At 46.4% G+C, this 72,089-nt stretch overlaps 3 protein-coding genes and 1 pseudogene across 4 annotated transcripts in view; 1 reads left to right on the top strand and 3 right to left on the bottom strand.

Moving 5' to 3' along the window:
• The window catches only part of hpse (heparanase), a gene marked incomplete at its 5' end in the record, with an annotated part of 23,446 nt that extends 20,750 nt beyond the window's left edge, over nt 1-2,696 (top strand). Inside the window, 2 exons of the mRNA XM_083769901.1 lie at nt 1,174-1,326; nt 2,479-2,696. Coding sequence (XP_083626027.1) covers nt 1,174-1,326; nt 2,479-2,638 — 313 coding nt within the window. The 3' untranslated portion in view covers nt 2,639-2,696. The remainder of the gene's footprint in view (nt 1-1,173; nt 1,327-2,478) is intronic.
• A 1,759-nt stretch (nt 2,697-4,455) lies between these two features.
• LOC310861598 (myosin light chain 5-like) lies at nt 4,456-7,869 on the bottom strand. Its single transcript, XM_083769114.1, has 6 exons — nt 7,767-7,869; nt 6,704-6,779; nt 5,529-5,633; nt 4,877-4,955; nt 4,736-4,784; nt 4,456-4,643 (listed from the first exon to the last, which is right to left on the bottom strand). The coding sequence occupies exons 1-6, from the start codon at nt 7,800-7,802 to the stop codon at nt 4,542-4,544; spliced, it is 447 nt and encodes a 148-aa protein (XP_083625240.1). The 5' UTR covers nt 7,803-7,869; the 3' UTR covers nt 4,456-4,541.
• A 5,287-nt stretch (nt 7,870-13,156) lies between these two features.
• Nucleotides 13,157-62,997, bottom strand: LOC310862167 (sodium-dependent lysophosphatidylcholine symporter 1-like; annotated as a pseudogene). The gene is made up of 14 exons (XR_014571055.1): nt 62,854-62,997; nt 60,973-61,095; nt 58,930-59,054; nt 56,719-56,857; nt 55,968-56,046; nt 53,614-53,804; nt 52,108-52,198; nt 36,139-36,260; nt 35,875-35,958; nt 29,791-29,874; nt 28,808-28,920; nt 24,683-24,826; nt 14,623-14,805; nt 13,157-13,208 (listed from the first exon to the last, which is right to left on the bottom strand). The product of XR_014571055.1 is annotated as a sodium-dependent lysophosphatidylcholine symporter 1-like (transcript).
• A 5,774-nt stretch (nt 62,998-68,771) lies between these two features.
• nsfl1c (NSFL1 (p97) cofactor (p47)) overlaps nt 68,772-72,089 on the bottom strand; it is a 35,478-nt gene continuing 32,160 nt past the window's right edge. The window contains exon 9 of the mRNA XM_083768633.1: nt 68,772-71,475. Within this exon, the coding sequence (XP_083624759.1) occupies nt 71,313-71,475 (163 nt within the window). The 3' untranslated portion in view covers nt 68,772-71,312. The remainder of the gene's footprint in view (nt 71,476-72,089) is intronic.

The following is a 72,089-nucleotide window of genomic DNA, read 5'->3' as shown; positions in this document are numbered from 1 at the left end:
TCACCCATTCACACACACATTCATACACCTTTACAGAGATTGTGCATTACATTCACCCATTCATACACACATTCATACACCTTTACATAGATTGTGCATTACATTCACCCATTCACACACACATTCATACACCGATGGCAGCGGAAACCATGCAAGGCACCAACTAGCACATCGGGAGCAATTAGGGGTTCAGTGTCTTGCTCAAGGACACTTCGACAGTAACTCTGGGGGAGCCCACAGGGTTCGAACTGGCAACCTTACGGTTACCATCCAGGCACTCTACCCCTGAGCCACCGCCGCCCATGCAGTAAAGGCCGTCGGGATCGGGAGTCGAACCCGCGGCCACACTGCCAGACTGGATTATACCGGCCAAGGTGCCTGGACCGCTGAGCCACGGCCCAGGCCAAGATCAGTGTTTTTGGCAGCAAATTTAGATTTGAGTTTTTAGTCATATAGTTTTAATTTAGTTTCAGTCACATTTTAGTCACCTGGAATGTTTTAGTGTTAGTTAGTCTAGTTTTAGTCGACTAAATATCATAAGATTTTAGTCGACACAGGGCTCCATTTTCGTCATCGCTAAACCCCTTGAACTATTCAAAAATGTTTTTCAAAATAGTAAGAAAAAAGAAAAAGGCAAAGAAGTTTAGGGATAAGGGGTTTAGCGGTGACGGAAATGGAGTCCTATAAATATACAGTTGATTTAGTCGACAAAAGTGTATTTTGGCGGGCCTTGATGCCGTCGTGATTACTGTTTTTATACTTGCTGAAAATAGCCGATCTACAAGCTACAAGATCTACAAGCTCACAACGCCTGCTATTTTCAGAATGCAACCAAGTGTAAAATGTCTTATACTGGATCTCTTGTCCACTAGTCCCTTCCTAACATTTTAGTCTAGTTTTTAATTTGTTGACGAAATTGTCAAGTCTTAGTTTTAGTCATCATAGCTTATAGTTTTCATTTAGTTTCCATTTAGTTTTCGTCAGTGAAAAAAGGTAGTCGACGAACATTTTTCGTCTTAGTTTTAGTCGACTGTTGACGTAAATGCGATCTCTCCTTCGACATCATCGTGCGGTCGTTAATAAATCCCCGTTTCTTCTCCGTTTCCAGCCCGTGCTACAGAAGTGGAGCGGTCACGTTATAAATATGACTCCCCGTTTCTTCTCCGTTTCCAGCCCGTGCTACAGAAGTGGAGCGGTCACGCTGCTCGCCCTGAACATGAACCAGAGTCCAGCTGGAGTCGTCCTTCCTGCTCAGATGTCTGAGGGAACAGTGGAGGCCTTTGTCCTTCAGTCAGAGCAGCCGGGGGAGGAGGGACTCTATTCCAGGTACTGATCACTGATCAGCCCCTCTGGCTCCTTGGCTTCAGACGTTATAGTCTGTGGTCTATTAAATGAGTCAGTCCATATTTAACCCATTCTGACCTGAGATCAGATTCTAAAAAATGTCGCTCACGTCCACATACGGCGGCAAAAAACTCGCAACGCATCACGGTGTAAAAAATTGGGGGCATTTATAAAATCGGACGTTCATTTATGAAAAAACGTGAAATGGAGGGATGCAAGCTTTCACTCCCCACCCCCACCCCCACCCCCACTTACCACCATCATTGCTGTCGTGAGGAAGCCAACTAACTAACATTTTTTTTCTTTTTCCATCAGTGCTGTTTAACACTTTGCGCCTCTGTGTGTTAGTTAAAGAAATCACACCCGTGTGAAGTGAGGGGCGCTTTAACCAACCCCTTATCATCGCCATAACATAACATAACATCATATCATATGCTGAATTGCTCAGTGACAGATAAAACAAACATTAAACTCTGTCCAATGTCAATGGCGTTTTTAATGTGACAAGACGAACATTAAACCTGTAAATAGGAGGGGCTAAAATATATTGAACCAACAATGAAAAGTAGTCAAGTGCTTCGGAAAAACCTCAACTCCATTGGACCTTGTAGGTCTGCTATTGTGGGTCTGCTATTTGTCTGCTTGTAGGTCTGCTATTTGTCTGCTTGTAGGTCTGCTATTTGTCTGCTTGTAGGTCTGCTATTGTTTTTAAATCGTGAAAATACGGCACAAATCTTTGAATATATATTCTTTCAGAAGACTTTTTTTTTTTTAATTTCGACGTCGGGCCTAAATGGGTTAATTTCCGGAACATTTTGGAGTTGTGTGGTTTTTAACCCATTCTGACCTGAGATCAGATTCATACGAGGTTTCCACTGGACACACACACTGGTTCTGATTAACCCATTCTGACCTGAGTTCAGATTAAAAAAAAATGTCAGTCGTTCTTCGATTTTTTCAAAAATAACAGACCTACAAGCTCGTAGCGCGCCACTCGGTGGCGCGCTACGAGCTTGTAGATCTGCTATTTTTCAATAGCTAAAGCATAACATGACGCCGACACCAAAATGGGTTCCTGTTCCCAGAATGGGTTAATGAATGACGAGTGTTGTTGTTTGTGTGATTTATCTTTAGGTCTGTGAGCCTCAACGGAGACGTGTTGAAGATGGTGGACGACAGAACCCTCCCTGAGCTCAGAGGAACGCGTCTAGAACCAGGAGAACAGCTCCAACTCCCCGGGTTCTCGCTGGCCTTCTACGTCTTCACGGAGGCTCGGGCACTGGCCTGCAAGTGACTTTAAATAAACCACACCAACCCCCCTTCTACGTCTTCACGGAGGCTCGGGCACTGGCCTGCAAGTGACTTTATAACCACACCAACCCCCCTTCTACGTCTTCACGGAGGCTCGGGCACTGGCCTGCAAGTGACTTTAAACCACACCAACCCCCCTTCTCTACGTCTTCACGGAGGCTCGGGCACTGGCCTGCAAGTGACTTTAAACCACACCAACCCCCCTTCTACGTCTTCACAGAGGCTCGGGCACTGGCCTGCAAGTGACTTTAAACCACACCAACCCCCCTTCTACGTCTTCACGGAGGCTCGGGCACTGGCCTGCAAGTGACTTTAAATAAACCACACCAACCCCCCTTCTACGGCTTCACGGAGGCTCGGGCACTGGCCTGCAAGTGACTTTAAACCACACCAACCCCCCTTCTACGTCTTCACAGAGGCTCGGGCACTGGCCTGCAAGTGACTTTATAACCACACCAACCCCCCTTCTACGTCTTCACGGAGGCTCGGGCACTGGCCTGCAAGTGACTTTATAACCACACCAACCCCCCTTCTACGTCTTCACCGAGGCTCGGGCACTGGCCTGCAAGTGACTTTAAACCACACCAACCCCCCCTCGCCTCACGTCCCCATTCTGTAACGAATAGCAGATCTACACAAGCTGAGCATATAGTGAAGAGATTTGGTATTATAGGGCATAGCAGTGATTTGGTATTATAGGGCATAGCAGTGGGCGTGATTCTTTTTTTTCTGGCACCACGGAAAAAATAGGCCATTCATTTTTCCCATAAAGGTTTTTTTTGTTTTTGAAAAATGTTTAAAGTGCACTTCTGGAAAATAAAATTCTGTGTTGGACATTGCATTGCATTTTAAATGTTGCCCCCTCAAAAACTACTAGGCATGCGGGACCACCCCCTTAGCGCAGGCTCAGATACCGGGCTCGCGCACTCCGCTCCGCACGTTATCTCAAGGTTGGCAGCTCTGGAATTAGATTCTGGCCTGATTTGGTGCAAGAAAACCCCGTCCACTGCTATGCCCTATTAGGGGGGAACCCTGGGTGACACCGGTCAAGAGGGGAAACATTAGGGGGGCCATGGGTGGACCTCTATGGGTGACACATTAGGGGGGCCATGGGTGGACCCCTATGGGTGACACATTAGGGGGCCCATGGGTGGACCTATGGGTGACACCGGGTCAATGACGTATCCAAGCATCGGGTGGACCTGAAAATAGACTGCCAGGACAACAATATCACTGTTGTCTGACAGCAACACGGGTCACATGGTACAGATCCTCAGGCCTGGTTGGTGGGTCACTGGACTGGCGTGGCCAATTGGCAAAGAATGTTAACATCATTATATCTTTGTGTTCGTCTTCAGTGAGAAGCTGCTCTTTCTGACGGGGAAATGTGTTTGAAAGAACGACTGAATGAATGAATGCACCACGATTTCATTTTCTTGTTTTAATTTAACGTCAGAGAACGGGTGCTTTTTTTGTTGAAGTTTAACCCATTTTGGGTGGTAACCACTTTTGGTGTTAGCATTATTTTGTGCTTTAGCTATTTAAAAATAGCAGATCTACAAGCTCGTAGCGCGCCACCGAGTGGCGCGCTACGAGCTTGTAGGTCTGCTATTTTTTTTAAATTGAACCACTGACATAGAAACATAGATTTTTCAGAAAACTGTCGGGATGTAGAAGACATTTATAGAATCTGATCTCAGGTCAGAATGGTAAACTGTCAGGATGTAGAAGACATGTTTTTAATCTGATCTCAGGTCAGAATGGGTTAACTACTGTACAACTGTCGACACTGTCACACTACTGCATTTTATTGGCACCATTTCAAGCGATTGCAGCAGCTGTGTTTACATAATATATATGTTTATATAACGCTGTCTGTGACGGTCTCATTCTTCCTGCTCCTCTCCGTGGGTGATGATGTAACACAGTGATTTGTAATCCAGGTTTCCTGTGGGGTCGATGATGGAGGACTGGAACATCTGTTTCACCTGGAATAGATCGGACACAACGTGTAGTTTTTACAATGACAGGAGAATGTACTTCAGTGCCATAGAGAACATTAAATTGGTTATACTTATACCTCCTCGGCTGTGAATTTGTCTGCTTGTGTCGTTAGTAGTTTCTGTAATCTGGAGAAAATGGTTTGCGTTAGAGGTCCTTGTTCTCTTATCAATGTATTTGTAAATGTATTTATTCAAAGTACAAATCACACAGAACGTACTGGTTTTTGTGTACGTAGCCTTTTGCGTCGGGGTCGAACAGTTTGAAGGCATTTAAGATGGTCTCTTCTGGATCTGTGCCTGCATGCCGTAAAACAAGACGGAAATATTATATTTAGACCTGACAACGTCAGTGGTTCTCAAACAGGACCCCAAAAATGATAGTGTCCCTCTGGAGTGAGTGTGGAACTATAGTGGCCCTCTGGAGTGAGTGTGGAACTATAGTGGCCCTCTGGAGTGAGTGTGGAACTATAGTGGCCCTCTGGAGTGAGTGTGGAACTATAGTGGCCCTCTGGAGCGAGTGTGGAACTATAGTGGCCCTCTGGAGTGAGTGTGGAACTATAGTGGCCCTCTGGAGTGAGTGTGGAACTATAGAGGCCCTCTGGAGTGAGTGTGGAACTATAGTGGCCCTCTGCAGTGAGTGTGGAACTATAGTGGCCCTCTGGAGTGAGTGTGGAACTATAGTGGCCCTCTGCAGTGAGTGTGGAACTATAGTGGCCCTCTGGAGTGAGTGTGGAACTATAGAGGCCCTCTGGAGTGAGGGTGGAACTATAGTGGCCCTCTGGAGTGAGTGTGGAACTACAGAGGCCCTCTGGAGTGAGTGTGGAACTACAGAGGCCCTCTCCGTCCCTGATGTAATTGATGGTGACTGACCGTGTAGCTTCTCTCCAAAGAGGGTCAGGAACATGGTGAAGTTGATGGGTCCGGTGGCTTCCTTCAGCATGTCTTCAAACTCCTTGTCCTTCACGTTCAGTTTGCCTGAGAGAGAAAAATTACATTTAGATTTAGCGTTCAGACAATGATCCAGAATTTATGATACATGTAATTGTTTGTGTATGCATTATGTATATACTATACCACCAGTGATGCAAATATAGCCTGCATCCTTAGACTCACTAAATAGAGACATTAATACATTCTGGGCGGGAACCCCTTTTGGTGTTAGCATTGTGTTATGCTTTAGCTATTGAAAAATAGCAGATCTACAAGCTCATAGCGCGCCACCGAGTGGCGCGCTATGAGCTTGTAGGTCTGCCATTTTTGAAAAGTCGAAGAACGACTGACATAGAAACATGGCTTTTTCAGAAAACTGTCAGGATGTAGAAGAACATTTATAGAATCTGATCTCAGGTCAGAATGAAAACTGTCAGGATGTAGAAGAACATTTATATAATCTGATCTCAGGTCAGAATGGTAAACTGTCAGGATGTAGAAGAACATTTATATAATCTGATCTCAGGTCAGAATGAAAACTGTCAGGATGTAGAAGAACATTTATATAATCTGATCTCAGGTCAGAATGAAAACTGTCAGGATGTAGAAGAACATTTATATAATCTGATCTCAGGTCAGAATGAAAACTGTCAGGATGTAGAAGAACATTTATATAATCTGATCTCAGGTCAGAATGAAAACTGTCAGGATGTAGAAGAACATTTATATAATCTGATCTCAGGTCAGAATGGGTTAAGGACACATGCAGTCGTGTCATCCTCCGGGGGTCGTGGGATGCAATACTGTACTTGGTACTGTACTCTTAACCCATTCTGACCTGAGATCAGATTCATACGAGGTTTCCACTGGACACACACTGGTCTGATTAACCCATTCTGACCTGAGATCAGATTCTAAAAATGTCAGTCGTTCTTCGATTTTTCAAAAAATAGCAGACCTACAAGCTCGTAGCGCGCCACTCGGTGGCGCGCTACGAGCTTGTAGATCTGCTAAAGCATAACATGATGCTAAGACCAAAAGGTTTGTCAAGCCCTGTTTGGTACGTGGGTTCATATTATAATTAATATAGTTAATATTATAACAAATATACAAACCCAAAGATGCGTATGTGTCCTTGAGATCTTCTTTGTCGATAAAGCCATCCCGGTTCTGGTCAATAAGTGTGAACGCCTGATCAGGAAGTATTGATACAAGTTAATAAAGGCATGTGAGTAAAACCAACAAACACAAAAAGAGTTGAGTCAAGGTGGTGGTGGAACTATGACGATCAAATGGGTCTCTGGAGAACTCGCCAATTCACCAACTCACCGCCATTTAGTGCATTTTAGTTTTACTTCACCTTCATTTAAATTACATTGAATAGAGAGAGAGAGAGAGAGAGAGAGGATAGTTGTTTAGAGTTAACACTAGAGAAAGTAGGAATGCTAAAAGTTTAAACACCAAAGTACAGAAACAATGTAATTCATTTGTAAACAATATCCTGAAATGGTTATAGGCCTACTTATCATTGGTATTCACATACTCAACCTTTTTATCATCATCTAGCCGACCATTTAATTTCACAAAATAATTTTATCACTTTGGAAATTAACTGTGAGGTTTGACATACTACACTGCACTGATGAAGATAGCATGTTAGCATATTAACGATGAAGACATCGATGAAGAATCTTCACCGTGGCGACTTGGTAAACTGGCGAGTTCTCTGGTATCCTTCAAATGAAGGAACAACACTGGTATGAAAAACTCAGCTCCACTGGTTTATTTGACTCGACGTTTCCATCCCTTAGGATCTTCTTCAGGACTAATGTGATGTGCACCTATATACAGGAAGAACAACTGACTGGCTCTAACGATGGACTAATGTGGTGTGCACCTATATACAGGAAGGGCTACAACTGACTGGCTCTAACGATGGGTGGTGACCAATGCCACCTAAGCCCAAACCAATTAACCAGTTTCCAATGTCACAATAATAATAATAATAATAAACATGACAGGTTTAAATATACACAAATACAACAGGTACAGAATGTGTACACAATATGCAATATTTAAGCACAATAATACACAGTCTGATTTCAGGATAGGACTTCAGATGAACCTCTGACCTCTTTGAACTTTACCCTCTAACCTCTTTAAACTTTAACCTCTGACCTCTTTGAACTCCTGGATCTGTTGTTGTTCAAACATGGAGAAGACGTTGGACGAGGCTCTCTGGGCCCGCTTGGCCCCTCCTTCCTTCTTCTTGGTCTTTCTGCTGGCCTACCGTACATACAGCATGTTATGGGAATACATAACACGTTGGTTATTCAAGTACACTATACATGTATTAGGCCTACAGGTTATGCATCAACACAGCATGTTATTAAAGAGGTAAACTCCAGACAACCAACTATGGTACAGTACAATCTTCATAATGTTATTAAAGAGTTAAACTCCAGACAACCAACTATGGTACAGTACAATCTTCATAGTGTTATTAAAGAGGTAAAAACTCCAGACAACCAACTATGGTACAGAACAATCTTCATAATGTTATTAAAGAGTTAAACTCCAGACAACCAACTATGGTACAGTACAATCTTCATAATGTTATTAAAGAGTTAAACTCCAGACAACCAACTATGGTACAGTACAATCTTCATGATGTTTTTAAAGAGTTAAACTCCAGACAAACAACTATGGTACAGTACAATCTTCATAATGTTTTTAAAGAGGTAAACTCTAGACAACCAACTATGGTACAGTACAATCTTCATAATGTTTTTAAAGAGGTAAACTCTAGACAACCAACTATGGTACAGTACAATCTTCATAATGTTTTTAAAGAGTTAAACTCCAGACAACCAACTATGGTACAGTACAATCTTCATAATGTTATTAAAGAGTTAAACTCCAGACAACCAACTATGGTACAGTACAATCTTCATAATGTTTTTAAAGAGGTAAACTCCAGACAACCAACTATGGTACAGAACAATCTTCATAATGTTATTAAAGAGGTAAACTCCAGACAACCAACTATGGTACAGAACAATCTTCATAATGTTATTAAAGAGGTAAACTCCAGACAACCAACTATGGTACAGAACAATCTTCATAATGTTTTTAAAGAGGTAAACTCCAGACAACCAACTATGGTACAGTACAATCTTCATAATGTTTTTAAAGAGGTAAACTCCAGACAACCAACTATGGTACAGTACAATCTTCATAATGTTATTAAAGAGTTAAACTCCAGACAAACAACTATGGTACAGTACAATCTTCATAATGTTATTAAAGACTAAAACTAAGACGAAAAATGTTCGTCGACTACCTTTTTTCACTGACAAACTAATTGGGAACTAAATGAAAACCATCTATGACGACAAAAATAAGACTAAATATACTGACAATTGTCAATAAATCGAACCTAGACAAAAATGTTAGGAAGGTACTAGTGGACAAGAGATCCGGTATACTGCAAGTCATTTTACACTTGGTGGCATGCTGAAAATAGCCGATCTACAAGCTCACAACACATAGTGCATGCGACGCGTTGTGAGCTTATAGATAGGCTATTTTACAAGGCCCGCCAAAATACATTTTAGTCGACTAAATCAACCGTAGATTTAGTCGACTAAAATCTTATATTTAGTTGACTAAAACTAGACTAACACTAACACATTCCAAATGTGACTAAACGCAAATGACAGAGACTATACACTGCCAAAAACAACACTGTATGGTACAGTACGTACAATCTTCATAATTATGCTGAACTCAAAAAGGGTAGAATCCTTTGGAGCGATGTAAATATGTTTATCACGGATTCACGTACCATCTCTCTCTCTCTCTGTGTGCTGTGTGATGTCTCTCTCTCTCTCTCTGTGTGTGATGCTCTGCTGTTCCAGGGAGTGGGTCTGATGCCCCGTGACGAGGCCTTTTAAATACTGGCTGCTCCCTGGGACGTCCTGTGATGACAGGTGGAACGCAGCAGGTTCTGAGACTCACAGACCTCTCCATCTTCTCCCTGGGATGTTTCAGAGACTCCCAGACCTCTCCATCTTCTCCCTGGGACGTTTCAGAGACTCCCAGACCGTTCTATAGTCTCCATATATGGAGACGTTGTCTGAGAGAAACATCCTGCTTCTCAAGAGGCCAGCTCGACTAACAACTGTTGTTATTAACGATCCAAACCTTTTACAGTATCAAGCTATTTATTCCGTAATGCAACATGGGGGTGCTATTATACCAAGTTAATTATTGTTATTTTTAGGGTCAGAACATTGTAGGAAAAAGCTTTGGCACATCTATAAACCAGGCGTAACTATGCATGGGGCAGCGGTGGCCGAACGGTTTGCGGAGCGGTCTTGATATCAGAAGGTCGCTATAGTTCGTATCCCCGGACCGGCACGTTAAAATGACCACCGCTGAAGTGCCCTTGAGCAAGGCATTGAACCCCTACCATGAAATGTTCTATGAGCAGGGCCTGGCTGTAAACAAGTTCTTGAGCTTAGTCCAGTTACCCTGGGTAAACATGGTAACTTTGCTTTGCTTTGCACAGGTGCATATTAATTATACTTATTAATAGGCCAGTGGACATCAATGAAAGGGATGAAAATACACCCGCACACTGTGCATCTGCTCGGTACAAGATGTTTATTTTTAATAAGGCAACGTTTCGGTCCCTCCCGACCTTCTTCAGGCATTCTTCATACGGCAACCAGAATGTTCCCCAGTGAGGGGTTAATGGGAGAGGCTGGACAGCAGACGGCTGGACTTTGAATTTCTCTAACTATATATACTATATATATATATATAAGTACAAATATAATTTATGAAAAGCTACTACAGTCAGTGAAGTCTGTTCACAGAAGTCGTTGTAGGATATGTGGGGATTATCTGACGAGGTACCATTTGAGGGGGAAAAACCTTACATATACTAAATAATACTAAATTCAATATAAGTAAAATAATATAGCCTTTCCACAGGAGTATATTTTTATATCTTTCCAAAAAGAATACAAACAGCCAATAGCATATTACAAAGTTATCCCCCTCACTGGGGAAAGAATACAAACAGCCAATAGCATATTACAAAGTTATCCCGCTCACTGGGGGAAAGTCTGGGAGGAAAAACGTGGAAGCACCAGGGTGAGTCGTCCAGTATCTCTTCATACAGGCCAGGGTCAGAATGTGTGCATTTCTGTCCTTACTGCCTTCATTGGGCTTTGCTTTGTATTTCTGTCCTTACTGCCTTCATTGGGCTTTGCTTTGTATTTCACATTGTTTTGGTTAAAAGGACCATAAAGTACATTGACGGTGTCACGTCATTGTCCATTCACAGCTTCAATACATCCTCCATAAACATAGCTTTATTTTAGATTGTTTTTACATTAAACATTACCAAAAGTAGCTGCAATAGTAATCAGTTAGTCAAGGTTGGCTGAAATGCACGGTTTAGAATGTTTGAATTTAGTTCACAAATCTATATTTTGGTCAACTGAAAATAACTTTTAATGGATTCAAAATGCAACAATAACATTAACTTTAACAGAAATAACCACACAATGATATTTAGTGGGTTGGATTGCCGATCTAAAGAAGGTGCACGTTGAAGAGAGGATGACCTCTGTTGATCCCAAAAGGAAATGCAGGTGTCAGTAAGAGTGAAACATACGAAGGATTTTGATTTGATTTTGATCTCTTTTAGCCTTTCGGCTAATCTTCCAAGAGTCCAGAAATAGATTAAAACATTACAGAATACATTATATTACATTGCATTTCAAAGATACATTTCAAATTGCACTGATGCTAAACGAGTCAACAGCGAGTCAAATATTACAGCCTAACAAAAATACCTATACCTCTAATCCTCAACTCATACAACCACACAGGCGCAGGCGCAGGCGCACACAGACACACACACACACAGACACAGACACAGACACAGACACAGACACAGACACACACACACACACACACACACACACACACACACACACACACACACACACACACACACACACACACACACACACACACACACACACACACACACACACACACACACACACACACACACACACACACACACACACACACACACACACACGGTGGACTATGCATGGCAGGGTGGTCCTCTTCCCTGAGCCAGCTGAAAGCCTGACCGCATACCGAGTCACAGGTAGGCCTGGCTATAGAGTAAAGACAGGCTGGGAAATGTAGTTTAAAAGTTATGTCCGAAAGTGTCTTTCCAAGTTGCCTCTCTCCACCGTCGCTGTGCATTTGTTGCTGAATAAACACATGCATGCTTAAAATAGTGATGACAGCACTTTATCAGTATTGATTGATTGATTGATTGAAGTATTTATTAACAGTTTGCAGAATTACAGTACATTTCAAGCACAACTCGATACAAAAAACTTAACTGTGAGTGGACGACACCATAAAGCATTACACTTGTTTACAAAGAGGATCCACAGTTTTCATTTCATCATAACATTTAGAGACGTACAAATATACACTTCTATATATACTGTAGCCAAAACCAGGAAATCATCATAAAGCAGGTAGAAAGGGGGAAAAACATATACACATTATGTACAGTACACATTATACCTTCTTTTGCATCATAGGTGATGATGCAGTGGCGTGCACAGACATTTAGAGGGGCAGGTGCTCAAGTGAAAAAAAGGGCACCTTGTGCAGCGAATTTTGGTGCGGGAACCCATTTTGGTGCTTTAGCTATTGAAAAATAGCAGATCTACAAGCTCGTAGCGCGCCACCGAGTGGCGTGCTACGAGCTTGTAGGTCTGCTATTTTCTTTTTAATCGAAGAACCACTGACATAGAAACACATAGTTTTAGATTGTGGGGGCCTAAATAATATAGTAGAAGCGTTTTTTTAATCAAGATTTGATCAATGTCACCGCATGGTCCACACACTACAAATTAAAAAGAACTTTTTTTTTTAAGAGCAAAATTGCCAAAAGGGCAGGGGGTGCTCTAGCACCCCCTAGTGTCTATCTGTGCACGCCACTGTGATGATGAGACAAATACATTTCCCATTCCACATGACGTAAACAAAGACAACGTACGTTTGTCCCACGGTGTCTCTTCCCAAACGGATTCCGTCTCGTCTCATTCATTGTAGTCTCTCGAGACACAGGAAAAGAGAAGGGAACCCGCACACTCATATGCTCCAAAATGTTTATTTATTGACGTTTCGAGCCACGGCTCTTCATCTGGTGAAAACTGAGTTCCCTTCTCTTTTCCTACGTCACTTTTTGAACCCAGCACCTCCACGAAGTGATGTGCGTATTTTACTATAGTTTCCGTAGTCTCTCGAGACACAACATTTTTTTTTTTTGCGCCGATGTGTTCTCGGATTGCACATTCAAACGAGCAAACCTGTGACTGGATTGTTGTGGACGATACAAACTGATCATGCTTTTGAATGTCTTTTCAAATTGCTCAGAACGAAAAAGCCTCATTTTCTTTGCCGTCGACTGATAGACAACAAACCGTCCAACTCCTGTCCCAGTAACTATTAAACTACTACAGGTATGAACTCTCCTCTAAGTCCATGGCAACCCTTCTGTCTTCTTCCCTGGTGGAGAAAAAACACACACAAGTACTTTATTTATATACACACACACACACACACACACACACACACACACACCCACATACCATATACAGTGTGTGTGTGTGTGTGTGTGTGTGTGTGTGTGTGTGTGTGTGTGTGTGTGTGTGTGTGTGTGCGTCAATACTTGTCATTAATATAGTTGTTGCAAAGGTTTTCATTGAGTGCATTGATTGACTCCTGTGGTGGTGTCACGGTGGACCAAATGCAGGCAGGCAGATAAAGTTGATGGGTGATTTATTTACAACTAGACATACAAGGGCAGGACACTGTGACAACAAACTATAATCTGACAAGGGATGTTTAAATAGACACAAAGACTAACGCCTATCACTATCTACCTGGGGGCGATATGCATTATCACGCCAGCAGCAGCACACAACCGCTCCTATTATGTACTTCTACTACCGTCCATGTAGTTGCATTGTATTTTCTTATGTCTGGATTGGAGTCAGAGAGGTATTTTTTAGACCATGGTAGGAATGAATGCCAGGATGGAGAGAGAGAGAGACACCTGAGTGTTAACCCATTTAGACCCCAGGACGATTCTACAAATTCCTTCAAAGTCATAGTTTCATTCTCAAACTATTTCATGTCGAGGAGCTCCAAAGTTATATAGATTTGGCCGCCGACCCCCCCCCCCCCCCCCCCCCCCCCCCCCCACCTGAAAATATGCTGTTCTCAGGTACCGACCCAAGCAGAGATTTGAGTTTAAAAACGTTCGCTCTGAAAGAATATAATTATGAAAGATTTGGGCCACATTTTCATGATTTTTCAAAAATAGCAGACCTACAAGCTCGTAGCGCGGCACTCGGTGCCGTGCTACGAGCTTGTATAGGTCTGCTATTCTTGAGTGGTGCAACCACTCCTACAACCAGCAATGTCCGTGCGTACCTATGTGGCTATGAGCACGAGTATATGACTATTAGTACCAGTAGGGGCGCTGTTTGCCAGAAACGGAGAGAGAGAGAGATAGATAGTTAGATAGATATTAGTGCTGCACTGTTGCCTGCTAATGAGAGAGAGAGAGAGAGAGAGAGAGGAGAGGAGAGGAGGGGGGGGGGGGAGGGAAGAGAGGGGAGTTGCACCACTCAGTTCACACAGGTGTGATTTTTCAACACCAAAAGGGGTTCACGGTTAAGATAATGTATATAGGCCCAGGCCGTAGCGTAACGGTCTGGGCACCGGACTGGTGATCCAGTCGCGGTGTGCCGCGGGTTCGACTCCCGAACCCGACACGGCCTTTACTGCATGTCATCCCCCCATCTCTCTCCCGTTTCCTGTCAGCCTACTGTCTGTCCCTTAAAAACTCAATAAAAGGCGTAAGCCGCAAAAAAATATCTTAAAAAAAAAGAAAAAAGATAATGTATATACTCACGCCGCCACGGCCTTGGTCAGATCCGTCTGTATCTGCTGCCGTCGGGTCTCGTCGATGGGGTAGAGGCAGAACAGCATCATGCCGATGAGCAGCAGGACGATGGGAACCGGGGCGAACAGGACGCGGAGGGCCGTGGTCACTGCCGCAGGGTGGGAACACGCCCCCGGGGTGTAGCCCACAAAACTATGATGGACACAAACACAAAACTATGATGGACACAAACACAAAACTATGATGGACACAAACACAAAACTATGATGGACACAAACACAAACTGTCACTGCCGCGGGGTGGGAGCACACCCCCGGGGTGTAGCCCACGAAACTATGATGGACACAAAACAAAATGAGCAGCAGGACGATGGGTACGGGGGCGAACAGCATCATGCCGATGAGCAGCAGGACGATGGGTACGGGGGCGAACAGCATCATGCCGATGAGCAGCAGGACGATGGGTACGGGGGCGAACAGCATCATGCCGATGAGCAGCAGGACGATGGGTACGGGGGCGAACAGCATCATGCCGATGAGCAGCAGGACGATGGGAACGGGGGCGAACAGGACGCGCAGGGCCGTGGTCACGGCCGCGGGGTGGGAGCACTCCCCCGGGGTGTAGCCCACAAAACTATGATGGACACAAACACAGCACTATGATGGACACAAACACAAAACTATGATGGACACAAAATAAACTGTCACTGCCGCGGGGTGGGGGCACGCCCCGGGGGTGTAGCCCACGAAACTATGATGGACACAAACACAACACAAACTAGTGAGTTTGGTCACTGGAAACTGAACACAGGAAGTGCAACAAACCGTGTGCAACCCAGATTCGGCACAAACAAGGGACTAAATTAATTTCGCTCCTATGCCACCAAAACGTGGAACGCCCTACCAACAGTCATTAACCCATTCTGACCTGAGATCAGATCCATACGAGGTTTCCACTGGACACACACTGGTCTGATTAAGACATGTGAATCCCTTGACTCCTTCAAAACCGCTCTCAAAGGGCACCTATACGGACGGCCGCAATTCGAAACTGGCCCCCCGTAAAATCTGAATCCCCCTCCCCCCTTCTGTTCTTTGGCTATATAGAAGTGTCTATTTTCCATGTCTCTAAATGTTTTGATGAATTGAACATGGTGGACCCTCTTGTAAAGTGTAATGCTTAATTGGGTCGTCCACTCACAGTTAACAGTCTTTGTATTGAGTTTGTGCTTGAAATGTACTGTAATTCTGCAAACTGTTAATACATATTTCAATCAATCAATCAATCAATCAAACACATGTCAGGATGACAAACACAAACTAGTGAGTTTGGCGGAGAGAAGTTAAACCCATTCTGACCTGAGATCAGATTTAAAAAAAATCTTCTACATTCGATTTTTCAAAAATAGCAGACCTACAAGCTCATAGCGCGCCACCTGAGCTTGTAGATCTGCTATTTTTCAATAGCTAAAGCATAACATAATGCTAACACCAAAAGGGGTTCCCGCCCCAAAATGGGTTAAACCCATTTAGACCTGTGAGAGTTGAGAGCAGATTCTACAAATGTCTTCAACCATGCCAGGAGAAGTCATACAGACAGACAGACAGACAGGTCAGATAATTCTTTGAAATATTCTTTTGAAAATTCATCCGAATAGTTTGGAAAATCTATGAAAAGATTGTCTTAACCCATTCCGGGGCGGGAACCCATTTTGGTGTTAGCTATCAGATTCTAAAATTGTCTTCTGAATCCTGACAGTTTTCTTCTGACAGATTGTCTTAACCCATTCCGGGGCGGGAACCCATTTTGGTGTTAGCTATCAGATTCTAAAATTGTCTTCTGAATCCTGACAGTTTTTTCAAAAATAGCAGACCTACAAGCTCATAGCGCGCCACCGAGTGGCGCGCTATGAGCTTGTAGGTCTGCTATTTTTGAAAAATCTAAGAACGACTGACATAGAAACATAGCTTTTTCAGAAAACTGTCAGGATTCAGAAGACAATTTTAGAATCTGATCTCAGGTCAGAATGGGTTAAGCCCTAAACAGGCAACCGACACAACATCTGCATACTGTCATAGACAGCGCCCTCTGCTGTCTGTATCACTTAGGAATAAAACACAACCTATTCATGAAACCTGTCTGTCTGTCTGTCTGTCTGTCTGTATTATTGTTATTTACTTATTATTGTAAGTCACGCACTGCAATATACAATTTAGGCATTTATCAGACGCTCTTAATCCAGAGCGATTTACATTAAGCAAAAAACTAAAAGCATGTCATAGATCTGTAATGGAATCTGTGGACATATGCTCAAAACCAAATCACAACAATGAATAATGAGGCAACACAAGAATTCTGAGTTATAGAGTATAGAGATTTTACTCGAGCAAGGAGACAAGACTTACATGAACCAACCCCATGTATGGAAACCCCAGTCTGACTCCCAGAGTGACAACCAACGACAGCTCTTATAGCTCTTCTCTTCTCCCACACGACAACCCCCAACATAGCCACAAGGCATTCACCACATGGGACAGTGACGTCATAAAACACTTGGAGTATTCTTACAATGTTTATCTCTAAACTTCCACGACATTACCCCACTTTTAAACATTTAAAAACTCATAAACACCATTTTATCAGTACATTGCAGATGCAGGCAAAAACCTGGAACACAAAATAAACACTCACTCATATCGTACGGGCAGGCGAAAAACCCCTTTTCATACAACATTATCTCGTAACGTTCTGGGAAAATTCCTACACCGGCCTATCTCATAAGAGAAAACGACCACCACATGGCTTACGACATGATAAAAACATAAAATCCACAACATAGTATACACAACAAAACACACCAGAATACACAGGTATTCAGGCACAAACATAAATCAATATACAGTGACACAATGGTTTTATAACAACAAACAAATAAGGCAACGCCAAATTAAACATACAATAACCGTTGCCGACATTGGACCCAAGAAAACATCTCAGCACCATAGTGTGTCCATTTGGAATTGTCCATCAGGCCACTTTGAGGAGCAAGCCAAGTCTTTTTAGTTCTTTCACAATGTGCAGGGCCCAGACATGTTGCGAATTTGCAGATTGGCCATTTTCAACAGAACAGCACACGTCCCGGCTTCCCAAAAGACCAGAAATTGTCACCCCACAGGTGACATTCCTGGGGCACATGACCGCACATGATCGCCGGATTCAGAGTTCAGAGTGCTAACAGCACTCTCATTTAGGACCCTCAGTGTCATAGTAGCAGACATGATCGCACATCATCATCATCATCATCATCATTCATCATCATCATCATTCATGTTGTCGTCTTCATAGGATCATATGGAGCTGGAAAAAAACATACTACAAACCAATTTTTTAAAAGGCCCTACTCTATCTAGTCTATCTAGAGTGTTGACGGTGGACTCAACACTTTGTAATATGACGGGAATATGATAATACTTTTAACATGGACACATATATATATACCAGTCAGCTGTTACTTTATAGACTGTTGATTCCTTACTTACAGAAGGTGTAAGTGGCACCTTGACTTATTCAGCCTGCTTTTTTACTAGCCTACCCTGCTCCTGATTTTGTCATAACAAGAGCCAGCCATGACAATATAACTACAATATAACATACAGCAGTATCAAGGAAATCTCTTCAGAACATCAAAATGTTGCATTTAATACTTACAGATCTGATTTCCACAATCCAATGATACTTTTTCCTGCAATCACAGCAATATATATACACTTTCGACGCGCATGCACAATTAGGTTAGCCATTCCATTAGTAATCATGCTACACACATGTGAGGGATCAATAAATCAATCTCATGACACAACACGCATCTTTGCCTATTTATTTCCGGGGCGTCCCCCGAAAACAAGACTCTATTCTAGTATCAAAGTTCACAAATGACACTCAAATCAATAGTTTTAAACAAAACTACACAGGAACTTCTAACTTTTTAAACTACCATGCGTTCATTTGGTCATCGGCATCATTCCCTGTTTTTATTATTTTCCCGGATATTTCCCTATGATGACAAACAGCTCACAGAACATCAACCATTATTTAAAAAATGTTCACACCGGCCATATGTGGTCAGACCAATATGTAATGCTAAAACACTTTCCTAACTTAGGTCTATCTAATCTGTGGTATACAGCCCCTTATCGGACTTTTTGAATAATCGAACAATGTATAACTCATCAATATAAGCCTAGCCTATCTTTAATAAGCCTAGCTTATTCCGGCTTGATCATATTCTGACCATGTAAACAGGTTATCCTAGTACAGTATGTTTTACATTTAACTCACACAATAGTAGTCATAATCACTATTATTTTCTTGTCCTGATGTCAGTGTCTTTCCCTTATTTATTTTACTTATTTAAATTGCACAGCTCATACTGCATTACTGCATCGCTCTTACTAATGAGCATTTGCCTGTCATAGACATGCACAGAGCAAGTTCAGTCAGGGAACCTCAGTCAGCGCGCTGGCCGTTAATTGGACCACTGCAGCATCAGGCTCTCATCCACATGATTCACTCAGCCAATCACAGCTCACCCAATCTCTCATACCGGCTATTTTAACCGAAGGTTTTGCATTCATCCTCCTGCTCGCTCGCTTACTGTTGTTGTATCAGCGTGCTGCTGTCACACAACCTGCACTCAATTCTGCTTTCGTTTTGGATCTACTGTTTAGGTACGGGGGTTTCAGAGTCCCTATGGTCGGGACTGATGCGCTTGACCTGAGTACCTAAAAAAACAGATCCAATACATCGCCAAACCATAACAGATATATTGCATTGATTATCTTACATCAATAAATATATATTACATCCTCCTTGAGCTGTCTGACTGAACTGTATTGAAGTTCCGCTTCTGTGACACACATTACACTAATACTATTCAAATCACTTGTTATTTAACAAAACTATGCCTCAATATACTGTACTTATCCTAATTAATTCTCTAACCGATCCAATACAATGTAGGGGTTGACTGATTTTACACTGTTCCATTTCTACAGATTCCCAACATGACCTATATGACTGCAGTAGAATCTTAACTGCCCATCTTCTTATTTGAGTGAGCGTCGTACTGCACACACATATGATCTATTTCTTATTTAGTACTGTACTATTGAACTGCACTAATTTATATTAGTATTGTAGTATCTAAACTCTGACCACCAGCTCAGTGGCCTTGTGGTTAGAGTGTCCGCCCTTAGAGTGTCCGCCCTGAGACTGGGAGGTTGGGTTCAATCCCCGGCCAGGACATACCAAAGACTGTAAAAATGGGACCCAATGCCTCCCTGCTTGACACTCAGCATCAATAATTGGACTGGGCAAGTTCCCGCGACACACTAGCGTCATGTCCAGGGGGTGTACTTGTACATCAGATGCCTCACGCTACAGAAGGAGTTAGGCTCCCGCCCCTCTGGCCTCATGGCTCAGCAAGGCTAGCTCTAAGCAGCTGATTATAGTATTGTGGCTTGACCATGTTGTAAAATCATTAACATTCAGGAGGAGGGGTTTTATTGTCTCCACTATTAACCATGTCAGATGACCTCAGATAAGTGCCGACAGCTGGAACCTTAGTTCCCTGTTAAGACAAATTTACGTCCTGTCACTCACAGTAAATACAACCCCTATCTTCGGTTCATAACAGCTGCAATTACACAAATGCAACTCACTCACTCACTATCATTTTGATCCCAATGTACACCTGTCGGCTTCACCTCATCCCTCCATCACTGCAGAGAAGCACAATCAGTCACAGAAATAGCTTCCTTTGCACTCAGCTGTCACAAGCAGGTTGGTTCAAGAATCGTACTCCCAGTTTTTCAGCGATTCCCAGTCCGCCAGTGTTTTCCATCTCACAATGTCAGTTCATCAATGTCCATTTAGTGACCAATGTTCAATGTTCAGTACGTTTATGATGTATCAATCCTCCTCATACTGGAAAAAAACAAAACCAGTAGGTTGGATTTGATCGTGGTATCCTCTTCTCAACGGAACAGGATGAAGCTTTGTTGACAGTTGTACATTTATCTTTCCATAATATTGCAATCCTTTGCATACTAAACTTTGCAATTTTGTAGTTGTAGCTGTTATGACCTCTCCCATATTTTAACTTTTTTCTTTTTCCCTGCCCTTCAAACTAATCTCATAATACTGTCACATGCTCATTAAATGTAGTTTTTTATGTCGGCATATCTGGATTATTCATCTCTGCATTCACTAACTAGTGATTGTGACTCTGAGAGGGCACATGCGTTCTACAACAACAAGACCCTCCCAACTGGCAGTGTTGCCAGATTTTGGAAGAGAAACAAGCAGCCATGTCTATGGAAACAAGCCCAAAAGAAGCCTGACTAGGCTATTATAATACAAGCCCAAAAGCGCTTATAATAAGCGGACATGGCAACACCCAACTGCTCCGTCTCTGTGACAGTGGGGTTGACAGTGAGAGAGACGCTGTGAGCACTGATTTTCTTCCTATATAGACCACCAGCTGTTTCTTCCTGTTGACTATTTCAACTAACCACTACTACCCCCCCTCTGGGGTCACTGGGACAATCACCAGCTGGGAGATATGGCCGAGGCCGACACCTGGGGGCACATACCGGTGCATGTCGATTTGAACCATAGTTACTTTTGGACGAGACTGCATGTGGAACCAAGACAGTTCTTGTCTATATGCCACCAAAGATGAGGAAACTTTGACCAGCTGTGGCAGCTGAAAGCTGCTTTGAGTAGTATGCAACTGGTCTCATCTGTCACCCTGTTGCTGTAACAATACAGCACTATAGCCTAACCTTATCCTTCCATCCGCACTTCTTTAACCTCCTATTTTTACCAAGGCAGGAGGTATTTATAATTCGGCCCACATGCTTTTATCTTAAACCTCATGTCTCCTCTCAGTCACAGACATGCATACTCATTTGCATACTGTCCCCACAGAATGAGTATAAACTCACTTCAAGGACAACATTCAATACTGTCTCTCTCACACCATAAAAAACAAACAACCATAGAAATGCTACAAGGTAACTATCCTGGAAAGTAATCCTTTACATTCATAATAGGGGACCACCTAGCTTTGGTTAATTTCTACAATGGCTTCATAATGTACTTACTCTCCTGTCTGTAACATGAGCCGTCACACAGAGGCAGAGGAGCCCTCGGAATAGCAAATAAACAATAAACCAATTACAGGGGTAATTATCTCACAGCATGACCCCAGGCTAGCATCAACACTAATTCTCACCGTTTCATTACTTTACTTTTTAACAACATGCTTTTAGAACTGCCATTTTTTAAACTCTTTCCTATTGGTATGCACAAATGTATCATCTTAAAAGTCGCTGTCCTAACAATTTCCTTAAATTTAGGCTATGTGTTCTATTTTACTCAAACTGCTCCACACCTGTTTTGTCACAGAATCAAATTACCCATGCAGCTATATTGTTTTTGACTAAGATAAAAACCTGTAGGCCTAACAACCCACATTAACCTATACCTAATTTTACAAAGGATATGAAATGTCCTAAATGTGATCATTTACAATGAGAAATATATCTCATTTAGCTTGGACCTTCTAATTTTATCTTGGACCCCAAATAAAAGCCAATTTAATTTATAAACCTCCCCTGAGGCTCTACCACATACGCTCTCAAACCGGAGCGATTTACAAGACTACCCATAACATACTCATACAACACGTCACGTATTTTCTCTTAAACTAACTTACAATATTAATCAGGGCATGGCCTGCCTGGGGAATTTAGATTACATTTTGTTTTTCTACATAGAAACAATCCTAAACTTTATGAATACTCCCCTTGCAGGGAGCCATATAGGAGGAAGAAAAATAAACTAATTCAGACATTCAACTGCTCAAATGAGGTATTTCCGTCCATCAAAATTACTTTGCCCCCACATATAAAATGTAGTTCATAGATTTAACTACGATAGGCGCACTATTTCATTCCGATTTAATTTAACTCCACAAATTACACAGTAACAATATCTAAAATAGAATATCTTATAATTCCAACACACCAAATATAACATGCCAAGAAAAAATGAAACCATACCACTCTCACACTCTCCTTCGTCTCACATCCTTACTTTCATCCATATTATGGAACTATTTCCGTTTTCTCGACTCGAGAATTATGTATCTCCATTTTAGATCATTAAAATCTCCCATTTCCACATATTCTCTCCCTGCCATCCTGACACCTTGCCTCACTCACAGTCACACACACACAGGCAGATAGGCAAACACACTCAAACACTCAAACACCGTAGGCCTACATTCACACACTGGCTAGCCAACTTTCGTTGTTTCTTAAAACAACAGGATACCCTGGCAGGATCTCTTGTCCCCCTATTAGACAGCAGGCAACTTAATGAATGGTTTGTTGAATAGACTACTTTATTCCCTACCATTCGTCAGACCTCATGTCTTGAGTCATTCAACCAACCAAACTCTGTTCCCCCATCTCTCATATGTACATATGAAAGGCAAAACTTCACAGTTTCCCTCTTTAATATAGGCCATCCAAAAAAAACAATTGTGATCACAACCAATTCATCACTATACTTTAAAACCCTGAATAAAAGCAATACCTCATTTTCTGAACATCCAAACAGACCCATATACTCACTTGCGCGACGTCGGCCCAGCCGAAAGACAGAACTTTACCCCACACCAGGCCGACCCGCCAAGCACAGCACATCTCGATGGGACACCTCCAAATTGTAATGGAATCTGTGGACATATGCTCAAAACCAAATCACAACAATGAATAATGAGGCAACACAAGAATTCTGAGTTATAGAGTATAGAGATTTTACTCGAGCAAGGAGACAAGACTTACATGAACCAACCCCATGTATGGAAACCCCAGTCTGACTCCCAGAGTGACAACCAACGACAGCTCTTATAGCTCTTCTCTTCTCCCACACGACAACCCCCAACATAGCCACAAGGCATTCACCACATGGGACAGTGACGTCATAAAACACTTGGAGTATTCTTACAATGTTTATCTCTAAACTTCCACGACAGATCACATATATAAAAAGTAGTTATCATGAATCATGTATAAACTAAGAACGTAACGGTGGAGTATCTATTGTCAACTATACATACTATACTATATTATAATATTATACAATATACATAACGTGCTATGCCTATACATAAAATGCAATTCTAGTGCCGTCTACTTAACGAGCTATAAGTCTGTCTAAAATACTATCTAAGTCTACATAAAGTGCTATCTAAGGGGCTAGGCACCTTTCTAAAAAAAATATATATATATATTTGTTTTTATCCCACGATTTTGTAACCCATTTTTCACCCCTGTGTCAATCATCTAATGTGATCCTGGGCTCTACACACCCTCCACCAACCACGTCCCCATATATGGGGGACAAGGGGAGACCAACCTAGTCCCCATATATGGGGGACAAGGGGAGACCAACCTAGTCCCCATATATGGGGGACAAGGGGAGAGCAACGGACTTGAACTCATGCTTCCTTCATGCCTGAGTGTCCAAGTTGCTCCTTTACACCTGACAGGGGGGAGTTTCCCTGGTTGGACGTAGCGCGTGGAAGGAACACGTTATTCCAACCAGTTCCTTTCCCCTCCATCAGGCGCCCCGGCTGGCCAGGGGGAGGCAGTTTAGAGACCAGGATTACTGCATGTTTTTGTGAGGGTATCTACCCTAGGGGACACGGGGAGAACATGCAAACACGCCGCCAGCACCCACAGCGTCCCCAGCGGGAATCGAACCCAGGACCTTCTAGCTGTGAGGCGACAGCACTACCAACTGTGCCACCGTGCCCTTTCTATCCTTTCTGAAAACTGCAGCATCGTCCCCCAAATTGAAACTCGGATCAGGCAGGCATCAGCTGTGTGCGTGTGTGTGTGTGCGTGCGTGTGTGTGTGCGTGTGCGTGCGTGCGTGCGTGCGTGCGTGCGTGCGTGCGTGCGTGCGTGCGTGCGCGGCCTCTGCAGTGAACTCACTGTAACACCAGGGTGGAGATCCCGATGGCCATTCCTCCTCCAAACTTGTTGAAGAAGACGAAGCAGGAGAAGAAGAGCGGCTCCAGGTCCTTATCGTCTGGATGCTGCACCTTGAAGTCATCCACCACGTCTGGAAGCATGGACCTAGTAACGAGACATTTAACCCATTGTTGGTGTTTATGTTATACTTTAGCTATTGAAAAACAGCAGATATACAAGCTCATAGCGCAGCACTCGGTGCCGCGCTATGAGCTTGTATATCTGCTATTTTAGCTTGTAGGTCTGCTATTTTTGAAAAATCGCGAAAATGTAGTGCAAATCTTTGAATATATATTCTTTCACAGCAAATGTTTTTAACTCATATCTTCGCTTCTGGGTGGTCCCTGGAACAACATATTTTCAGATGGGGGGTCGGCGGCCAATTACATATCATTTCTGTGGTCCTTGACATGAAATAGTTTGAGCAGCACCACTGATAAAGAAACAGGTTTTTTTTCTGAAAACAGTCATGAGAAGACATTTTGTAGAAGTGAAAAGATGAATATTATGTAGAACAGTGGTTCTCAAAGTGAGGTCCGGGGACACCCGGAGAAACACCCGGAGACCGATTCTACAAATGTCTTCTAAATCCTGACAGTTTTCTGAAAACCCTCATGTTTCATGTCAGTGGTTCTGAAAGGGTTAAAACCTCATGTTTCTGTGTCAGTGGTTCTGAAAGTGTTAAAACCTCATGTTTCTATGTCAGTGGTTCTGAAACTATTCCATGTCAAGGACCCCCAAAATTATATGTAATTGGCCGCCGACCCCCATCTGAAAATATGTTGTTCCAGGGACCCCCCAGAGTTGAAAAGGTTCGCTCTGAAATAATATATATTCCAAATTTGTGCCACATTTTCACGATTTTTCAAAAATAGCAAAAGGTTCGCTCTGAAATAATATATATTCCAAATTTGTGCCACATTTTCACGATTTTTCAAAAATAACAGACCTAGTGCCGCGATACGAGCTTGTAGATCTGCTATTTTTCAATAGCTAAGCTAAAGTATAAAATAATGCTTAAAACACAAAAAGGGGGTCCCGCTCAGAATGGGTTAACAGATTATATCTAACAAAATCCAAGACGTATACGTCTTAAAAACCACCCAGTGATGCAGGCAGGCAGGCAGGCAGGCAGGCAGGCAGGCAGGCAGGCAGGCAGGCAGGCAGGCAGGCAGGCAGGCAGGCAGGCAGGCAGGCAGGCAGGCAGGCAGGCAGGCAGGCAGGCAGGCAGGCAGGCAGGCAGGCAGGCAGGCAGGCAGGCAGGCAGGCAGGCAGGCAGGCAGGCAGGCAGGCAGGCAGGCAGGCAGGCAGGCAGGCAGGCAGGCAGGCAGGCAGGCAGGCAGGCAGGCAGGCAGGCAGGCAGGCAGGCAGGCAGGCAGGCAGGCAGGCAGGCAGGCAGGCAGGCAGGCAGGCAGGCAGGCAGGCAGGCAGGCAGGCAGGCAGGCAGGCAGGCAGGCAGGCAGGCAGGCAGGCAGGCAGGCAGGCAGGCAGGCAGGCAGGCAGGCAGGCAGGCAGGCAGGCAGGCAGGCAGGCAGGCAGGCAGGCAGGCAGGCAGGCAGGCAGGCAGGCAGGCAGGCAGGCAGGCAGGCAGGCAGGCAGGCAGGCAGGCAGGCAGGCAGGCAGGCAGGCAGGCAGGCAGGCAGGCAGGCAGGCAGGCAGGCAGGCAGGCAGGCAGGCAGGCAGGCAGGCAGGCAGGCAGGCAGGCAGGCAGGCAGGCAGGCAGGCAGGCAGGCAGGCAGGCAGGCAGGCAGGCAGGCAGGCAGGCAGGCAGGCAGGCAGGCAGGCAGGCAGGCAGGCAGGCAGGCAGGCAGGCAGGCAGGCAGGCAGGCAGGCAGGCAGGCAGGCAGGCAGGCAGGCAGGCAGGCAGGCAGGCAGGCAGGCAGGCAGGCAGGCAGGCAGGCAGGCAGGCAGGCAGGCAGGCAGGCAGGCAGGCAGGCAGGCAGGCAGGCAGGCAGGCAGGCAGGCAGGCAGGCAGGCAGGCAGGCAGGCAGGCAGGCAGGCAGGCAGGCAGGCAGGCAGGCAGGCAGGCAGGCAGGCAGGCAGGCAGGCAGGCAGGCAGGCAGGCAGGCAGGCAGGCAGGCAGGCAGGCAGGCAGGCAGGCAGGCAGGCAGGCAGGCAGGCAGGCAGGCAGGCAGGCAGGCAGGCAGGCAGGCAGGCAGGCAGGCAGGCAGGCAGGCAGGCAGGCAGGCAGGCAGGCAGGCAGGCAGGCAGGCAGGCAGGCAGGCAGGCAGGCAGGCAGGCAGGCAGGCAGGCAGGCAGGCAGGCAGGCAGGCAGGCAGGCAGGCAGGCAGGCAGGCAGGCAGGCAGGCAGGCAGGCAGGCAGGCAGGCAGGCAGGCAGGCAGGCAGGCAGGCAGGCAGGCAGGCAGGCAGGCAGGCAGGCAGGCAGGCAGGCAGGCAGGCAGGCAGGCAGGCAGGCAGGCAGGCAGGCAGGCAGGCAGGCAGGCAGGCAGGCAGGCAGGCAGGCAGGCAGGCAGGCAGGCAGGCAGGCAGGCAGGCAGGCAGGCAGGCAGGCAGGCAGGCAGGCAGGCAGGCAGGCAGGCAGGCAGGCAGGCAGGCAGGCAGGCAGGCAGGCAGGCAGGCAGGCAGGCAGGCAGGCAGGCAGGCAGGCAGGCAGGCAGGCAGGCAGGCAGGCAGGCAGGCAGGCAGGCAGGCAGGCAGGCAGGCAGGCAGGCAGGCAGGCAGGCAGGCAGGCAGGCAGGCAGGCAGGCAGGCAGGCAGGCAGGCAGGCAGGCAGGCAGACAGACAGACAGACAGACAGACAGACAGACAGACAGACAGACAGACAGACAGACAGACAGACAGTTAAAGAATCACCCAGTGATGCAGACAGACAGACAGACAGACAGTTAAAGAATCACCCAGTGATGCAGACAGACAGACAGACAGACAGACAGACAGACAGACAGTTAAAGAATCACCCAGTGATGCAGACAGACAGTTAAAGAAACTAAGGACCTCAAATTAGGATTCATTTCATTGACCACCAGGGCAAACAAACAGACCAATGATGTGTATGGACTCTTAGGTCTTTATCAGACCCTTCTGAAGTGTGGGACTGGGCCCTAAACGCTGACACTGTGCATGCAAACAAACGGCTGGCTGCGGCTCAGGAGGTAGAGCAGGTCGACCAAGGACCCCTGGGTCGGCGGTTCGAATCCCGGCTCCTCCTCTTGTCCCACATGTGGAAGTGTCCTTGGGCAAGACACTGAACCCCACATTGAAGTGTCCTTGGGCAAGACACTGAACCCTACATTGAAGTGTCCTTGGGCAAGACACTGAAGCCTACATTGAAGTGTCCTTGGGCAAGACACTGAACCCTACATTGAAGTGTCCTTGGGCAAGACACTGAACCCTACATTGAAGTGTCCTTGGGCAAGACACTGAACCCTACATTGAAGTGTCCTTGGGCAAGACACTGAACCCTACATTGAAGTGTCCTTGGGCAAGACACTGAAGCCTACATTGAAGTGTCCTTGGGCAAGACACTGAACCCTACATTGAAGTGTCCTTGGGCAAGACACTGAACCCTACATTGAAGTGTCCTTGGGCAAGACACTGAAGCCTACATTGAAGTGTCCTTGGGCAAGACACTGAACCCTACATTGAAGTGTCCTTGGGCAAGACACTGAACCCTACATTGAAGTGTCCTTGGGCAAGACACTGAACCCTACATTGAAGTGTCCTTGGGCAAGACACTGAAGCCTACATTGAAGTGTCCTTGGGCAAGACACTGAACCCTACATTGAAGTGTCCTTGGGCAAGACACTGAACCCTACATTGAAGTGTCCTTGGGCAAGACACTGAACCCCACATTGAAGTGTCCTTGGGCAAGACACTGAACCCCACATTGAAGTGTCCTTGGGCAAGACACTGAACCCTACATTGAAGTGTCCTTGGGCAAGACACTGAACCCTACATTGCCTCCAGTGAGTTGGTCGGTGTGAGCTCGCAACCGTCGGTGTGTGAATGTGGGAAGTGAGGACGCTGGCGTCGACTGTTCGATATATGAATGAATGAACTGTTGTAAAATGCTTTGAGCACTTGGAAAAAGCGCTATCAAAATGCAATTCATTATTATTACTCACCAAGGCAGCAGGTAGAGAACTGCCAGACTGCACCCTGCAGTGATGGACAGGGGGATGAACACAGCCAGACTGCCGTGAACACTGACGATCACCGCCAGCACTGGGACATAGATCTGACACAGACACAGACACGGTAGAGAATGAACACTGACGATCACCGCCAGCACTGGGACATAGATCTGACACAGACACAGACAGGTAGAGAATGAACACTGACGATCACCGCCAGCACTGGGACATAGATCTGACACAGACACAGACAGGTAGAGAATGAACACTGACGATCACCGCCAGCACTGGGACATAGATCTGACACAAACACAGACACGGTAGAGAATGAACACTGACGATCACCGCCAGCACTGGGACATAGATCTGACACAAACAGACAGGTAGAGAATGAACACTGACGATCACCGCCAGCACTGGGACATAGATCTGACAGAAACACAGACACGGTAGAGAACATTAATACTGACGATCACCGCCAGCACTGGGACATAGATCTGACACAGACACAGACAGGTAGAGAACATTAATATCAGCATTTTAACATGCCAATGTAGCACTGATACTGTGTTCAGACATACAGGTACAGTGCACATATACTAATATTGATAGACAATTACAGATTGATAGATATTTAGTGCCAGGAACCTTAGCAGGGCAATTTTATTTGTATAGCACATTTAAACAACAAGGCAATGATAACTTATTAAGGCTCATTCATAGTCTGGATTTTCGGTGGTTATGTGACCACCGAACTACAACATGACTTCACTGAGCCGCGGTGAAGAGCAAACCACCGCCACCGCTCCAGCCCTTCTCTCCGTTTATACTCACAACCGCTCAACGTTATTTCAGCTCCGGTGGTCACCTCACCACCGGAGCGGTGGTGAGGTGACCACCGGAAATCCAGACTATGAATAGGCCTTTAGTGACCCCAAGCAGGCTCTAGAAGCGTTCTTCTCTGAGGGACTCACAGACATGCCGATGAAGAGGGTGGTCTTCTTGCCCAGCCTGCCCAGCAACATCTGCCACAGAGGGATGGACAGAGTGGCCGCTCCCTGAAGGAGAACATGGAGATAACTGAAGGTTATAACATAACCGTGGTTATTTAACCATAACATCTGCCACAGAGGGATGGACAGAGTGGCCGCTGCCTGAAGGAGAACATGGAGATAACTGAAGGTTTATAACATAACCGTGGTTATTTAATCAGACCAGTGTGTGTCCAGTGGAAACCTCGTATGAATCTGATCTCAGGTCAGAATGGGTTAACCATAACTTCTGCCACAGAGGGATGGACAGAGTGGCCGCTGCCTGGAGGAGAACGTAATAATAATAATAATCTTTATTGTCCCGAAGGATATTCATCTTCACAGGTCTGTTCAACACCAACAACAAAAGCAGCACATAGTACAGAAACAACATAACACAGAGATGATACAAAAAAAACATAAGTTCCCCACTGTGTACAGAAACCATCCTATCATACTGTACACTGTGTACAGAACCCATCCTATCATACTGTACACTGTGTACAGAAACCATCCTATCGGCGGGGCAGTTTGTTTAATGCCGCGGTGGCTGAGGGGGACAAAACTCCTCCTGAAACGGACCTTTTTCCAGGGTAAGGTTCTGTATCTTTGTCCTGATGGCTGAGGGGGACAAAACTCCTCCTGAAACGGACCTTTTTCCAGGGTAAGGTTCTGTATCTTTGTCCTGATGGCTGAGGGGGACAAAACTCCTACTGAAATGGACCTTTTTCCAGGGTAAGGTTCTGTATCTTTGTCCTGATGGCTGAGGGGGACAAAACTCCTACTGAAATGGACCTTTTTCCAGGGTAAGGTTCTGTATCTTTGTCCTGATGGCTGAGGGGGACAAAACTCCTACTGAAATGGACCTTTTTCCAGGGTAAGGTTCTGTATCTTTGTCCTGATGGCTGAGGGGGACAAAACTCCTCCTGAAACGAACCTTTTTCCAGGGTAAGGTTCTGTATCTTTGTCCTGATGGCTGAGGGGACAAAACTCCTACTGAAACGGACCTTTTTCCAGGGTAAGGTTCTGTATCTTTGTCCTGATGGCTGAGGGGGACAAAACTCCTCCTGAAACGAACCTTTTTCCAGGGTAAGGTTCTGTATCTTTGTCCTGATGGCTGAGGGGACAAAACTCCTACTGAAATGGACCTTTTTCCAGGGTAAGGTTCTGTATCTTTGTCCTGATGGCTGAGGGGGACAAAACTCCTCCTGAAACGAACCTTTTTCCAGGGTAAGGTTCTGTATCTTTGTCCTGATGGCTGAGGGGGACAAAACTCCTCCTGAAACGGACCTTTTTCCAGGGTAAGGTTCTGTATCTTTGTCCTGATGGCTGAGGGGGACAAAACTCCTCCTGAAACGGACCTTTTTCCAGGGTAAGGTTCTGTATCTTTGTCCTGATGGCTGAGGGGGACAAAACTCCTCCTGAAACGGACCTTTTTCCAGGGTAAGGTTCTGTATCTTTGTCCTGATGGCTGAGGGGGACAAAACTCCTACTGAAATGGACCTTTTTCCAGGGTAAGGTTCTGTATCTTTGTCCTGATGGCTGAGGGGGACAAAACTCCTACTGAAATGGACCTTTTTCCAGGGTAAGGTTCTGTATCTTTGTCCTGATGGCTGAGGGGGACAAAACTCCTACTGAAATGGACCTTTTTCCAGGGTAAGGTTCTGTATCTTTGTCCTGATGGCTGAGGGGGACAAAACTCCTCCTGAAACGAACCTTTTTCCAGGGTAAGGTTCTGTATCTTTGTCCTGATGGCTGAGGGGGACAAAACTCCTACTGAAATGGACCTTTTTCCAGGGTAAGGTTCTGTATCTTTGTCCTGATGGCTGAGGGGGACAAAACTCCTCCTGAAACGGACCTTTTTCCAGGGTAAGGTTCTGTATCTTTGTCCTGATGGCTGAGGGGGACAAAACTCCTCCTGAAACGGACCTTTTTCCAGGGTAAGGTTCTGTATCTTTGTCCTGATGGCTGAGGGGGACAAAACTCCTACTGAAATGGACCTTTTTCCAGGGTAAGGTTCTGTATCTTTGTCCTGATGGCTGAGGGGGACAAAACTCCTACTGAAACGAACCTTTTTCCAGGGTAAGGTTCTGTATCTTTGTCCTGATGGCTAAGGGGGACAAAACTCCTACTGAAACGGACCTTTTTCCAGGGTAAGGTTCTGTATCTTTGTCCTGATGGCTGAGGGGGACAAAACTCCTACTGAAACGGACCTTTTTCCAGGGTAAGGTTCTGTATCTTTGTCCTGATGGCTGAGGGGGACAAAACTCCTACTGAAATGGACCTTTTTCCAGGGTAAGGTTCTGTATCTTTGTCCTGATGGCTGAGGGGGACAAAACTCCTACTGAAACGGACCTTTTTCCAGGGTAAGGTTCTGTATCTTTGTCCTGATGGCTGAGGGGGACAAAACTCCTACTGAAACGAACCTTTTTCCAGGGTAAGGTTCTGTATCTTTGTCCTGATGGCTGAGGGTGACAAAACTCCTACTGAAATGGACCTTTTTCCAGGGTAAGGTTCTGTATCTTTGTCCTGATGGCTGAGGGGGACAAAACTCCTACTGAAACGGACCTTTTTCCAGGGTAAGGTTCTGTATCTTTGTCCTGATGGCTGAGGGGGACAAAACTCCTACTGAAACGAACCTTTTTCCAGGGTAAGGTTCTGTATCTTTGTCCTGATGGCTGAGGGGGACAAAACTCCTACTGAAACGAACCTTTTTCCAGGGTAAGGTTCTGTATCTTTGTCCTGATGGCATGAGGTTAAAGAAGCGATACAGGGGATGATCAGTGTCACGTGATATCGAGAGTGCTATAGCCGGGCGATGGCATTATTGTTCATATCAGAAAGTGTTGGTGTGGGAAGTCCGATAATCTTGGAAGCAAAAGTTTGTTCTTGTTAGGCATGGGTAGTATGTTGTAAAAACATGCGGAACAGTACAACAGAACAGGTTGAATAATGCTTTTGTACAATAATGGAGATAACTGAAGGTTATAACTAATGCTGGGCCGTTATCGGCGTTAACGTGCTGCGTTAACGCGAGAATATTATCGCGCGTCAAAAAAAAAATTATCGCCATTAATCTATTCTCAAAGTTGGGTCTGGGAGCTGGGTCTGCATTGACTGCATAAAGCGAGCAAACTAGGAATTTCACTTTGATAGTTTTACCTGGCGGAATTACTCTGTGGGAGGGAGAAGTCCTAACCTAACAGGGACAAGGTGAAATAAATTACTCTGAGAGCGGGGCGGTAACAAATCCTAACCTAACCGGACACGGGTGAAATTAATGAACAGTGCGTCGTGCCACATCAAACGTCAGCATGCAGGACTCTGTGAATCCGGGTTTGCTTCAGGGGAAATTTCTTTACAAGAAGCTTCCCAATGGAAACCTCGGTGCAATCCGCAGTAAATAAAGGAAATGAAGCAAACAATGTGGCGGGTGAGGAGCTGAACACAGTTGGAGACGGAGAAAGCATATTTTACGCAGCGCAAAGATGTCCCGTTACCGTGGATAGACGTGGTCGAATGAGGAGACTGAAGCCCTGGTCGCGAGGTGTACATTAATCAATTGCTTAAGAAAGAAGAACACTGCAGTGCAGTGTAATAGTATTATAGCCTACAGAATATTCTGTCTGTCTGTGCGTGCCGTAAACATGGAGTGCTGTCACTGTGTGGGGACTAGTGGGGACTGGAACTTTCATCTCAATAAACTGTAAACATTTTGCGCTGCTGTCTGTTATATCAGTGCGCTCAGCGCTGTGCCTCCATGCCAAAAAGAACAGTGTGTGGCACTGTGGCTGCGTGCGTATAGTGAGAGAGAGAGGGGGGGGGGTCCAGTCCCAGACGGCACGACACATGCACGTTATGAGTATAATTTTATCACAATAGCTTTCACTGTGTTGTAGGCTAGGTTTATGAATGGAACACATTGATAAAGGTCCCCCCTGCTGCGTTTCCAATTGCTACGGATGACAGTGTGAAGGCAAACCGCAGCAAATTAAATATGCAAGAATCCATACGCATGAGTCTACCGAAGTATTAGGTGAGAATGTGACCTAATATGGCTCCGGGGAAAAGTGTTCGTCAAACTACTGACTGTAAACAGTTCTTCATCACCTCTAGGTTTACAGTTTAATTAATGTCATATCCCAGAAAAGGGGGTTGTTCTTGCACCCACTGTTTCAAATTGCCTGTATGGTAACGTGTTTATGGTTATTCGTGTTTAACTGAATAAACAATGTATAACACACGTACATCGTATTGAACATTATTATATTTTCATTACCAATTATGATAGGGCTCCTGGTCTAATGGGCCACGTGGCCCGTTCAAGGATTTACTTCTGGTCATTATTTAGGTAGCGCACACATATTTTCAATGCTTTCGGCAGAGTTCAAATGAGCCATTTTAATCTAGATTAATCTAGATTAACTCCAGAATTGCAGTGAGATTAATCTAGATTAAAAAAATTAATCTATGCCCACCACTAGTTATAACATAACCGTGGTTATTTAAGCATAACATCTGCCACAGAGGTATGGACAGAGTGGCCGCTGCCTGGAGGAGAAAACATGGAGATAACCTTGATCAACATTTCACTTTTTTTCCCAACTGTCAGTGGCACCTTCGCTTTGCCTGCTTCTGCTGCTCAAACCTTTCATATGTGGAACATTATGATTTGTTTTGACCAAAATGGTGGGGAATGATATATATGACTTCTGTGCATAAATGTGTTTTTGTATACTATAGTATAGACACAAACATTATCATTATATGCAGATGTTTTTTTTGTGTGAGATTGTGGCCACACCTCCAACCAACACAGCTGTAGGTCATTAGGGAAGCTGTATTTAAACACCTCATAGTGTGGGTGGTCTTGGTCGAGGTCCTAAGTTGTGGCTGTAATGTCAAAACTAATCAGTGCAGAAGTATAGCTGGGATGTGTAAAGGAATTCACTTTTTTCTGTCTTCTGTTCCTGCACATTTCAGCCTCTTTAAGGTGTGCATCATCTTCGTTTGACTGTTTTCTTTTCTTACTCCCTTTCTGTGTTCCAGAATTGTGTTGTATTATTTACGACCCAAATGTGTTCAGAGTATAGTCATTAACGTTTTTCCTGATAGCATGAACCTGAACCTGACCTTCAGATCCGAGCTATCCCATCAAGACAATCCAGGCAGCTATTTGGAATCCTCAACTACCTCGAGCACCATCTTATTCCTGCTGGCAGTAATAGCGCTGGTTCTGTCTTCTGTGTTAAATACCATGACTTTGGCCTCCTTGGCATTGAGTATATTGAGTATCTAGGCTGACTTACTCACTGTCTCCTTGGCATTGAGCATATTGAGTATCTAGGCTTACTTACTCACTGTCTCCTTGGCATTGAGCATATTGAGTATCTAGGCTTACTTACTCACTGTCTCCTTGGCATTGAGTATATTGAGTATCTAGGCATACTTACTCACTGTCTCCTTGGCATTGAGTATATTGAGTATCTAGGCTGACTTACTCACTGTCTCCTTGGCATTGAGTATATTGAGTATCTAGGCTTACTTACTCACTGTCTCCTTGGCATTGAGTATATTGAGTATCTAGGCTGACTTACTCACTGTCTCCTTGGCATTGAGCATATTGAGTATCTAGGCTGACTTACTCACTGTCTCCTTGGCATTGAGTATATTGAGTATCTAGGCATACTTACTCACTGTCTCCTTGGCATTGAGTATATTGAGTATCTAGGCTGACTTACTCACTGTCTCCTTGGCATTGAGTATGGAGTATCTAGGCTGACTTACTCACTGTCTCCTTGGCATTGAGTATATTGAGTATCTAGGCTTACTTACTCACTGTCTCCTTGGCATTGAGTATGGAGTATCTAGGCTGACTTACTCACTGTCTCCTTGGCATTGAGTATGGAGTATCTAGGCTGACTTACTCACTGTCTCCTTGGCATTGAGTATATTGAGTGTCTAGGCTGACTTACTCACTGTCTCCTTGGCATTGAGTATATTGAGTATCTAGGCTTACTTACTCACCATCAGAACCAGTAACAGGTGCTAAGAGTACGGTCCCAGACCCACAGCGTGGGTGAAGAACAGGGCAGCGTTGCCCTGGGCCATCTATAGAGGAGACATGCATCACACATGGTGAGGAGTGGGAGTGGCCATAATATGCCATAGTCTCGTTCGTAGTAAATCAGTGGCAAACAGAAAACCTGGAGACTTGACATTCACTAATTACTTAATACTACGGACAACACCAAGCCTTATACTATGCTGTACGGACACGTTGCCCCTCACCTGAAACGCCAGCGAGCAGAAGAGGAAGCCAAACACCAGCGTGACGTACGGCGTGTGTCTCACCAACTTGTTCATGCCGGTCAGGAAGGGCATCGTTGTCCTGCCCAGAGTACTGAGAGGAGCTGCAGGGACACAGAGGGTTAATGTTACTGAGGGGAGCTGCAGGGACACAGAGGGTTAATGTTACTGAGGGGAGCTGCAGGGACACAGAGGGGTTAATGTTACTGAGGGGAGCTGCAGGGACACAGAGGGTTAATGTTACTGAGAGGAGCTGCAGGGACACAGAGGGTTAATGTTACTGAGGGGAGCTGCAGGGACACAGAGGGTTAATGTTACTGAGGGGAGCTGCAGGGACACAGAGGGTTAATGTTACTGAGGGGAGCTGCAGGGACACAGAGGGTTAATGTTACTGAGGGGAGCTGCAGGGACACAGAGGGTTAATGTTACTGAGAGGAGCTGCAGGGACACAGTGGGGTTAATGTTACTGAGAGGAGCTGCAGGGACACAGAGGGTTAATGTTACTGAGGGGAGCTGCAGGGACACAGAGGGTTAATGTTACTGAGGGGAGCTGCAGGGACACAGAGGGTTAATGTTACTGAGAGGAGCTGCAGGGACACAGAGGGTTAATGTTACTGAGGGGAGCTGCAGGGACACAGAGGGTTAATGTTACTGAGAGGAGCTGCAGGGACACAGAGGGGTTAATGTTACTGAGGGGAGCTGCAGGGACACAGAGGGTTAATGTTACTGAGGGGAGCTGCAGGGACACAGAGGGTTAATGTTACTGAGAGGAGCTGCAGGGACACAGAGGGGTTAATGTTACTGAGAGGAGCTGCAGGGACACAGAGGGGTTAATGTTACTGAGGGGAGCTGCAGGGACACAGAGGGTTAATGTTACTGAGGGGAGCTGCAGGGACACAGAGGGTTAATGTTACTGAGGGGAGCTGCAGGGACACAGAGGGGTTAATGTTACTGAGAGGAGCTGCAGGGACACAGAGGGGTTAAGGTTACTGAGGGGAGCTGCAGGGACACAGAGGGTTAATGTTACTGAGGGGAGCTGCAGGGACACAGAGGGTTAATGTTACTGAGAGGAGCTGCAGGGACACAGAGGGTTAATGTTACTGAGAGGAGCTGCAGGGACACAGAGGGGTTAAGGTTACTGAGGGGAGCTGCAGGGACACAGAGGGTTAATGTTACTGAGAGGAGCTGCAGGGACACAGAGGGTTAATGTTACTGAGGGGAGCTGCAGGGACACAGAGGGTTAATGTTACTGAGGGGAGCTGCAGGGACACAGAGGGGTTAATGTTACTGAGAGGAGCTGCAGGGACACAGAGGGTTAATGTTACTGAGGGGAGCTGCAGGGACACAGAGGGTTAATGTTACTGAGGGGAGCTGCAGGGACACAGAGGGTTAATGTTACTGAGGGGAGCTGCAGGGACACAGAGGGGTTAATGTTACTGAGGGGAGCTGCAGGGACACAGAGGGTTAATGTTACTGAGGGGAGCTGCAGGGACACAGAGGGTTAATGTTACTGAGAGGAGCTGCAGGGACACAGAGGGTTAATGTTACTGAGGGGAGCTGCAGGGACACAGAGGGGTTAATGTTACTGAGGGGAGCTGCAGGGACACAGAGGGTTAATGTTACTGAGAGGAGCTGCAGGGACACAGAGGGTTAATGTTACTGAGGGGAGCTGCAGGGACACAGAGGGTTAATGTTACTGAGGGGAGCTGCAGGGACACAGAGGGTTAATGTTACTGAGAGGAGCTGCAGGGACACAGAGGGTTAATGTTACTGAGAGGAGCTGCAGGGACACAGAGGGGTTAATGTTACTGAGGGGAGCTGCAGGGACACAGAGGGTTAATGTTACTGAGGGGAGCTGCAGGGACACAGAGGGTTAATGTTACTGAGGGGAGCTGCAGGGACACAGAGGGTTAATGTTACTGAGGGGAGCTGCAGGGACACAGAGGGGTTAATGTTACTGAGAGGAGCTGCAGGGACACAGAGGGTTAATGTTACTGAGGGGAGCTGCAGGGACACAGAGGGTTAATGTTACTGAGGGGAGCTGCAGGGACACAGAGGGTTAATGTTACTGAGAGGAGCTGCAGGGACACAGAGGGTTAATGTTACTGAGAGGAGCTGCAGGGACACAGAGGGTTAATGTTACTGAGGGGAGCTGCAGGGACACAGAGGGTTAATGTTACTGAGGGGAGCTGCAGGGACACAGAGGGTTAATGTTACTGAGGGGAGCTGCAGGGACACAGAGGGTTAATGTTACTGAGGGGAGCTGCAGGGACACAGAGGGGTTAATGTTACTGAGAGGAGCTGCAGGGACACAGAGGGTTAATGTTACTGAGAGGAGCTGCAGGGACACAGAGGGGTTAATGTTACTGAGAGGAGCTGCAGGGACACAGAGGGTTAATGTTACTGAGAGGAGCTGCAGGGACACAGAGGGGTTAATGTTACTGAGGGGAGCTGCAGGGACACAGAGGGTTAATGTTACTGAGAGGAGCTGCAGGGACACAGAGGGGTTAATGTTACTGAGGGGAGCTGCAGGGACACAGAGGGTTAATGTTACTGAGAGGAGCTGCAGGGACACAGAGGGTTAATGTTACTGAGGGGAGCTGCAGGGACACAGAGGGTTAATGTTACTGAGAGGAGCTGCAGGGACACAGAGGGTTAATGTTACTGAGGGGAGCTGCAGGGACACAGAGGGTTAATGTTACTGAGAGGAGCTGCAGGGACACAGAGGGTTAATGTTACTGAGGGGAGCTGCAGGGACACAGAGGGTTAATGTTACTGAGAGGAGCTGCAGGGACACAGAGGGTTAATGTTACTGAGAGGAGCTGCAGGGACACAGAGGGTTAATGTTACTGAGGGGAGCTGCAGGGACACAGAGGGGTTAATGTTACTGAGAGGAGCTGCAGGGACACAGAGGGGTTAATGTTACTGAGAGGAGCTACAGGGACACAGAGGGTTAATGTTACTGAGGGGAGCTGCAGGGACACAGAGGGTTAATGTTACTGAGAGGAGCTGCAGGGACACAGAGGGTTAATGTTACTGAGGGGAGCTGCAGGGACACAGAGGGTTAATGTTACTGAGGGGAGCTGCAGGGACACAGAGGGTTAATGTTACTGAGGGGAGCTGCAGGGACACAGAGGGTTAATGTTACTGAGAGGAGCTGCAGGGACACAGAGGGGTTAATGTTACTGAGGGGAGCTGCAGGGACACAGAGGGGTTAATGTTACTGAGAGGAGCTGCAGGGACACAGAGGGTTAATGTTACTGAGAGGAGCTGCAGGGACACAGAGGGTTAATGTTACTGAGGGGAGCTGCAGGGACACAGAGGGTTAATGTTACTGAGGGGAGCTGCAGGGACACAGAGGGTTAATGTTACTGAGAGGAGCTGCAGGGACACAGAGGGTTAATGTTACTGAGGGGAGCTGCAGGGACACAGAGGGTTAATGTTACTGAGGGGAGCTGCAGGGACACAGAGGGTTAATGTTACTGAGAGGAGCTGCAGGGACACAGAGGGTTAATGTTACTGAGGGGAGCTGCAGGGACACAGAGGGTTAATGTTACTGAGAGGAGCTGCAGGGACACAGAGGGGTTAATGTTACTGAGGGGAGCTGCAGGGACACAGAGGGTTAATGTTACTGAGGGGAGCTGCAGGGACACAGAGGGTTAATGTTACTGAGGGGAGCTGCAGGGACACAGAGGGTTAATGTTACTGAGAGGAGCTGCAGGGACACAGAGGGTTAATGTTACTGAGGGGAGCTGCAGGGACACAGAGGGTTAATGTTACTGAGAGGAGCTGCAGGGACACAGAGGGTTAATGTTACTGAGGGGAGCTGCAGGGACACAGAGGGGTTAATGTTACTGAGAGGAGCTGCAGGGACACAGAGGGTTAATGTTACTGAGGGGAGCTGCAGGGACACAGAGGGTTAATGTTACTGAGAGGAGCTGCAGGGACACAGAGGGGTTAATGTTACTGAGGGGAGCTGCAGGGACACAGAGGGGTTAATGTTACTGAGAGGAGCTGCAGGGACACAGAGGGGTTAATGTTACTGAGAGGAGCTGCAGGGACACAGAGGGGTTAATGTTACTGAGGGGAGCTGCAGGGACACAGAGGGGTTAATGTTACTGAGAGGAGCTGCAGGGACACAGAGGGTTAATGTTACTGAGGGGAGCTGCAGGGACACAGAGGGTTAATGTCACTGAGAGGAGCTGCAGGGACACAGAGGGTTAATGTTACTGAGGGGAGCTGCAGGGACACAGAGGGTTAATGTTACTGAGGGGAGCTGCAGGGACACAGAGGGTTAATGTTACTGAGGGGAGCTGCAGGGACACAGTGGGTTAATGTTACTGAGAGGAGCTGCAGGGACACAGAGGGTTAATGTTACTGAGGGGAGCTGCAGGGACACAGAGGGTTAATGTTACTGAGAGGAGCTGCAGGGACACAGAGGGGTTAATGTTACTGAGGGGAGCTGCAGGGACACAGAGGGTTAATGTTACTGAGAGGAGCTGCAGGGACACAGAGGGTTTATGTCACTGAGAGGAGCTGCAGGGACACAGAGGGTTAATGTTACTGAGGGGAGCTGCAGGGACACAGAGGGTTAATGTTACTGAGGGGAGCTGCAGGGACACAGAGGGTTAATGTCACTGAGAGGAGCTGCAGGGACACAGAGGGTTAATGTTACTGAGGGGAGCTGCAGGGACACAGAGGGGTTAATGTTACTGAGGGGAGCTGCAGGGACACAGAGGGGTTAATGTTACTGAGAGGAGCTGCAGGGACACAGAGGGTTAATGTCACTGAGAGGAGCTGCAGGGACACAGAGGGTTAATGTTACTGAGAGGAGCTGCAGGGACACAGAGGGTTAATGTTACTGAGAGGAGCTGCAGGGACACAGAGGGTTAATGTTACTGAGGGGAGCTGCAGGGACACAGAGGGTTAATGTTACTGAGGGGAGCTGCAGGGACACAGAGGGTTAATGTCACTGAGAGGAGCTGCAGGGACACAGAGGGTTAATGTTACTGAGGGGAGCTGCAGGGACACAGAGGGGTTAATGTTACTGAGGGGAGCTGCAGGGACACAGAGGGGTTAATGTTACTGAGGGGAGCTGCAGGGACACAGAGGGTTAATGTTACTGAGAGGAGCTGCAGGGACACAGAGGGGTTAATGTTACTGAGAGGAGCTACAGGGACACAGAGGGTTAATGTTACTGAGAGGAGCTGCAGGGACACAGAGGGGTTAATGTTACTGAGAGGAGCTGCAGGGACACAGAGGGTTAATGTTACTGAGAGGAGCTGCAGGGACACAGAGGGTTAATGTTACTGAGAGGAGCTGCAGGGACACAGAGGGTTAATGTTACTGAGGGGAGCTGCAGGGACACAGAGGGTTAATGTTACTGAGGGGAGCTGCAGGGACACAGAGGGTTAATGTTACTGAGGGGAGCTGCAGGGACACAGAGGGTTAATGTTACTGAGGGGAGCTGCAGGGACACAGAGGGGTTAATGTTACTGAGGGGAGCTGCAGGGACACAGAGGGTTAATGTTACTGAGGGGAGCTGCAGGGACACAGAGGGTTAATGTTACTGAGAGGAGCTGCAGGGACACAGAGGGTTAATGTTACTGAGGGGAGCTGCAGGGACACAGAGGGTTAATGTTACTGAGGGGAGCTGCAGGGACACAGAGGGTTAATGTTACTGAGAGGAGCTGCAGGGACACAGAGGGTTAATGTTACTGAGGGGAGCTGCAGGGACACAGAGGGTTAATGTTACTGAGGGGAGCTGCAGGGACACAGAGGGTTAATGTTACTGAGAGGAGCTGCAGGGACACAGAGGGTTAATGTTACTGAGGGGAGCTGCAGGGACACAGAGGGTTAATGTTACTGAGGGGAGCTGCAGGGACACAGAGGGTTAATGTTACTGAGAGGAGCTGCAGGGACACAGAGGGTTAATGTTACTGAGAGGAGCTGCAGGGACACAGAGGGTTAATGTTACTGAGAGGAGCTGCAGGGACACAGAGGGTTAATGTTACTGAGGGGAGCTGCAGGGACACAGAGGGTTAATGTTACTGAGGGGAGCTGCAGGGACACAGAGGGTTAATGTTACTGAGAGGAGCTGCAGGGACACAGAGGGTTAATGTTACTGAGGGGAGCTGCAGGGACACAGAGGGTTAATGGTACTGAGAGGAGCTGCAGGGACACAGAGGGTTAATGTTACTGAGGGGAGCTGCAGGGACACAGAGGGGTTAATGTTACTGAGAGGAGCTGCAGGGACACAGAGGGGTTAATGTTACTGAGGGGAGCTGCAGGGACACAGAGGGTTAATGTTACTGAGGGGAGCTGCAGGGACACAGAGGGTTAATGTTACTGAGGGGAGCTGCAGGGACACAGTGGGGTTAATGTTACTGAGAGGAGCTGCAGGGACACAGAGGGGTTAATGTTACTGAGGGGAGCTGCAGGGACACAGAGGGTTAATGTTACTGAGAGGAGCTGCAGGGACACAGAGGGGTTAATGTTACTGAGGGGAGCTGCAGGGACACAGAGGGTTAATGTTACTGAGAGGAGCTGCAGGGACACAGAGGGGTTAATGTTACTGAGGGGAGCTGCAGGGACACAGAGGGTTAATGTTACTGAGGGGAGCTGCAGGGACACAGAGGGTTAATGTTACTGAGGGGAGCTGCAGGGACACAGAGGGTTAATGTTACTGAGAGGAGCTGCAGGGACACAGAGGGGTTAATGTTACTGAGAGGAGCTGCAGGGACACAGAGGGGTTAGTGTTACTGAGAGGAGCTGCAGGGACACAGAGGGTTAATGTTACTGAGGGGAGCTGCAGGGACACAGAGGGGTTAATGTTACTGAGGGGAGCTGCAGGGACACAGAGGGTTAATGTTACTGAGGGGAGCTGCAGGGACACAGAGGGGTTAATGTTACTGAGAGGAGCTGCAGGGACACAGAGGGTTAATGTTACTGAGAGGAGCTGCAGGGACACAGAGGGTTAATGTTACTGAGGGGAGCTGCAGGGACACAGAGGGTTAATGTTACTGAGAGGAGCTGCAGGGACACAGAGGGTTAATGTTACTGAGGGGAGCTGCAGGGACACAGAGGGTTAATGTTACTGAGAGGAGCTGCAGGGACACAGAGGGTTAATGTTACTGAGAGGAGCTGCAGGGACACAGAGGGTTAATGTTACTGAGAGGAGCTGCAGGGACACAGTGGGGTTAATGTTACTGAGGGGAGCTGCAGGGACACAGAGGGTTAATGTTACTGAGAGGAGCTGCAGGGACACAGAGGGTTAATGTTACTGAGAGGAGCTGCAGGGACACAGAGGGTTAATGTTACTGAGGGGAGCTGCAGGGACACAGAGGGGTTAATGTTACTGAGGGGAGCTGCAGGGACACAGTGGGGTTAATGTTACTGAGAGGAGCTGCAGGGACACAGAGGGTTAATGTTACTGAGAGGAGCTGCAGGGACACAGAGGGTTAATGTTACTGAGGGGAGCTGCAGGGACACAGAGGGTTAATGTTACTGAGGGGAGCTGCAGGGACACAGAGGGGTTAATGTTACTGAGGGGAGCTGCAGGGACACAGAGGGTTAATGTTACTGAGGGGAGCTGCAGGGACACAGAGGGTTAATGTTACTGAGAGGAGCTGCAGGGACACAGAGGGTTAATGTTACTGAGGGGAGCTGCAGGGACACAGAGGGTTAATGTTACTGAGGGGAGCTGCAGGGACACAGAGGGTTAATGTTACTGAGAGGAGCTGCAGGGACACAGAGGGTTAATGTTACTGAGAGGAGCTGCAGGGACACAGAGGGTTAATGTTACTGAGGGGAGCTGCAGGGACACAGAGGGGTTAATGTTACTGAGGGGAGCTGCAGGGACACAGAGGGTTAATGTTACTGAGGGGAGCTGCAGGGACACAGAGGGTTAATGTTACTGAGAGGAGCTGCAGGGACACAGAGGGTTAATGTTACTGAGAGGAGCTGCAGGGACACAGAGGGGTTAATGTTACTGAGGGGAGCTGCAGGGACACAGAGGGTTAATGTTACTGAGAGGAGCTGCAGGGACACAGAGGGTTAATGTTACTGAGGGGAGCTGCAGGGACACAGAGGGGTTAATGTTACTGAGAGGAGCTGCAGGGACACAGAGGGTTAATGTTACTGAGGGGAGCTGCAGGGACACAGAGGGGTTAATGTTACTGAGGGGAGCTGCAGGGACACAGAGGGTTAATGTTACTGAGGGGAGCTGCAGGGACACAGAGGGTTAATGTTACTGAGGGGAGCTGCAGGGACACAGAGGGTTAATGTTACTGAGGGGAGCTGCAGGGACACAGAGGGTTAATGTTACTGAGAGGAGCTGCAGGGACACAGAGGGTTAATGTTACTGAGAGGAGCTGCAGGGACACAGAGGGTTAATGTTACTGAGAGGAGCTGCAGGGACACAGAGGGTTAATGTTACTGAGGGGAGCTGCAGGGACACAGAGGGTTAATGTTACTGAGAGGAGCTACAGGGACACAGAGGGTTAATGTTACTGAGGGGAGCTGCAGGGACACAGAGGGTTAATGTTACTGAGAGGAGCTGCAGGGACACAGAGGGTTAATGTTACTGAGAGGAGCTGCAGGGACACAGAGGGTTAATGTTACTGAGAGGAGCTGCAGGGACACAGAGGGTTAATGTTACTGAGAGGAGCTGCAGGGACACAGAGGGTTAATGTTACTGAGGGGAGCTGCAGGGACACAGAGGGTTAATGTTACTGAGGGGAGCTGCAGGGACACAGAGGGTTAATGTTACTGAGAGGAGCTGCAGGGACACAGTGGGGTTAATGTTACTGAGGGGAGCTGCAGGGACACAGAGGGTTAATGTTACTGAGAGGAGCTGCAGGGACACAGAGGGTTAATGTTACTGAGAGGAGCTGCAGGGACACAGAGGGTTAATGTTACTGAGGGGAGCTGCAGGGACACAGAGGGGTTAATGTTACTGAGGGGAGCTGCAGGGACACAGTGGGGTTAATGTTACTGAGAGGAGCTGCAGGGACACAGAGGGTTAATGTTACTGAGAGGAGCTGCAGGGACACAGAGGGTTAATGTTACTGAGGGGAGCTGCAGGGACACAGAGGGTTAATGTTACTGAGGGGAGCTGCAGGGACACAGAGGGGTTAATGTTACTGAGGGGAGCTGCAGGGACACAGAGGGTTAATGTTACTGAGGGGAGCTGCAGGGACACAGAGGGTTAATGTTACTGAGAGGAGCTGCAGGGACACAGAGGGTTAATGTTACTGAGGGGAGCTGCAGGGACACAGAGGGTTAATGTTACTGAGGGGAGCTGCAGGGACACAGAGGGTTAATGTTACTGAGAGGAGCTGCAGGGACACAGAGGGTTAATGTTACTGAGAGGAGCTGCAGGGACACAGAGGGTTAATGTTACTGAGGGGAGCTGCAGGGACACAGAGGGGTTAATGTTACTGAGGGGAGCTGCAGGGACACAGAGGGTTAATGTTACTGAGGGGAGCTGCAGGGACACAGAGGGTTAATGTTACTGAGAGGAGCTGCAGGGACACAGAGGGTTAATGTTACTGAGAGGAGCTGCAGGGACACAGAGGGGTTAATGTTACTGAGGGGAGCTGCAGGGACACAGAGGGTTAATGTTACTGAGAGGAGCTGCAGGGACACAGAGGGTTAATGTTACTGAGGGGAGCTGCAGGGACACAGAGGGGTTAATGTTACTGAGAGGAGCTGCAGGGACACAGAGGGTTAATGTTACTGAGGGGAGCTGCAGGGACACAGAGGGGTTAATGTTACTGAGGGGAGCTGCAGGGACACAGAGGGTTAATGTTACTGAGGGGAGCTGCAGGGACACAGAGGGTTAATGTTACTGAGGGGAGCTGCAGGGACACAGAGGGTTAATGTTACTGAGGGGAGCTGCAGGGACACAGAGGGTTAATGTTACTGAGAGGAGCTGCAGGGACACAGAGGGTTAATGTTACTGAGAGGAGCTGCAGGGACACAGAGGGTTAATGTTACTGAGAGGAGCTGCAGGGACACAGAGGGTTAATGTTACTGAGGGGAGCTGCAGGGACACAGAGGGTTAATGTTACTGAGAGGAGCTACAGGGACACAGAGGGTTAATGTTACTGAGGGGAGCTGCAGGGACACAGAGGGTTAATGTTACTGAGAGGAGCTGCAGGGACACAGAGGGTTAATGTTACTGAGAGGAGCTGCAGGGACACAGAGGGTTAATGTTACTGAGAGGAGCTGCAGGGACACAGAGGGTTAATGTTACTGAGAGGAGCTGCAGGGACACAGAGGGTTAATGTTACTGAGGGGAGCTGCAGGGACACAGAGGGTTAATGTTACTGAGGGGAGCTGCAGGGACACAGAGGGTTAATGTTACTGAGAGGAGCTGCAGGGACACAGAGGGTTAATGTTACTGAGGGGAGCTGCAGGGACACAGAGGGGTTAATGTTACTGAGAGGAGCTGCAGGGACACAGAGGGGTTAATGTTACTGAGGGGAGCTGCAGGGACACAGAGGGTTAATGTTACTGAGAGGAGCTGCAGGGACACAGAGGGTTAATGTTACTGAGAGGAGCTGCAGGGACACAGAGGGGTTAATGTTACTGAGGGGAGCTGCAGGGACACAGAGGGGTTAATGTTACTGAGAGGAGCTGCAGGGACACAGAGGGTTAATGTTACTGAGGGGAGCTGCAGGGACACAGAGGGTTAATGTTACTGAGAGGAGCTGCAGGGACACAGAGGGTTAATGTTACTGAGGGGAGCTGCAGGGACACAGAGGGTTAATGTTACTGAGAGGAGCTGCAGGGACACAGAGGGTTAATGTTACTGAGAGGAGCTGCAGGGACACAGAGGGTTAATGTTACTGAGGGGAGCTGCAGGGACACAGAGGGTTAATGTTACTGAGAGGAGCTGCAGGGACACAGAGGGTTAATGTTACTGAGAGGAGCTGCAGGGACACAGAGGGTTAATGTTACTGAGGGGAGCTGCAGGGACACAGAGGGTTAATGTTACTGAGAGGAGCTGCAGGGACACAGAGGGTTAATGTTACTGAGAGGAGCTGCAGGGACACAGAGGGTTAATGTTACTGAGGGGAGCTGCAGGGACACAGAGGGTTAATGTTACTGAGAGGAGCTGCAGGGACACAGAGGGTTAATGTTACTGAGGGGAGCTGCAGGGACACAGAGGGTTAATGTTACTGAGGGGAGCTGCAGGGACACAGAGGGTTAATGTTAGGTCAGGAAGGGCATCGTTGTCCTGCCCAGAGTACTGAGGGGAGCTGCAGGGACACAGAGGGTTAATGTTATACACAATGGGATGCACACACATTAGACACACCAATGGACCCACATGCGGAAACAACAGTCAGACATGCAGTCGGACATGCGCTGCTAGCTACCATGGTTTCATCTGCGGGTTTGAGTAAATGGTGCGCTGTGACTGGCCAGTCGCTGTGATTGACAGCCTACACCTAAACCTAACCCTAACCTTAACCTCAGTAAAACTATACCTAAACCTAACCCTAACCTTAACCTCATTAAAACTATACCTAAACCTAACCCTAACCTTAACCTCAGTAAAACTATACCTAAACCTAACCCTAACCTTAACCTCATTAAAACTATACCTAAACCTAACCCTAACCTTAACCTCATTAAAACTATACCTAAACCTAACCCTAACCTCAGTAAAACTATACCTAAACCTAACCCCAGTAAACTATACCTAAACCTAACCTTAACCTCATTAAAACTATACCTAAACCTAACCTCAGTAAAACTATACCTAAACCTAACCCCAGTAAACTATACCTAAACCTAACCTCAGTAAAACTAACGCAGTGGCTGGGGTGCGTTTCCAAGAACCCGAATCTGCAGATGAAACCCTGCAAGCGCGCTGCTAGGGTTAGTTAATGTGTCGCGATGCAACGTATCGTGAACTTGTGGATCAGCTATTTTCAATCTGAGGACAATTTCAATGGATTGAGTTCTCTGGATGGTGTCCAGTGTTCAATGGATTGAGTTCTCTGGATGGTGTCCAGTGTTCAATGGATTGAGTTCTCTGGATGGTGTCCAGTGTTCAATGGATTGAGTTCTCTGGGTGGTGTCCAGTGTTCAATGGATTGAGTTCTCTGGATGGTGTCCAGTGTTCAATGGATTGAGTTCTTTGGATGGTGTCCAGTGTTCAATGGATTGAGTTCTCTGGATGGTGTCCAGTGTTCAATGGATTGAGTTCTTTGGATGGTGTCCAGTGTTCAATGGATTGAGTTCTCTGGATGGTGTCCAGTGTTCAATGGATTGAGTTCTTTGGATGGTGTCCAGTGTTCAATGGATTGAGTTCTTTGGATGGTGTCCAGTGTTCAATGGATTGAGTTCTCTGGATGGTGTCCAGTGTTCAATGGATTGAGTTCTCTGGATGGTGTCCAGTGTTCAATGGATTGAGTTCTTTGGATGGTGTCCAGTGTTCAATGGATTGAGTTCTCTGGATGGTGTCCAGTGTTCAATGGATTGAGTTCTTTGGATGGTGTCCAGTGTTCAATGGATTGAGTTCTCTGGATGGTGTCCAGTGTTCAATGGATTGAGTTCTCTGGATGGTGTCCAGTGTTCAATGGATTGAGTTCTCTGGATGGTGTCCAGTGTTCAATGGATTGAGTTCTCTGGATGGTGTCCAGTGTTCAATGGATTGAGTTCTTTGGATGGTGTCCAGTGTTCAATGGATTGAGTTCTTTGGATGGTGTCCAGTGTTCAATGGATTGAGTTCTCTGGATGGTGTCCAGTGTTCAATGGATTGAGTTCTCTGGATGGTGTCCAGTGTTCAATGGATTGAGTTCTCTGGATGGTGTCCAGTGTTCAATGGATTGAGTTCTCTGGATGGTGTCCAGTGTTCAATGGATTGAGTTCTCTGGATGGTGTCCAGTGTTCAATGGATTGAGTTCTCTGGATGGTGTCCAGTGTTCAATGGATTGAGTTCTCTGGATGGTGTCCAGTGTTCAATGGATTGAGTTCTCTGGATGGTGTCCAGTGTTCAATGGATTGAGTTCTCTGGATGGTGTCCAGTGTTCAATGGATTGAGTTCTCTGGATGGTGTCCAGTGTTCAATGGATTGAGTTCTCTGGATGGTGTCCAGTGTTCAATGGATTGAGTTCTCTGGATGGTGTCCAGTGTTCAATGGATTGAGTTCTCTGGATGGTGTCCAGTGTTCAATGGATTGAGTTCTCTGGATGGTGTCTAGTGTTCAATGGATTGAGTTCTCTGGATGGTGTCCAGTGTTCAATGGATTGAGTTCTCTGGATGGTGTCTAGTGTTCAATGGATTGAGTTCTCTGGATGGTGTCCAGTGTTCAATGGATTGAGTTCTCTGGATGGTGTCCAGTGTTCAATGGATTGAGTTCTCTGGATGGTGTCCAGTGTTCAATGGATTGAGTTCTCTGGATGGTGTCCAGTGTTCAATGGATTGAGTTCTCTGGATGGTGTCTAGTGTTCAATGGATTGAGTTCTCTGGATGGTGTCCAGTGTTCAATGGATTGAGTTCTCTGGATGGTGTCCAGTGTTCAATGGATTGAGTTCTCTGGATGGTGTCTAGTGTTCAATGGATTGAGTTCTCTGGATGGTGTCCAGTGTTCAATGGATTGAGTTCTCTGGATGGTGTCTAGTGTTCAATGGATTGAGTTCTCTGGATGGTGTCCAGTGTTCAATGGATTGAGTTCTCTGGATGGTGTCCAGTGTTCAATGGATTGAGTTCTTTGGATGGTGTCCAGCGTGGAGTCCGTTGATGACGACGTCACCAACATGGAGGCTAAGGGTTGCTTAGTGACGATGGACGCCATATAACTGGTAAACATCGTTTTTCAACATTATAAACTAAGGGGTCGTCCGATAGCGTCTTAGGCCCGGAAAGTGTTAATGGCAAGTATTTCCTACAGCTTTACATGTAAGTCCAAAAGTCTGAACTCACCCTTTAACAACAAAACAGAGAAAGAAACACCCCAAAATGTAAAATAAATAGCACATGTACTTAACCCATTTTGGGGCGGGAACCCCTTTTGGTGTTAGCATTACGTTATGCTATAATGCTTTAGCTACAAGCTCGTAGCGCGCCGCGCTACGAGCTTGTAGATCTGCTATTTTTTTTAAATCGAAGAACGACTGACATAGAAACATAGCTTTTTCAGAAAACTGTCAGGATGTAGAAGAACATGTTTTTAATCTGATCTCAGGTCAGAATGGGTTAAGTTCACAGCATGTTGCATTGTGACACATTGTGACACATTGTGAGCTTTGCTATTTTCATTTCTTGTAAAATGATGGATAAACGCATCATGTCAGAGGAATGTTCTAGGCAACGGTTTAAAGACACACCCAGTATAATCTGTTTGTTTTGAAATGTAAAAACATGTCTTCTAAATCATGACAGTTTTTCTGAAATACCTAGTTTTCTGTTTCTGTATCAGTGGTGCTCAATAGTTCATGTCAAGGACCCCAAAAAGGATATGTAATGATATGTAATAGGCAGCCGACCCCCATCTGTTCCTCACAACATCATGGAATAACAATTATTGACCCTTGAAAGCTCCACTGATGGAGAACAGTCTTATATAAGTGATCCTGTAAGATTGGACTTGACAATAATATTATCCTACATTTAAATTGCAAAGGTATGTACAGGATATGTTGTTCATTCTATGCCAGAAGCTGAAGAGAAATTAGTAGCTTGAAATAAAAATGACATTTATTTATTTCTCTGCCTGTGTTTCTCATCCTCGTCACATTCAGCTCCTTTTAAACTAATGTGACGAAGAAGGGCTGGACAGCTGGCCACTTCCAGATCATGTTGGGAAGGCAGCCAAGGGTGTGTGTGTGTGTGTGTGTGTGTGTGTGTGTGTGTGTGTGTGTGTGTGTGTGTGAGGGAGACAACCTCTACTGGCCTCATATCTCCGTTTCACCAAAGCTAATCCCAACACTGACTGATGAGGGGGTTAAATAAAGGCCAAACTAGGAAAATAAACACATTTTGAGTGGACGTTGTGCACAGTATTAAGAGCTGTGTGTGTGTGTGTGTGTGTGTGTGTGTGTGTGTGTGTGTGTGTGTGTGTGTGTGTGTGTGTGTGCGTGTTAAGAGCAGTGTGTGCTCACTGCCATGAACGGCAGCAGAGCTGTCTGTGAAGTCTTAATAATAATAATAATAATGTCGAGTATGGATCTTGATGCATGTATAAAATAAGTGCAGTGACACCACTGAGGAAACAGTGACGCCGCTGAGGAAACAGTGACACCACTGAGGAAACAGTGACGCCGCTGAGGAAACAGTGACACCACTGAGGAAACAGTGACACCACTGAGGAAACAGTGACGCCGCTGAGGAAACAGTGACACCACTGAGGAAACAGTGACACCACTGAGGAAACAGTGACGCCGCTGAGGAAACAGTGACACCACTGAGGAAACAGTGACGCCGCTGAGGAAACAGTGACGCCGCTGAGGAAACAGTGACGCCACTGAGGAAACAGTGACGCCGCTGAGGAAACAGTGACGCCGCTGAGGAAACAGTGACACCGCTGAGGAAACAGTGACACCGCTGAGGAAACAGTGACACCGCTGAGGAAACAGTGACACCGCTGAGGAAACAGTGACACCGCTGAGGAAACAGTGACACCGCTGAGGAAACAGTGACACCGCTGAGGAAACAGTGCACCTTATTTATAATTATTAGGACAAAACGTCACAGTGTAATTACTGTAAGGTGAGAAAGGTCACATGGATTTGACTCCAATGGGACATGACTTTGGGGCTTAATTATTCGACATGTCAAATCTCCCAAATCTATATTAAGTTAGAGGTCCTTTTTTAAAGAACCACGTGCTCACTGCTCTAGGACCGGGGTTCTCAACCTGTGGGTCGGGATCCACAGGATGCTCCTTGACCCCCCACCGCCACGGACCCCCACAGACCCCCCCCATGGACTCACCCAGCTGCTCCTTGACCCCCAGGAAGAGCACCAGACTGGACACGAAGAAGAGACTGCTCTGGACCACCGCGGCCACAGCATAGGCCCTCCTCTGGGGGACAGAGACACAGTTTGATTGGACAACGTAGCATAGGCTCCTCCTCTGGGGGACAGAGACACAGTTTGATTGGACAACGTAGCATAGGCTCCTCCTCTGGGGGACAGAGACACAGTCTGATTGGACAACACAGCATAGGCCCCTCCTCTGGGGGACAGAGACACAGTCTGATTGGACAACGTAGCATAGGCCCTCCTCTGGGGGACAGAGACACAGTCTGATTGGACAACGTAGCATAGGCTCCTCCTCTGGGGGACAGAGACACAGTCTGATTGGACAACGTAGCATAGGCTCCTCCTCTGGGGGACAGAGACACAGTCTGATTGGACAACACAGCATAGGCCCCTCCTCTGGGGGACAGAGACACAGTCTGATTGGACAACGTAGCATAGGCCCTCCTCTGGGGGACAGAGACACAGTCTGATTGGACAACGTAGCATAGGCTCCTCCTCTGGGGGACAGAGAGACAATAACGTAATTCCGTGTCCCTGGTCTTTATTGGGTTAACACTACGTGGTCATGTCCATTAACCCATTCTGACCTGAGATCAGATTCATACGAGGTTTCCGCCGGACACACACTGGTCCTGATGAACCCATTCTGACCTGAGATCAGATTCATACGAGGTTTCCGCCGGACACACACTGGTCCTGATGAACCCATTCTGACCTGAGATCTGATTCTAAAAATGTCAGTCGTTCTTCGATTTTTCAAAAATAGCAGACCTACAAGCTCGTATCGCGCCACTCAGTGGCGCGATATGAGCTTGTAGATCTGCTATTTTTCAATAGCTAAAGCATAGCATGATGCTAACACCAAAATGGGTGCCCGGTCAGAATGGGTTAAGATGTTTTTTTCCCCTGAGAGCAGATAGTGTATGTTGTTGTTGTTTTACAAACAGGAAAGCGTGATAAGGTGCTCAGCATTAATGTTCTAGCTGGCTCGTTCACGTGCGGCACTGAGAGTTCAAATATTTTCAACTTGGGGCATTTGGAAGAGCTTTGGAGGTTTTCAGCCAGGGAAAAAAGCATTACTGCTACAGGAAGAGTACAATGCCTCTTTAAAAACAGTGTTGTTTTTGGCAGTCTCTTCAATAGTTTTCATTTAGTTTTAGTCATATTTTAGTCACCTGGAATGTTTTAGTGTTAGTCTAGCTTTAGTCGACTAAATCTACAGTTGATTTAGTCGACTGAAATATACCTTGATGCCGTCGTAACGACTGATTTTACACTTGCTGAAAATGCATTGTGAGCTTGTAGATCTGCTATTTTCAGCATGCAACCAAGTGTAAAATGACTTATGCTGGATCTCTTCTGTTTAGTTTTCATCAGTGGAAAAAGGTAGTCGACGAACCTTTTTCGTCTTAGTTTTAGTCGACTAAATCAACACTGTTCAAAAGCATGACTTACTATGTGCTGCAGGCTGTCGGTGAGGGATGAGGAGACGTTGAGGAGGGAAGGAGAGGAGAGGTGGAGGAGGGAGGAGGCGTCGCTGTAGTTCAGCAGACTGCAGGCCTGGGCCTTCTTAGCGTGGTAAACGCCCACGATCTGACCCTGGATCACCGCCCCGGCCAGCACGGCAAACATCTCCACGCCCATTCCTGGATGGTTGAGACACACGCATGCCACGACGCCACGCCATGCACGCACGCACGCACAGACACGCACGCACGCACGCACGCACAACATGACATGTAAAGATCACATCAGCTGCTCACATCAGCTGTCTTTCTTTCTTTCCTTCGTTTATTTATTTGTTTGTTTTCATGTTAAATTCTCCCTGCTCTAACTTTGACAGCTATAACACAGCTGTGCTTGAACTGCTATGTTTATTGCTGTGCTTAATACGTTATAAGCATGCATGGCTTTATTTGATTTTTATACTGTTTCTGTTTTCTTTTACACGTTGCTGTGTAAAGTATCATGCCAAGTGCAGTGTACGGTTTTAAAGGTACGATTCACATATATGTTTATATTTCATTCTCTAAGCTTGGACTCTCTGGGGACCTAGGCTGCCAGACAGACAGACAGACAGACAGACAGACAGACAGACAGACAGACAGACAGACAGACAGACAGACAGACAGACAGACAGACAGACAGACAGACAGACAGACAGACAGACAGACAGACAGACAGACAGACAGACAGACAGACAGACAGACAGACAGACAGACAGACAGACAGACAGACAGCGTGCTGCGGGTTCGACTCCCGAGCCTGACGGCCATGGCCACGTGTCTTCCGTCCCCCCCCCCCCCCCCCCACCCCCTCTCTCCCCCCTTTCCTGTCTGTCTACTGTTCACTGTCAATAAAGGCCTCAAAAAAACTAATCTTTAAAAGTGGACCCTGGGAAGCCTCTCTGAAGCCAGCAGGGGAGTTGGTTGCCAGTAGTTGCTGGAAGTGTAATTGCGCTGCTCGGAATTTTAATGAGTTAGCAGCAAGGTCCAAGGGTGGGTGTGTGTGTGTGTGTGTGTGTGTGTGTGTGTGTGTGTGTGTGTGTGTGTGTGTGTGTGTGTGTGTGTGTGTGTGTGTGTGTGTTATATGAGACTAAATCCAAAAGGGAAGCACACAGAAAGAGTTGACGGGAAAGAAGGTAGGATGTCGGCACACCATATCGGGTCTGCAACAGGCGGACCCTAGTGGCTCCCTGTAGGATTCCAAAAAAAATATAGATGAAAATGTATAATGTTATTTTTTTCACATTTTTATTTTTCATTTATGGTTTCTGTAGGAGGCCAAACGTGACAAACACTAAGTTTTCCAATTCTGTAAACATGTGTAGAATAAAGATTAAGTTTCAACACATTATGTCAACTAAAGTTTGCGTCATAGCATGCGACACACTCGGCGCGGTGCTATTATAAACAGACCGGTGGGTGTGTGAGGATGCTGCCTGCTACGCTACTACGGCTTCTACAGGGAGAACAAGAAAGATAGCCGACGAAAAACAGAGGATTTAACAGTTTGTGGACTTCAAACTCCACCACTGACTGCTGCTAATTTCGTTGCAACCCAGGAGATAGCCTCGATACCCAGGCTTTCATTTCGTCTGCGCGAAAGATGAAAGCCTGGAAAAAGCCGTGGGCTGAACCAGTCTAAAAGTGGGAGTCAACCCTTCCGCGTAGGCGTCGCTCTAAATGATGTGACGTAGCGCTGCACTAGGGGGCAGAGGAGGGGCCGGGGGTGACGGACAGATCGATGAGATCCAATCAGGGTGCGCGCTTTTCTGAGACGCGACCCTCCCATCTAGGCCAGAAATGTCTCTGCTTAGGTCAGGCTACCCAGGAGATAATAAAGCTTGGCAAGCTGCATTATAATGTGTAACATTATAGATGGACTCCAGATAGATTTTGAATTTATTTTTGGTCAAAAATGGCTCTTTCAACATCTCGGGTTGCCGACCCCTGATTTAGAAGAACAGAATCAACGTTTCGCCCGCCGGGGTGGAGCTCCAGATACGCTGGGCGGGCGGACATCCTACCTTCTCTCTGTGAGTGTTATTATATATCTCATGGACATCCTACCTTCTTTCTGTGTGTGTTATTATATATCTCATGGCACATGGCGTGTGTGTGGGAAAGAGCGGGAGGTTGTACACATTGTGTGTGTGTGTGTGTGTGTGTGTGTGTGTGTGTGTGTGTGTGTGTGTGTGTGTATGCGTGCGTGTGATATCAATGTCCATCAATGTGCCTGATTGATGATGATGACGACGGTGGTGATGATTATTGATTGATGATAATGTACAGTTCAGTGAGTCTTACTGTATCCTGTGGCCGAGTCTCTGTCCTTCTGGTCTCCTCCCAGGAACATGTTCAGAGAGGAGTAAGGGACGTTGTAGCACTGAAACACAATAACCTAGGATGAGTAAGGGACGTTGTAGCACTGAAACACAATAACCTAGGATGAGTAAGGGACGTTGTAGCACTGAAACACAATAACCTAGGATGAGTAAGGGACGTTGTAGCACTAAAACACAACAGAAGAGACATTTGAAGCACAGCCTTCTGGTAATAAACCCCAATAAAGAACTATAAGCATTACAGGTACAACCAGACCAGTTCAGTGGCCTTGTGGTTAGAGTGTCCGCCCTGAAACTGGGAGGTCGGGGGTTCGATCCCCGGTCGGGTCATACCAAATGGGTTGCCAAGCAGGGACCCAATGCCTCCCTGCTCGGCACTCAGCAGGGTTGGATTGGGGGTCAAATCAACTAATGATTCCCGAGCACGGCGCACGCTGCGGCTCACCGCTCCAAGAGGGATGGGTCAAATGCGGAGAACAAATTTCAATGCGGTGACGTGTGTGACTAATCGTGCAACTTTGACTTTACAAAAATCACAGAAATTCTCGTGGAGTTGAATTCTACCCATGATATATGAATATATACTGTTAATATGGGAATATAGGACCACAGTATATTTTATTATTTTATGTTATTATATCAATTAATCAATCAATCAAATCAACTCAATCATCTCTGGATAGGACACCACAGTCAGAATATTGATGACTTACACTCAGGAACATGTCGAAGAGGCAGGTCCAGATGAGGAACCAGGTGAAAGTGAAGGCTGACGACGAAGACATGGAGGTCTGTGGAACGTACCACATCATGATGTAGGAGATGACCGCCAGGGGCATGGAGACCACCGTCCTGGGGGAGAGGGTTCAGAGGTCAGAGTTCAGAGGTCATCAACATACAACCACATCATGATGTAGGAGATGACCGCCAGGGGCATGGAGACCACCGTCCTGGGGCAGGAGGGAGTTCATTATTTAATAAAAGGCATGTTCTCCCCGTGTCCCCTAGGGTAGGTACCCTCACAAAAAACATGCAGTAATCCTGGTCTCTAAACTGCCTCCCCCTGGCCAGCCGGGGCGCCTGATGGAGGGGAAAGGAACTGGTTGGAATAACGTGTTCCTCCACGCGCTACGTCCAACCAGGGAAACTCCCCCCTGTCAGGTGAAAAGGAGCAACTTGGACACTCAGGCATGAAGGAAGCATGAGTTCAAGTCCGTTGCTCTCCCCTTGTCCCCCATATATGGGGACTAGGTTGGTCTCCCCTTGTCCCCAATATGGGGACTAGGTTGGTCTCCCCTCGTCCCCCATATATGGGGACTAGGTTGGTCTCCCCATGTCCCCCATATATGGGGACTAGGTTGGTCTCCCCTTGTCCCCCATATATGGGGACTAGGTTGGTCTCCCCTTGTCCCCCATATATGGGGACTAGGTTGGTCTCCCCTTGTCCCCCATATATGGGGACTAGGTTGGCGGAGGGTGTGTAGAGCCCAGGATCACATTAGATGATTGACACAGGGGTGAACAATGGGTTACAAAATCGTGGGATAAAAAAGAAAAAGAAAAAAAGGCATTTTTATCCGAGCTTTTTTTTTGCCATTGGCTTTCAACTACGCGTCCCTATTGGTCGGGAGGAGTGTGGCACTCTCAAACACTGGGTGTGTTCGATACAGCCACGCTGACCGCCCTGCCAACACAGACTAATAGGACTGACCGCCCTGCCAACACAGACTAATAGGACTGACCGCCCTGCCAACACAGACTAATAGGACTGACCGCCCTGCCAACACAGACTAATACACTGCCAACACAGACTAATAGGACTGACCGCCCTGCCAACACAGACTAATAGGACTGACCGCCCTGCCAACACAGACTAATACACTGCCAACACAGACTAATACACTGCCAACACAGACTAATACACTGCCAACACAGACTAATACACTGCCAACACAGACTAATACACTGCCAACACAGACTAATACACTGCCAACACAGACTAATACACTGCCAACACAGACTAATACACTGCCAACACAGACTAATACACTGCCAACACAGACTAATACACTGCCAACACAGACTAATACACTGCCAACACAGACTAATACACTGCCAACACAGACTAATACACTGCCAACACAGACTAATACACTGCCAACACAGACTAATACACTGCCAACACAGACTAATACACTGCCAACACAGACTAATACACTGCCAACACAGACTAATACACTGCCAACACAGACTAATACACTGCCAACACAGACTAATAGCACTGCCAACACAGACTAATACACTGCCAACACAGACCAATAGGACTGACCGCCCTGCCAACACAGACTAATAGGACTGACCGCCCTGCCAACACAGACTAATACACTGCCAACACAGACTAATACACTGCCAACACAGACTAATACACTGCCAACACAGACTAATACACTGCCAACACAGACTAATACACTGCCAACACAGACTAATACACTGCCAACACAGACTAATACACTGCCAACACAGACTAATAGCACTGCCAACACAGACCAATAGGACTGACCGCCCTGCCAACACAGACTAATACACTGCCAACACAGACTAATAGGCGAGTGCGAACTATTAGTGAGTTTTCCGAACGTACCCCGTTTGAGAAAAGTGGCCGGTGGCGCTCGGATAAAAATGCTTTTTTAATAAACAATGTGGGATACAGCAATGCTAATCGCTGTCCCAACATAATGTCCAACACCCGTGGCACACGTGACGAGTACTTTATATTTTAAATCTGAATGTTTATGTACACGTTTTTCAGTGTAAATGTAGCGACGATGGTGTAAAACTGGCTTCAGTTGCGTCGTGAGTCGTGACTATGACCCCATGAACCATGAGCGATGAAGATGCAAGTGTCCCAGATCTGTTCAACTCACCAAGGGATGAGTTTTCCAATGCGCGTCCTTCCACTCCTGCTGACCATGTATCCAACGATGGGGTCTGTGATGGCGTCCCACGCTCGTCCCACAAACAGGATGAGAGAGGCGTAGAATGGACCCATCTAGACAGAGAAGATAAGAGATGAGAGGCTTAGAATGGACCCATCTAGACAGAGAAGATACAAGATGAGAGGCATAGAATGGACCCATCTAGACAGAGAAGATAAACAAGATGAGAGAGGCGTAGAATGGACCCATCTAGACAGAGAAGATAAACAAGATGAGAGGCGTAGAATGGACCCATCTAGACAGAGAAGAAACACAAGATGAGAGAGGCATAGAATGGACCCATCTAGACAGAGAAGATACAAGATGAGAGGCTTAGAATGGACCCATCTAGACAGAGAAGATACAAGATGAGAGGCGTAGAATGGACCCATCTAGACAGAGAAGATAAACAGGATGAGAGGCGTAGAATGGACCCATCTAGACAGAGAAGAAACACAAGATGAGAGAGGCATAGAATGGACCCATCTAGACAGAGAAGATACAAGATGAGAGGCTTAGAATGGACCCATCTAGACAGAGAAGAAACACAAGATGAGAGAGGCATAGAATGGACCCATCTAGACAGAGAAGATACAAGATGAGAGGCTTAGAATGGACCCATCTAGACAGAGAAGATACAAGATGAGAGGCTTAGAATGGACCCATCTAGACAGAGAAGATAAACAAGATGAGAGGCTTAGAATGGACCCATCTAGACAGAGAAGATACAAGATGAGAGGCTTAGAATAGACCCATCTAGACAGAGAAGATAAACAAGATGAGAGGCTTAGAATAGACCCATCTAGACAGAGAAGATAAACAAGATGAGAGGCTTAGAATGGACCCATCTAGACAGAAGAGATTGTAAGATCCAAGAGAAGAGATTAGCTACGGTCGCTGTTTAGGTGCCCTGCTCCTAATACACTGATTGATTGATTGATTCTTTATTTAAGTGTCATGCTTCCGAAGAAGCCCCGCCCATATGGACTTACAGGACACTTTTTACAGTTTACATAAACAATGACAATAAACCGACATGACGGTTTGCAAACAATGATCAAGTGAATACCAAACTGACAATAATAATACACTCCAGATCCTTACAAGGCAGGTTACATAATATACAACATAAAATACCATATACTTGTGAATTATTATACATTGCAACAAGCATGACATCAAATGAGCTGAGACAGAGAGACAGAGACATAACACTGACCTGTACCACGTCCAACAGAGAGACAGAGACATAACACTGACCTGTACCACGTCCAACAGAGAGACAGAGACATAACACTGACCTGTACCACGTCCAACAGAGAGACATAACACTGACCTGTACCACGTCCAACAGAGAGACAGAGACATAACACTGACCTGTACCACGTCCAACAGAGAGACAGAGACATAACACTGACCTGTACCACGTCCAACAGAGAGACAGAGACATAACACTGACCTGTACCACGTCCAACAGAGAGACAGAGACATAACACTGACCTGTACCACGTCCAACAGAGAGACAGAGACATAACACTGACCTGTACCACGTCCAACAGAGAGACAGAGACATAACACTGACCTGTACCACGTCCAACAGAGAGACAGAGACATAACACTGACCTGTACCACGTCCAACAGAGAGACAGAGACATAACACTGACCTGTACCACGTCCAACAGAGAGACAGAGACATAACACTGACCTGTACCACGTCCAACAGAGAGACAGAGACATAACACTGACCTGTACCACGTCCAACAGAGAGACAGAGACATAACACTGACCTGTACCACGTCCAACAGAGAGACAGAGACATAACACTGACCTGTACCACGTCCAACAGAGAGACAGAGACATAACACTGACCTGTACCACGTCCAACAGAGAGACAGAGACATAACACTGACCTGTACCACGTCCAACAGAGAGACAGAGACATAACACTGACCTGTACCACGTCCAACAGAGAGACAGAGACATAACACTGACCTGTACCACGTCCAACAGAAAGATCTGCAGAAAGAATCCCTTGGCGGTCTGTGTCATCTGGTAGGGCATGCCGCCCACCGCGTAGCTGATCTTTCTGTACAGAGGGATGCCCGCTGTGCCTTTCTGGAATGACACGCAATAATATGCTTTGATTGATCTGTTATTTCCTGTTATTTATTTATTGGCTCTGACTGACGTTATTTCCGTGTCAGAGCGGAGTCAGACTACTAATTAGGGCACGTTTAGGCTAGCTGTGCAAACTGTGTCGAGTTGATGGACAAGTTATTAATCGATCAATAGGGAGAACGGGTAAGATGAGCCACTTTTCAATTAAGTTAAATATTAAATGGTAAAAATGGTAAATGGTGCTTTTATATAGCGCCTTTATCCAAGGCGCTTTACATAGGATGTGCATTACATTCACCCATTCATACACCGATTGCGGCGGAAGCCATGCAAGGTACCAACCAGCACATGGGGAGCAATTTGGGGTTCAGTGTCTTTGCTCAAGGACACTTCGACATGTAGACAGGAGGAGGAGGAGCCGGGATTCGAACCGCCGACCCATGGATCATTGGACGACCTGCTCTACCTCCTGAGCCACAGACGACCTGCTCTACCTCCTGAGCCACAGACGACCTGCTCTACCTCCTGAGCCACAGCTTATATAATAAGCAAAAATAAATGAATTATACAGCAGTAAAATCTAAACATCTACCAAAGGGTCATAAATATGTGACTTAAAAAAAAAGTGGTCACGTGGCTCAAATTGCCCCAGGTTGATCAAATTGACCCACTTGATATTTTATAAGTTTAAATTTCAACAAATAATGTATTCACTTATTTACAAAAACAACAAAGAAAAACAGTGTGCATTCTTCCAAATTAAAGGCCATAAAGCATAATTTGAGTAGCAAAGACATAATACAAAATATTGAATAAAGATTCATGTTAGGATAATTGGCTCAATGACATTTAATTCGTTAATATATGGTTTATAACCCATGCAGTATAGAAGGCTATGGACCAGAGCTATACCCCATATAGCATTTTAGACAGAAATAGCTGGAATAAGACTATTTCTTTGCAAAAGTATTATTAATTATAGCCTATCTATAGCAGGACTAATTATAATCATAATGAATATTATAGCCTATCATTGGCATATGACCAACATGTATGATACACATTTTTAGACCTGGGTAAATCTACCTGAAAGTATATAAATTAAATCTTACTTTGATCTGTATTTTAGTTTTTTGTACAAAATACTGTTGTAAGCTATTCTAGTTTCCCCTATAGCGCTCTGAGCCATAGCTCTAATGTTCTGATTCTGCCCTGCATTGGGCAGAATCATAGCACATTCAAGTGCATTCAAGTTATGGATCAGAGCTAACCATGTTTCCCAACGTCACAGCCAGGTGCAAATTATGGTTGTTTACTATCGATTTAAGGTAGCATGACATCATGACTACAGACAGTTTTCTACTTTTAGTGAAGTTTAGTTTTACCCACAGACTCATCTTTACCCCATAAGGTTCTTGCCTACGTTCTTACCTAATGGTATAAAGTATATTTACAGTAAAAACTAGTGAAAGCAGAACGGCTCAGTCATGCATTCCAAAGTATAATCAGCTGAGCCTGCAGAGCTGAAACATGACTGTCAGATCGTCATGTGAATTAAACACCATGGAAGATAATCAAAATAATTAGGCTACCTTATAGGCTATACAAAGATTAATTATGTATCGTTTATAGTTTAGACAAAGATTAATGATCGTTTACTTCCCACAGAACTTTAGCTTAATTACATCCAGTGGTTGTATAAAGTTATTTACACTTTTGACAGTCAAAGTGTAAATAACTTTATTTTGTACTTACCGTATTACGGGCAGATCCTCCTCGGCGCAGCGGAGCCTCCTCTCCCCCCGTCTGGACGTCGACATGTTCGGCCATGGTCCTCCTGGTCCTGCCCGCCTGTCCGCTCATCACCACCATAACCCTAACGTTTCATCATCGGGGTGTTTTCACTTCACTTCACCCCGTCCGTCCATCCATGGCGAGGTTCCGAGCTATTTCCTTCCTCACGTCACGTCGCGTCAGCCATGCACAACCCGCGGTCTGCACCATATTGTGCATGTGTGTGAAATAACTGTCAACAGGCTTTCCGCAATACTGTAGAAAGAAAGTTATAACGGTCTGGCCCGCCTACTGTGTATGCTGTAATTAATTGCACACACGCAAGTTACTCTACTGTAACTTATACAACCATACAAATAAATCAATGTAAACCAATGTAGGCGTGTAAGAAATTAAAGGGGAATACCACTCATTTTCAACATTTTACTATGTCATTAAACATACCTATGAGTATGAGCTCTTGTGTGGAAATAATAATAGTGCCTCGAGGACCTCCCTAGGGAGACACCCGAGAGGCATCCTAACCAGATGCACCGAAACACCTAAACTGGCACCTTTCCAGGCGAAGAAACAGCGGTTCTATTCCGAGTCTCTCTCGTGTGACTGAACTTATCACCCCATCTCTAAGGGAGATGCCAGCCACCCATCCATCCATCTTCAACCGCTTATTCGTAGTCGGGTCGCGGGGGCAACAGCTCCACCAGAGAGCTCCAGACTTCCCTCTCCAGAGCAACATTAGTGCCTTCCTCCTGGGGGATCCTGAGACAGTGAGTCGATGCATTTCCTCCAACTGCGCCTTGGTCTGCCCCGGGGTCTCCTCCCAGTGGGACGTGGTCCTTGGTCTGCCCCGGGGTCTCCTCCCAGTGGGACGTGGTCCTTGGTCTGCCCCGGGGTCTCCTCCCAGTGGGACGTGGTCCTTGGTCTGCCCCGGGGTCTCCTGCCAGTGGGACGTGCGTCGAGGACCTCCCTAGCGAGACGCCCGAGAGGCATCCTAACCAGATGCCCGAACCACCTCAGCTGACTCCTTTCCAGGCGAAGGAGGAGCGGTTCTACTCCGAGTCTCTCTCGTGTGACTGAACCCTATATCTCTAAGGGAGATGCCAGCCACCCGTCGAAGAAAACTCATTTCGGCCGCTTGTATTGGCGACCTTGTAGTCGTGACCCACACTTCATGGAAGTAGGAACGAAGATTGCTCGGTTAGACAGAGAGCTTTGCCTTCTGGCTCAACTCTCTTTTCGTCACAACAGTGAGCGGTACAGCGACTGCAACGCCGCCCCCTGCCGCTCCGATTCTCTGGCTGATCTCCTCCTCCGTCCTCCCCCCCCCCCCCCCCCCTCACTCGTGAACAAGACCCTGAGATACTTGAATCTCTTGAATACAGTAATCTCTATATACCAGTGTTGTTTTCGTCGACTAAAACTAAGACGAAAAATGTTCGTCGACTACCTTTTTCCACTGACGAAAACTAAATGGAAACTAAATGAAAACTATCTATGGTGACTAAAACTAAGACTAAATATACTGACAATTTCGTCAACAAATAAAAACTAGACTAAAATGTTAGGATGGGACTAGTGGACAAGATATCCAGTATAAGTCATTTCACACTTGGTTGCATGCTGAAAATAGCCGATCTACAAGCTTGTAGATCGGCTATTTTCAGCAAGTGTAAAAACAGTCCTTACGACGGCATCAAGGCCCGCCAAAATACATTTTAGTCTAGTTTTAGTCTGACTAAAACTAGACTAACAATAAAACATTCCGGGTGACTAAAATGTGACTAAAACTAAATGAAAACTATTCAAAAGACAAAGACTAAAACTAAAATAGAAATTTGATGCCAAAAACAACACTGATCTCTACTCTCCTTCAAAACCGCTCTATAGCACTTAAATTCTAAACTGGTCCCAGTTTAAAAAAAACCCACTGTACATAAAAGTATTATCTATTCTGATTTCTAATTAACCGGTTGATGTACAGTAGTACTGCATAATGTGCATATTTGTATGCCACAAAAAGTTCAGATGAATTGAATATGAAGGACCCGAATGGAAACAAGCCATAGTGCTTTCTTGGGTTATAATAAATCCTCGTATCAGACTGTATAGGCCTACTTTCCTGTGCTTTTTCCCCTGCAAACGGTTAACACAGTTTGATGAATGCAGAATGGACATAAAATAATAAATACCTACTCATGAAAGTGTAGTGTAGCACAGGGGTCTGCAACCTTTTTGAAACAAAGTGCCATGTTTTTAGTTTCTGGATAGTCAGTGTGTCACTTTAATGTCCACGAATATAACCTTTTCCCTTGTTAAATATTCTTTCACATTGTTAATGATCATTAGACTCAGAGCATAGGCCTCCTATCTCCCTCCCCCAGTCTTTTAATTAGAGTTTTAATTAATGTAGATTGTAGATTATTTGACTACATTTTTTTAATTGTTTATTTACCGGTAATTGTTTTTTTTTTTATGCCAGTGTGCCAGTGATCACCCTCCTTTGTGCCAAGGTTGGCACCAGTGCCAAAGGTTGCCTACCCCTGGTGTAGCATACTCTTCGAGACGTGAGGTACGTGTGGGTTTTATTAAATCACCTGTAGACGTTTTATCGGACAGGATTTACAGTATTTTAACCTATACAGTAGCCACGTTTACCTGATGCATGCAATTTTTTAAAATAATTATTCTTAAACATAAGACTTTAACCCATTCTGACCGGGCACCCATTTTGGTGTCGGCATCATGTTATGCTTTATCTATTGAAAATAGCAGATCTACAAGCTCATATCGCGCCACCGAGTGGCGCGATACGAGCTTGTAGGTCTGCTATTTTTGATTAATCGAAGAGCGACTGACATTTTTTTAGAATCTGATCTCAGGTCAGAATGGGTTCATCAGACCAGCGTGTGTCCGGCGGAAACCTCGTATGTATCTGATCTCAGGTCAGAATGGGTTAATGGCACATCTACAAGCTCACAACGAATCATATATCGCTACATGTTGTGAAATTGTAGCTCTGCTATTTTCAAAAAGATATTGCAAAAACAGGTTTGGTGTAGTCGGGGTGAGTAAAGGTCAGAGGACAGATATTATGCACAGTTTTGAATTCAGAATGCCTGACTGACTGTTTCTGTTGTGGGTTGGTTTCCTAGTAGAACACGCAGGGCTCGTTTAGCCCATTCTGACCTGAGATCAGATTCATACGAGGTTTCCACTGGACACACACTGGTCTGATTAACCCATTCTGACCTGAGATCAGATTCTAAAAATGTCAGTCGTTCTTCGATTAATCAAAAATAGCAGACCTACAAGCTCGTATCGCGACACTCGGTGGCGCGATATGAGCTTGTAGATCTGCTATTTTTCAATAGGTAAAGCATAACATGATGCTAACACCAAATTCATAGCAGATCAGTTACTGTATATGTGCTACCGTACATTGCAAAATGTGGGCGAGTTCAAATGCTTCAAGCTAGCAGGAATTATGAAGTCGTGTCTGTCGTCTGTCATTTCCCAAAGTGTAGTCGTTATGCTTCTGGTGCATTTTACAAAATGTGTTGCGGTTTTTCTGTCACCATCCAGTAGTTGGAAATTGCTTAATGCTGCTTGCATCTTGGTGCAACCATGTTGGTTGCATAACGTCTTCTTAGTTCAAAGACACCTCTGATTTTCCCCCATGTGCCTAGTCTCTGGGTAGTCTTGAACTTGACAAAGTCAAGTTCAAGACCTGGGTGAGGCAGAATGAGCATCTTATCCCATTTAGGACTGAGCACGATTCTAAAAAAAATAAAGTCTTCTGAATCCTAAATGTTTTCTGAAAACCCCATGTTTCCATATCAGTGGTGCTCAGCCATTTTCATGTCCTAGGACCCCCAGAATTATCTGTGTTTGGCTGCGGACCCCCATCTGAAAATATGTAGTTCCAGCAGGGACCCCCCCTAACCCATTCTGACCTGAGATCAGATTCATACGAAGGTTTCCACTGGACACACACTGGTCTGATCAACCCATTCTGACCTGAGATCAGATTCTAAAAATGTCAGTCGTTCTTCGAGTTTTCAAAAAATAGCAGACCTACAAGCTCGTATCGCGCCACTCGGTGGCGCGATATGAGCTTGTAGATCTGCTATTTTTAAATAGCTAAAGCATAACATGATGCTGACACCAAAATGGGTGCCCGGTCAGAATGGGTTAAAAAGCAAAGATGAGTTAAAGACGTTAAGAATATAATATTCAAAGATTTGCGCAACATTCACGAAAAAAAAAAAAAAAAAACAGCAGATCTACATGTGTGTAGCACTGCACTCGAGGCTGCCGAGATTGTTTAATTACCTTTAGGGCATAATAACGCCAAAGTATTTGCTCTTTTGATCCATGAAAATCCCCCTGAAAATAGTTCCATGGCTTGTTGACGAACCGAAAAAAGATTCCGTCGCGATCCGGAACAGGCTGTGTGTGAGGGCTGCTGGAGTCCAGTTGAAACTACCGTTCACTTGCATTGAACTCATTTTCCCAGAAGCCCTTGCGGCCCAGAGCACGGGTCGATTTCCGGTTACGTCGTCATAACGCGACGGCCTCGTCACCAGGTCCGCGACAAATTATTAAAAAAACAGAGAATTAAACACAAAACAAATAGCGGGTTTAACGTTTTACGCAGTGGAAGAACATGGATTAGATAGCGTGGAAAGCGGGTTATGCAGCAAAGCAGTTAATTGGAACACGATTATGCTAATCATGTTAATTACTCAACACTCTTAGCAACTAAATGGAATGTCTTACAAGCATACAGATTACATTTATTTTTTTATAATTTATATTTTTTGTCCCACGATTTTGTAACCCATTCTTCACCCCTGTGTCAATCATCCTGTGATGTGATCCTGGGCTCTACACACCCTCCGCCAACCTAGGGAGAGCAACGGACTTAACTCATGCTTGAGTGTCCAAGTTGCTCCTTTACACCTGACAGGGGGGAGTTTCCCTGGTTGGACGTCGTAGCGCGTGGAAGGAGCACGTTATTCCAACCAGTTCCTTTCCTCTCTATCAGGCGTCCCGGCTGGCCAGGGGGAGGCAGTTTAGAGACCAGGATTACTGCATGTTTTTGTGAGGGTACCTACCCTAGGGGACACGGGGAGAACATGTGAGGGTACCTACCCTAGGGGACACGGGGAGAACATGTGAGGGTATCTACCCTAGGGGACACGGGGAGAACATGTGAGGGTACCTACCCTAGGGGACACGGGGAGAACATGTGAGGGTATCTACCCTAGGGGACACGGGGAGAACATGTGAGGGTACCTACCCTAGGGGACACGGGGAGAACATGTGAGGGTATCTACCCTAGGGGACACGGGGAGAACATGTGAGGGTACCTACCCTAGGGGACACGGGGAGAACATGTGAGGGTACCTACCCTAGGGGACACGGGGAGAACATGTGAGGGTACCTACCCTAGGGGACACGGGGAGAACATGTGAGGGTACCTACCCTAGGGGACACGGGGAGAACATGTGAGGGTACCTACCCTAGGGGACACGGGGAGAACATGCAAACTCCACACAGAAAGGCCCTTTCGCCAACCCCGCCTTCGGGTATGGGCACTGAGGAGGAAACACGCCGCCAGCACCCACAGCGCCCCGAGCGGGAATCGAACCCAGGACCTTCTAGCTGTGAGGCGACAGCACTACCAACTGTGCCACCGTTGCCCCTACATTACATTTCAATAATACAAATGAACAGAAAACATGACTGGGTCCAAGACATTTCCAATAGTCTATTTTTGTATTAGAGGTATGGTACATAAATAATGTATACAGCAGCCCATTGAAACAAATGACCCTGACAGCTGACAGCTAAGAAGAAACACACGGGACAACAGATTCTTTACACCAAACATAAAATTGATTTAATTTTTCCAGAGGTCCAAACCAAACGTACAATTCTCCATCGTTCCCTGTCTTGTCCCAGGATGCACAGCAGAGGTCAGTGTGCGTTATAGGAATATAACACACACTGACCACCACTACTAGCTACAACCCAGTGTCCCAGGATGCACAGCAGAGGTCAGTGTGTGTTATAGGAATATAACACACACACACTGACCACCACTACTAGCTACAACCCAGTGTCCCAGGATGCACAGCAGAGGTCAGTGTGTGTTATAGGAATATAACACACACACACTGACCACCACTACTAGCTACAACCCAGTGTCCCAGGATGCACAGCAGAGGTCAGTGTGCGTTATAGGAATATAACACACACACTGACCACCACTACTAGCTACAACCCAGTGTCCCAGGATGCACAGCAGAGGTCAGTGTGTGTTATAGGAATATAACACACACACTGACCACCACTACTAGCTACAACCCAGTGTCCCAGGATGCACAGCAGAGGTCAGTGTGTGTTATAGGAATATAACACACACTGACCACCACTACTAGCTACAACCCAGTGTCCCAGGATGCACAGCAGAGGTCAGTGTGTGTTATAGTAATATAACACACACACTGACCACCACTACTAGCTACAACCCAGTGTCCCAGGATGCATAGCAGAGGTCAGTGTGTGTTATAGGAACATAACACACACACTGACCACCACTACTAGCTACATGAACCCAGTGTCCCAGGATGCACAGCAGAGGTCAGTGTGTGTTATAGGAATATAACACACACACTGACCACCACTACTATAGCTACAACCCAGTGTCCCAGGATGCACAGCAGAGGTCAGTGTGTGTTATAGTAGGAATTCAAACTGCCACGACTAGCTACAACCCAGTGTTTTTTTTACAATACAAGTCTTCATCTTTTTTTTGTTCCAAACCATTGGTTTTAAACCTAAAGCAGTGTTTTTTTTGTTCCATGTTGCACAATATCAAAATCCAACCTTCTTAACACGTCTGTAAAAGAAAAACAAAGGAAGGCGGGGTTGGTGGGGGGGGGGGGGGGGGGGGGGGGGGGGGGGGGGGGAGGGGGTGGAAGTCCGCTTAAAAAAATAATTCCGTCTTGGTTTGGACACAGTGAGTCGTGTTTCCAGAGGTGGCTAAAGGAGCATGAAGTCCAATTTAATACTGCGTCGTACGACAGTGTTGCACGCAAAAAAAACCCAAAAAAAACAAATGCATCAAACTAATGTTCTGTGCTTGTGTCATTAATATGGCCGCCACGATGCAATTCCAATGGGAGTCACATCATGGTTTGACCAAACATGTGTGTTTGAGACGGCCGATTTCTGCCCCATCAAACACAAATGTGTTCTTTTTGTCAAGCGACACCGTCATGCTACAGAGCATAAATGTAGACATAAGGCTACTGGTACACATTGGGGGGGGGGTGGGGGGGGGAGGTGCAGCAGCTGAGTTCTCACATTTTCATCAATTCGCCCTCCCCCCCCCAAACTGTTTTAAACGGCATAACATCGGAAGCAACATTTGCATCATTTCAACCCCCAAACTGTTTTAAACGGCCTAACGTCGGAACCAACATTTATCATTTTAACCCGCAAACTGTTTTAAACGGCAAAACGTTTCCAACTTTCTTTTTTTTTAAACACGTCTACAGCCTCTGCTGTTTGTACGTCATATCACTGACTCCCCCCTGCCCGCTGTGGGCCTTGTTTTACCTGACACAGATTGCTGAAGAGTAGGGTAGGGTAGGGTAGGTAGGTAGGAGGTGTCTAGAAGAATGTTATATGCATTGCTATAGAAAAACAAAAGAAGAAATTAGAAGTCCAAAATGTTAAGTCCATGGGTTTTCCTTCCTCTCAGGAGGAAAGGTAAGGGGGTCCTCTCCTCTCAGGAGGAAAGGTAAGGGGGTCCTCTCCTCTCCTCTCATCCGCTGCTGTTGTTCAACCACACATCTGTACACTCGTCTCAGAGACGCTTTTTCCACCGGTTGGGAACTGGTTCAGTTCTCTGTGGTTCCTAGTCCATGAGCCAGAGCTCCAAAAATTGGAACGTTAATTTTGAATTGAGTGGGCAACACTATAGTACCATGTTAAATCGTTTATAGGATCAATACACGTAAATTAATATATGATAACACTTCCAAAGTAGCTTTTTCATATGTTTTTTTTGTGCAAATGTTCCTATATAATGCCTAATTTAATTTGCATGTTTAAATTTGTCTTCGTGTAAGTAATCCACTGGGGAAGTTTCATGGTTATAACGATCTAAAATAGGTATGGTTTTGCACACTCAGTTCATAATTAAACGAACCACAAAGAACTGAACCGGTTCCCATCGGGAACCAACCGGTTTAAAAGAGGTCCGACCAAGCGTGTACAAATGGAACCGAATGGACCCTTTACGTCACAGGTCCATTTGGTTCCATTTGTACCCTCTCAGCGTGAGAGGTGGGGGTTGGGGGGAGGAGGGAGAGGGAGTTGAGAGCAGGATGTTCCTCCTCTTGCGTCTACTTTAGTCGCTGGACAATGACGGCGTTGAGGAGGTTGGCGTCCTGCAGCGTGAGGCTCTCGTCCGCCAGCTCCTTGTTGGGGAACGTGGTCATGAGGACGAACTCTCTGGCGCCCATCAGAGGCCGCGCCGCCACCACGAACTGGCGTACGTCCGACACCCTGGAGGGAGAAACGGAGCCAAGAGCAGGCCATGGAGTAGTCTGGTGTTACCAGACTGGTGCCTCTCGCAATTTACAAATGCTTCCGTCGTACAGTCTGGAGCAACGGAAGCTCTGATCATGAGTAAAATATAAATGCTTCCGTAGTACAGTCTGGAGCAACGGAAGCTCCGATCATGAGTAAAATATAAATGCTTCCGTCGTACAGTCTGGAGCAACGGAAGCTCTAATCATGAGTACAATATAAATGCTTCCGTCGTACAGTCTGGAGCAACGGAAGCTCTGATCATGAGTAAAATATAAATGCTTCCGTCGTACAGTCTGGAGCAACGGAAGCTCTGATCATGAGTAAAATATAAATGCTTCCGTCATACAGTCTGGAGCAACGGAAGCTCTGATCATGAGTACAATATAAATGCTTCCGTCGTACAGTCTGGAGCAACGGAAGCTCTGATCATGAGTAAAATATAAATGCTTCCGTCGTACAGTCTGGAGCAACGGAAGCTCTGATCATGAGTAAAATATAAATGCTTCCGTCATACAGTCTGGAGCAACGGAAGCTCTGATCATGAGTAAAATATAAATGCTTCCGTCGTACAGTCTGGAGCAACGGAA

The sequence above is a fragment of the Protomyctophum parallelum genome (genome assembly GCF_964188405.1).
Source record: "Protomyctophum parallelum genome assembly, chromosome: 7".
Taxonomy (NCBI): Eukaryota; Metazoa; Chordata; class Actinopteri; order Myctophiformes; family Myctophidae; genus Protomyctophum; species Protomyctophum parallelum.
The sequence above is the reverse complement of the archived record's forward strand: the minus strand, read 5'-3'. Positions and strand labels throughout refer to the sequence as shown.

Bases quoted from the DNA above. Each gene is read 5' to 3' on its own strand.
- LOC310861598 (XM_083769114.1), bottom strand. From the start codon at position 7,802: ATGTTTGAACAACAACAGATCCAGGAGTTCAAAGAG. The intron at 6,780-7,766 runs GTCAGAGGTTAA...CTTCCTGATCAG, and splicing joins AGATCCAGGAGTTCAAAGAG to GCGTTCACACTTATTGACCA. The intron at 4,644-4,735 runs GTATAAGTATAA...GATCTATTCCAG, and splicing joins ACAAATTCACAGCCGAGGAG to GTGAAACAGATGTTCCAGTC.